The sequence below is a fragment of the Euleptes europaea genome, chromosome 7, assembly GCF_029931775.1.
Source record: "Euleptes europaea isolate rEulEur1 chromosome 7, rEulEur1.hap1, whole genome shotgun sequence".
NCBI classification, from domain to species: Eukaryota; Metazoa; Chordata; class Lepidosauria; order Squamata; family Sphaerodactylidae; genus Euleptes; species Euleptes europaea.
Window position 1 is genome coordinate 30,376,748 of NC_079318.1, and position 57,834 is coordinate 30,434,581.

The 57,834-nt window shown below is 44.1% G+C and overlaps 1 protein-coding gene across 1 annotated transcript; it reads left to right on the top strand.

The window, feature by feature from the left end:
- The first annotated feature begins 11,417 nt into the window (after positions 1–11,417).
- On the top strand, positions 11,418–42,526 carry DESI2 (desumoylating isopeptidase 2). The gene is made up of 5 exons (XM_056853689.1): positions 11,418–11,458; positions 33,046–33,118; positions 40,697–40,790; positions 41,231–41,372; positions 42,291–42,526. Exons 1-5 carry the CDS (start codon positions 11,420–11,422, stop codon positions 42,522–42,524), a joined length of 582 nt encoding a protein of 193 aa, XP_056709667.1. The 5' UTR covers positions 11,418–11,419; the 3' UTR covers positions 42,525–42,526.
- Positions 42,527–57,834: the final 15,308 nt, after the last annotated feature.

Below are 57,834 nucleotides of genomic sequence, written 5' to 3' on the forward strand. Positions count from 1 at the left end.
CCAGGACTTCCCGTTCCTGTCTTAACCTGATTCTTCCCTCTCCCCTGAGTTCAGCCCTGGTGAAATCCCCATGCATAAGGCAAAGCGTGGGACACGGAAGCTTGGTTTCTCTCACAAAAAGCATGCAGCCAATTACAAAGCAGTGTGTAAAGAGGTGGGAATTCAATTGCTTCCTGCTTTTTCAGAGCTCTTTCTGAGCAGAAGAAGGGCTTTTTAAAAACGAGGCTTGGATTTCTCCCCCCCCCCTTCCTTTCAGATGGCTCCGGTTTCTGTTTTTTGTTCCTAAAATGTTTTTTTAATGCAGCAGTTGGGTTTTGGGGGGAATATTCTCTCACAGTAAGCACTACAAAGCAAGACAATTACAAAACAGCATCTAAAGGGACAGGGACTTGATTTGAGCTTAGAGACTGCTGGTGCATAGATTCCCAACAGGAAAGTGTGGGTCCAGCAAGCAACAAACCTCAGGTAAAACTCCCATGCATAAACGACCTAAGCCTTACACCCTTGGATCCCGTTTATACATTTACCTCTAATTAGGAAGTTCCCTGCTTGAACCAATCAGAACTTGGGCACACATTCAAAATTCCTTCCAAGAGGACCAATCATTTCCAAAAGCAAAGATGAAAGTCTTGTTAATTGTATCACGTGTGGAGCAACTGGTATTGTGCAAGTTGGTAAGCAGAATCAAAACAACATATTTTGCCTTGCTGCCTTTTCCCAGCATAGACTGCAGCTGCACAATCCTTTGATGACTCATTACCAGTGGAAAGGTGGGGCATGGAGCGGTTTAGAGAGAAAGACGAAGTGGTCGGACTGTGACAGCACTTGTCAGGAGTGTCCAGGTTTTCAGGCTGTTTTGGAGCAGCAATTCTGCAGCCAAGTAGCTGCGAAGGGTGGTGCTGCAGAATAAAATGAAAATTCTGCATTTAAACATCACCAACAAAAATCAGTTACTACTGTTGCAAAGCAGACTCCACAAGTACTTTGTTCTACCCCCCTAAAAAAAAAAACATAATTAGTATTCATTTCTGCTGCCCCCAGAAGAGATACATTTGTTCAATCCTCTGGACTGAGATTCTTCATTGTTGTCTTTTAAAAGATTCTTGTTCAAATTAAGATCCGGACCCCTACCCCAAATCACTGGGATATAGGGGAAGCCTTGAAAATTTCACTTATTGGATTAATTAAAATCCAAGCAAGCATTTCTAGGCGCTATATGGGGTGCAAAATCCAAGTAACACCAATTTTGAGGGGTAAATAACTCGAATAAGCAGTCACTGGGCACAGAAACTAAGAGCATACAGTTGAACACATATCAACTAACAACACATAAGCAAAATCAAATAGGCATTTAAATGCAATCTTCTTTCCCTTTATTAAAGACGTGTGTGTGTGTGTGTGTGTGTAAAGTGCCGTCAAGTCACAGCCGACTCATGGCGACCCCTTTTTGGGGTTTTCATGGCAAGAGACTAACAGAGGTGGTTTGCCAATGCCTTCCTTTGCACAGCAACCCTGGAATTCCTTGGTGGTCTCCCATCCAAATACTAACCAGGGCTGACCCTGCTTAGCTTCTGAGATCTGACGAGATCAGGCTAGCCTAGGCCATCATAGACTTACTCCTATGATAAAGGAGGTAGGCAGAATATCCTTCAAGTTTCCAGATTTCTTATTCAGGCTCTGTTCATCTCTTTTCTCTCGGCCATCTTGTTGGCCTCCTTCCCTTGTGGACCTGACACTTTAACCCCTACCAGAGATCCCCACCATATGCTCCAACTATGTGTCTCCCTCTCTAAATGGCCCACAAATCACTCCCCTGCTCCCAGCGGAAAATTACCAGGTAGAAACAGGAAGATTCTAGTAGCTTTTATGTGTTGCCATTTGGATAACTGTTGTCAATGAATCTATAGATCATCCATTGCTTCAGTTTTTACGAAAACTCTTAAATGCCCCTCGATGTGTTGCTGGTGTTACCCTTCGCTCTGAGTTTGGCCAAATGTCGCTCGAAGCTAGGGCATGGTTTTTAAGCTACAACTTAAGCTGTGCTTTAGCACTGAGGGTCTCCTAGCTTCTCTGAAGCATGACCCTTTTAAATCCTCATGGCAAAAAATCTTAGATGAGAAATTGTCATTGTTGGGCTTCTCGCAGGATATGTTATTAGATCTTGGGAAAACTGAAGCTTTCACCAAAATTAAAAAGCGCATTAAAGAGTTGATTATAACAGCACTACTTTTCGTGCTCACCGCGTTTGTTCATCCCAGTTCTTCGGAATACCACCACCATGTGGTTTGCCTGCTTATACTTATTATTTGACAACTCCTCATCTCTCTAGAGCCTTCTGTTTAGCTAGACTGAATGCTAACCTCTCTATGGTTATGCAGGGCAGAATTTTGAATATACCATACCCAGACTGGATCTGTCCTTGCTCTTCTGGCTCTTTTGATTCATTAGCTCATGCCCTCTTGGAATGCCGCTTTTATGAGGAACTTCGATCACATTATATCTCTCCCCTTTTAACATATAAATCTAATGTCTCTGTGTCTGACATAATGCCTTCTTTACTAAGTGACAGGGATCCCAAGGCAACATTGTCAGTGGCAAGATTTGTCCTTATATCCCTCAAACATTAGATATATGCTGCTCAAGATCAATGGATCAAGGAGCTTCAGTATATAGGGTAATTTAGAGGGCTTAGCTTAGCTTTTATCTAGATAAGCTAGAGATTATTGGGCTGTCCCATACTTTGTTGTTACGTAATCAATTATTGGTCCATATAATTTTTATGTATTGGTGTTTTTCATGTACATATTTCATTCATCTGTGGTTGTTAATTTCTAATGCATTTCAGACAAAGCAATTTGTATTTTTTTCTGTTACCCATGTTCTATGTTCATGTATCTTTTCTTGATTTGAAGAATTCATTGCTTTGCTGTTACTGTATTTGCTGGGCTGTGCATTGTGCTCAATAAATCATACCCATTTAAAAAAAAAAACTATTTCTAGAGGGGAGCCTGTGAACATTGGCTTCTTGCTCCTGCTACTATTCTTGCTTCCTCTCTGGCTTTGTCTGCTGCTTCCCTGATCCCTACCTCATCCTCTTGGTTCTCCTTGCTAGTCTCATGACTAACACTTTATTCAAGGCATAGGTTCCTCAGTGCTGTTGTATTGGGTTTAGTAAACCCCAAATGATGGCCAAGATCTCAGTTGATATTTGCAGTTTCCTGGGCACCTCAAATTGACTGTTGAGATCTCACAATACAATGTTGTGACAGCTTGGCCGCAATTTTGGGTTTGCTGGGCAACCCAAATACAACAGCACTGAGACGCCTATGGCCTAGATCTGCACTATTAGCTTTCTAAGCATCAGCTGATTATTATCTGGTACATTCATAAAGTACTATTAGCTGGCAGTAGAACTGAGCAGCCCTTCCTTTCTGAGCTCATGTTTTTGTATTCAAGGTTTGTTCTTTTTAATATCAAGTATTACAAACTGTTCCTTTGAATCCGTACAGAAACATAAGAATATGAACGTATGGAAGTTTCCAGAAAGATAAAAAATTATGCATTTGTTTCTAGAATTACCAAAGCTGTTACAAATTAGAACAAGGACATTTGAGAAACATTCATGAGCCATATGAGATTTTGAATCACTCTGGCATCAATTCTATCACTTGGCCCCAGCACTATACTGCCGTTTATTTGTTCAGGTTGAGAATACTGGACCCAAACTTTAGGTAAGATTAACATTTCATATTTGAACCTAGTAATCATTATGCATGACTTTGTAACCTCAAGACCAATCTAGTGAAATGCACTTTTATGTTGGGCTGGCTTGTACATACTGTTCAGAAGTATATGCTGCTGCACTTGAGAGCCAGCGTGGTGTAGTGGTTAAGAGCTGTGGTTTGGAGCGGTGGACTCTGATCTGGAGAACTGGGTTTGATTCCCCACTCCTGCACATGAGTGACGGACACTAATCTGGTGAACTGGATTTGTTTCCCCGCTCCTACACACGAAGCCAGCTAGGTGACCTTGGGCTAGTCACAGCTCTGATAGTGCTCTCTTAGCCCCACCTTCCTCACACAGTGTTGTGGGGAGCGGAAGGTAAGGTGATTGTAAGCCAGTTTGATTCTGCCTTAAGTGGTAGAGAAAGTCGGCATATAAAAACCAGCTCCTCCTCCTCCTCTTCTTTCTTCTTCTTCTTCTATAATAACCCACTGTCTGAGATAGGCAGGTTGTATTTATATTCCATCTTTCTGCCAATAGGCAGTCAAAAAGCCTTATAAATAAACAATTACAACATGTATCATCTCAGAATAAAACCAATATGCAACATCAAACCAAATGTCACCACAACACTTTCCATCCAGTTGCGTTTACTGTGCTCAGACTGGTGGCACCATGGAGCCAATGCCAAACGCTGACGATTCTTATCCCCCACAACAAACATACATTCAATGAGAAATAAGCAGACATCTAAACAGGCAATATTGAATGGAAGATATTAATTTTAAAAGCCCTAAATATATTTTGTTTTCCACAAAACTTTTGTTATCATTACTTTATTTCTGGGAAGGCATGGGGGGGGGGGGGGAATCTGGTAACTATATGCTAACCTCACAGTGTACGCACAATGAGAGGTATTCTAGGTGGTTGTTCACCAAATATGTGGAACTTGTTTCCCTTCTTCAACATAATAGGCTGAGATTTTTTCCACAACCTAGGCTGGTCCTTATTTTTTGAAGAATCCCATAGCTAGACATGGGACCCCACTGTTTCAGGATCAGGATTGGTCCAAGAAATGAAGCTTTGAATTTGACTGGGCAGTTCAAAGGTGGCTGCTGCCCAAATCTGGTGGGAAGATTAGGAGGTGAGACGTAACATTCCCAGATGGGGCAATCGGTGGATGAATTTAGCATATTAACAAAGAACCAGGTGTGAAAAGATGGTTAAGTTGGCCTCTTGCTGGCTCATCCTGGGTAGATCAGATGTTAGGCTTCTTTGATCAATGGTTGGATTGGAGGTGACTGGAAGTGGTTCATATTGTTTCGATGACGCATCCCTTGAAGCAAAGGATATGCTTCTATTATGCATGCATTGGAGCTGAGAGTATATTAATGCTTTCTGCATACCAGTAACATCCGGCCTCCATGATAGAATGTGCCTTGGTCATGACAGACCAGGTGCACTTTCTGAGATTCATGCTAGGGATCCCCACCACACGTAGGTTTTTAAGGGGGTGCCCTTCCAAACAAGAGGTGATTGGGAATCAGATTGGCGGGGGGTTTCAAGAAGAGGGAGGACAGAGGTCTCACACTGGAGTGTTGAAAGGACTGCTAAGACAGGAATTAGTAATTTGCAGTTATTTTCAGGGCTTTTTTCATGATGCTACTCACTGCTACTGAGTAATGGCTTTTTTCATGGCTCTCCCATGTCCTGATCCTCATCTGCTGGTCAGCCCCACTTAGCCAGAGGAAGAGAGAGGTTATTTGGATGTTCTTTTTGGAAGAAAACTGAATTAACATCAACCCAGTAGAGGCAAGCAAAGTAAAAGAGCAAGAAGGGGCAAAGCAAAGGGCTTTTCTACAACAGACTAGGGAAAAAGTCACCCACATCTAACACATCAAAATATAGAAGATATGGCAGCCTTGGCATAAGCAAGGACTTGGAAGGCTTTAAGAGGGGAGTGGACATGTTCACGGAGGATAGGGCTATCCATGGCTACTAGTCAAAATGAATACTACTCATGATGCATATCTATTCTCTCTAGTATCAGAGGAGCATGCCTATTATATTAGGTGCTGTGGAACACAGGCAGGATAATGTTGCTGCAGTTGTCTTGCTTGTGGGCTTCCTAGAAGCACCTGGTTGGCCTCTGTGTGAACAGACTGCTGGACTTAATTGCCCTCGGTCTGATTCAGCATGGCTTTTCTTCAGTTCTTATGATATGAAAGCCAGCAACCACTATAATGCATGCAGAGTGTGGAATTCCCAAGAAAAATCTGTACATAGTAGTCACACCAAAGTACACAGGTTTATTGTTAAGACCCAAAACCATGCTGTAAGTTGGCCTAAATTTGACAGATCTATTCTGATCATTTAAATGGTTACTGTGCAGTTTATTTAGATATTTTCATTATGTTTTAATATTTTGACATACACATGCTAGAAATATCAAAGTAATGTATAATCTTTTCTCTGGATTTGTTACAGTTTTTGTGACATGTCTGAATTATTTGCTGTCCGTACATATGGCATAACTGAAAGGTAATTATAAAAATGAACCTGGCTAAATATTAGATACTTAAATAGCACTGGAAAAATACAACGTTTTGGAAAGCAGAAACAGCAAATAGCTTTACCTAAATATGTAACTTGCTTAATACGAGTGAGTAGGTTTAATGGCAGACTTGAAAACTATTCTGTCATTTCAATCTGTTTTGTTACACCAGTCATAGTCAGTGATGTGTTCCCATTCATTAAGGATTGCTCTAGGTCACAAGGTATTATATTTCTTTAACAGCATAAAATGGATTGTGTATTTGAGTGAAAATGTTGCTGTTTGGTATATGTATGAAATGCAAAAGTACTAGTTTTATTTTAAGTTTTATTTTACTTTTATGTAGTTTTAGTTCACACATGTACCCAGCATTCAAGACAGAGCAACAAGTTGTATGGTAAATAAGCATATGTTACAGCCCACTCCTGACTTTAGGGGCCAAAAGTGCTCAGGAGACGTGCAAGGGCCTGCACCGGCGTCTGTACCCCTTGCGCCGGCGCCCATGACACTCACACCGCCAAGACTGGCACAGACGCTGGAGTTGGGGCACTCACGCTGGCCTCCCTGCACTGCCGTGGAAGCACGGCTCTGGGATGCCGGCTCTGCCTCCCACCAGCATCCTGGCGGCACAAGTCTGCACGCCGCAGTCCTGGGGGGCATTCCCAGAGTGTTCCAGGGGGCAGAGCTGCTGGTAGGCAGTTTCCTGACCCCTTTCAGCCCAGGAAAGCCCTCTTCTGTAACAGCAGTGCTGCACCCTGTTTTTGTTGGCGCAGCATCACTGTTTGCTGTGGGGCTATTTCCCCCATTTTCTATTTTTTATTTTAAAGGCATTTTTTTCGCCTTGCAGTGGCTGGGAAACCTGTTTGGAGGCACCATAGCAGCGCTGTGGCCTCGCCGTCCCCAGCTGCTGCAAAGCTCAGGAATGGGCTGTGAATTTGTGTGAGCTGAAAAATAAGAAAAAAATTAAAGTTAAAAATAAAAACCATTGACATAGTTGTAAAGATCCAGAACTCTTAATTAGGCTGGATGTTAAAATGGAAAAAAAAAAACCAAAAGCCCAGGGAACAATATTTCAGGCCATGATGTTGAGGCCCCTTATTTACTCCTGCTAGGAGTACCGTAGTTCTGGACAAAATTAAGCCACATGAAACCACAAGTGGTTTAAAAAGTAGGTTATATGTTCTTCAAAATATCACCATCAAGTTTCCCCCCATCAGAATCAGTTTCTGGGGAAAAAATTAATAGCTTCCGCTTTTGAAATTTCATTTTTGTTCCCATGGACCACTGGACTTCCATGTTCAGAGAACTAATTGCTTGCATGGATTGGAACAAGCATTTCTTTTGTGTATTCACTTATTCCCTGATTTAGTGGATACTTTCCCAAACCTAGACAAGTTTCTTTCACAAGTGGCAGAAGATGAAGAATTTAAAAGGCATCCACAATGGGGGGGGGAAAGTGGAGATAGGAGGGTTGGAGGGAGAACACAGCAGAGATGACAGGGTTGGGTAGAAAGAAACCAGTTACAGGAGGAGGGAAAGCAGTGATGAAAAGTTTGGAGGGGGAAAAACACAATGATGGGATAGTCAGGAGCAATAAGAGGGAAGGAAATGGGCCACTGATGATTGGGATTTATTTCCCCCTTAACACTTTGCAGACCCCCCCCTTTTGATTATTATTATACATAGTTAGAAAGACTTTAGAGGCAGCAAAGCACAGGTCAATATTTTAACACCTTGAGAATAATGTTATTATTCTAAAAGAACTTTTTATGAGACTTGCTCCATTTTCTCAAAATCTCCTAGTTTTTCCATGAGAAGTAGTGGGGGGAAATCCAACAAGATGACTGATTTTCCTGCACACCATTTCAAGTTTTTTTCTTCTTCTAGGCCTCCTCATCTTGAGTACACCTACAGTATATTTTGTCCCAGCTTTTGAATTTGTGGTTTTCATCCAAAAAGGTCCCTCCTTTTGAATTTGTGGTTTTCATCCAAATTAAAGCCTGCCAGAAGGAATGTAAATTGGGTAAAAGGCATAAAAGGAAAGAGTAATTTCCCCAGTGACCCTTTCCAAGCGTTCAGTGCAGAATGTGGGGCTGTTAATATTTTTTCAGAAATGTGGGAGAGCCTACTTGCAGATCTCCCACGTTCTGTCTAGTTGACTCAAACTGCCGAGGACTTTCTCGAAGTGAAGATTGTGAAGAAACAGTGTTTCTTCATGACACAAGAAATCTATTCTATTTGTACAAAACTCTAAAGAGTCATAATTTGAACCACTTAGGTAGTGATGTTGCTGATTTTTACATAACCACATAAAGGCTACAAGCTTATGTATACTTACATAGGGCTTTTGTCTGAGTAAACTCATAGAGGATTGCTCTGCATGGTTTTTTGGTAGTAATTTTCTGTCTGTGATTAACACATTATTGTAGTAACAACACTTGGGATGGGGGTACACCAGAGGTTATAACACAAACCTGTTACAAAACATAAAACCACAAAATATAATGTCTTCTCTTCCAGCCCAAGTGGTCTTAAGGTTGCTGGTTTCTCTGTCTCGATAGTAATTCTGTTTTTGGGAGTCCTTGTCTTCAGCTACTTCAGATATGTCAAAATATTTCGGACGCTCAGTTTTGTTGATCCTCTGCTGATCACTCAACCTAGTCCATCAGATTCAGCAGATGAACTTAAGAAAGAAGAATAACTTGTCTCTCTTGTAAATATACTGTAAAACATTGTAATTTTCAAGGAATTTTAATATTAAAATATAAGGGTAACTCAAAGATTTTAACTTATCCAAGAAAACCTCACAATCCAAATCTAATGTTTCTAGAGGCACTGCATAATTAGCCCTGAGACCCCTCTAACTGCTATTATATATTTTAAGCTAAATGTTGGGCAAATGTTTATAATAAGTAGACATTTCTTGCTGGCTCTGTTGTTTCCTTTGTTCTGCCCCTGATGGCTGTATACGAGTAGTGTTAAGTGTGAGATTCCACTGTTTTAGGGGCAATTAGAAGTACAGTTGCAATACTGGGTTTTTCCATGTTCTAATTTTTCTCCCTTGTGTGTTCCTGTTGCTTTGGGGGTTTTTTTTCTGTTCTGTTTGCTCCCTCTAGGTGTTTGACTCGATTTTACATTGCCTTTATGTAAAAACCTTGAGTTTAAATCTGCAGGGAGATATGCTAGATATAAAGTGATGTAATATCAAATCGACCACTGATTACTTTTAATCTATTGTGTTATGTAACTCAAACTGTTTGTAACAGAGTTTATTATTCATTATATGCCAATCTACTTAAAAGTTCATGGATGTTCATCATTTCAGAAAACAAGAGTTTTCCTGTAACTTCCAACGAGTCTCCAATTCTCCAATTCTAGCAGGTGATTTGCTGTCAGCATGTTCACAAATAAAATATAAATGAAATATACTTTACTGTTACTTTATGATAATTGAGTGTTATCTTTATAAATTCTGTACAGTGTCTAAGATAAAAGGAAGAAAGCATTAAATCTTACAGTGTTAAGAAACACTACACAGAATTCTTAAACAATTGCAATACTAAATTATAGTGTTACATTATACCATGAAGCTTGACAAAATGTGGGTGTTGTGACATTTTCAAAAGTAGGATAAGACAGGATAGGATAGACTTGGTATATCTATCTGTATAACCAGATTCCTTCCAGATCATTCTTGGGCGGTTGTTTTCGGTCTTCACGCTTATGCTGAATTGCCCTAATTATTTTTTTCCTTTGATTTTTAAGGCCATTAGTACCCATCTCCCAATATGAAGGGGTTCTTCCTCCCCCCATACTTTCATTTAGTTTCTTTACCGTTCAGCCCAATTAATCACTTCATGTTCTCACATCACTAGCTGGTTCTCTTGCAGCACTTGTGCAGAGAAAGGCACTGGCAAACCACCTCTGCTAGTCTCTTGCCATGAAAACCCCAAAAGGGGTCGCCATAAGTTGGCTGCGACTTGACCGCACTTTACACACACACACGTCCAAATATTGGTACCAGGAAACAACATAAAGGGAAGGCCTTGGCCTCTATTCGCTGTTGTTGGCCTTCCAGAGGAACTGGCTGGTCACTGTGTGAGAAAAGGTGCTGGACTACATAACTATGACGTGGAAGCAGGCGGATTAGCAGTTATCCAGGACACACCACCAGAACTCCTTGCTTTATAGAAAACAGTGTTGTTTAATTTACAGTGCACCGATACAAAAGACAAACCGTCACGTATACTTCTCTCCACCAAACTTCCCAACACAAAGTTACAGTTACATAGGCTTAAATACAGAACTCCACCTGAAACCAATAAGGCCACCTGTAGACCTGGCCACAGTATTACACCATCCTTACTGCTTCAAACCAGTTAGTTGCAGTTCACCCTAGAACCTGCAAGGCTATTGCTGCCTCTTGCATCATCCTAGATGCCTCTGATCTGACAGCTACCTGTCAGCTGTCTCTGTCAGATTATTATGGGCAACTTGTTACTCTGACAAACTAAGCACTGAAGCATGTGTACAGGGCCAAGTTCTTTCCAGGGTAGGGATTTTTTTTTTTTTAATGGGCAAGTATTCAATGATGTGAAGTCCGAGCTCTACTCAGACACCAATTTTCCATTTCAGTGAGAATAAGCCAAGAGCACTTATGCATTTAAAAACCTACAGGAAGCAGCCGAAGAGAGAACATTCGAACTTTTCCACCGCTGCCCAGGGATTCCTTCTTGGCGTTTAATCGCGCAGTCTGCCGGGAGACGGGTTCCTCCCGTGGTGCATGCTGGGGGCTGTAGTCTCGGCGCTCGCCTCCCCGTTGCAGATGCGGACAGGCTCGAACGGGCGTGTTTGGGTCATGCCTTGACCGAAGCCCGTGGGCGTCCGGGCGCCTGTTCCTCCGCGCCGGCTCTTCCCGCCCGAGGAGCCGGGCTTCGGTCCAGACGGCGGCAGGGGCGAGCCGCGCGTCGCTCGAGGGCAGCCGCGAGCGCCGGCCCCTGCCTCCGGAGGTGGCTCCATGCTGCCGGCAGCCGCCGCCGCCTCCCGCCCCTCGGCAAGAGGCAGGACGAGGGAGGCGGCGCCCCCCGGGGGTCCCGCCCGCGGCCTGAGAGGGGCCCCGGCGGGGAGCGGCCGCGGAGGAGGATGGCGAACCAGCTGGTGGTTCTCAACGTCTACGACATGGTAAGCGGGACCCGAGAGGCGCAGGGGAGAGGGAGGCCTCTCCCTCGGGCGGGGCCTGGCGCAGAGCCCCCGTCGTGCCCCCGGCCCCTGGCTGCCGGCGGCCTCCCACGTACAAAGCGAGCTCCCTGCCTGCTTTAACGGCTACAACGGCAGGTGATGCCTCACTTGTAACCGCCTCCCCCCCCCACCCTTTTCAGAAAGTAAAGGGACAATTTGTGTTAACTGTTGGGAGATGGGGCCGTGGCTCAGTGGCATACAGCATCTGCTTGGCGTGCAGGAGGTCCCTGGTTCGATCCCCAGCATCTCCAGTTAAAGGGACATGGCAAGTGGGTGATGGGAAAGACCTCTGCCTGAGGCCATGGAGAGGGGCCGTGGCTCAGTGATAGAGCATCTGCTTGGCATGCAAAAGGTCCCAGGTTCAATCCCCAGCATCTCCAGTTAAAGGGACTAGGCGCATAGGTGATGGAAAAGACCCCTGCCTGGGACCCTGGAGAGCAGCTTCCGGTCTGAGTAGACAACACTGACTTGGATGGATCAAGGGTCTGATTCAGTATAAGGCACCTTCATGTGTACTCAGGGCGATTTGCCGCCCCAAGCATCCGCCTCTCTTGCCTCCGGTTGGCTGCGAGGCAGGCTACAGAAGCAGTTCAGCCAGGCCCCCGAGGGGGGGGGGTGCCCCCTCCAGCCAACCCTCCCCCCCCCTCTATTTGGCAGCCTCAGCGGTCGATTACTTCCCTGGAGTTTCGAGATGGCTTTTCAAGCACGACCTCGCCTTTCTCGCGCGTGTTACCACAGATTACGTGGTGCTTCTTTTACCTCTTCAACGCGACTGAGGAGGATTTGCTGTTCTCTAGATGCACATTTTTCCTATCCAAATTCTCAAAACTCAAAAATAAGCCCCCATGGAGAGTGTTGAGAATTCGGATGGGAAAAGTGTGCATCTAGAGAGCGGCAAATCCAAGGGAAAACCTTCCATGCATAAATGACCTAAATCGACTCCCAATTTTAAATCGGGATTAAAAGCGGTGCGTCTAGTGGGTGTCCGTGGAATGAAGGGTGCGAATGTTCAGCAACAGGTGTATGAAACTTTCGGTTTTCTTTTGGAGGTTGCCGGGTTCAAGCAAATGTCCAACCTTACCAGACCTATTAACTTTTAAAGTATTTTATATGTCACTGAGGACTGAGGTAAGAATCTGGAAGATATTGTTGAGTCTGGTCATCAGTATAGGATGGTAAACATACCTGCAACTCTCAAACTGCTTTCAGTTGGTAAACTGTCTTGAGCATCAGCTCTTTATAGTGTAATTTTCAGCCTCGATGGACTTAGAAGGGTGTAAGTCTACTTAGGATGGTGCTGTTATACTCTTTTTTGCCTTTCAGAAGAAGGCAAAGGAGGAAAATGATTAAAAAAGCCAGTGGAAACATTTTTTTTTCAAATGGTTTCTCTGGTATAGTCAGGTGGATTTAAAGCCTAAATCATAGAAACAAGTTTATACTTGGTAGTATTGTGAGAAAAAACCAACTAGGTGAAGGTTTTGAGTCATCATTTCTTTAGATTAAAGTTTTGCAATAACACGTCATCCATGTCTTAACTTTTTTTTTTTCTTTAGTGGTGCACAGCTGAAAAGTAAAATTTCTGGAAATTTTGAACTTTAAGGGTAGGGAAAACACACACACACATATATATTTGTAATGGAACAAACCAGAAAGTTTGGGAGAAATAGAAATGTATGCAAAGCTTTTTTCTGAACAAGCCTGAACGTATTTACTGCTTTAACAGCATATGATGCATAGTACAATTTTAAATGACAACAAGTTATAAACTATCATGCATATGGACTTTCAAATTATAAATGCCTTTCAGTGCAGTCATGAACACTTAGTCTTAGAAGGTTGTAACTATTTAGAGTTGCGCTGTTAGTTTTCTGCAAAAACTGAATATGCCAAATACTAAAGAGAGAGGGCTACAAACTGCTACATGCTATTCTGTCTTAGAGCACAATCCTGAAGGGGGGGTAGATCGGTGGCAAGTGGGAGCAGTGGAGCTGTGCCGCCTCCTCAGAGGCTTCGTGGCCACTGGGGAGACCCAAAAAAAAAAGTGAAACAGGAAGGGTGAAATGCCCCGCTGCGGGGCTGCGCCACCAAAAAAGGGGGCATTCCTGGGGCGAAAGGGCTGTGGGAGGCAGCTCCACCCCCGGGAACGACCCCCCCATACCAGCATTGCTGCGCTGCTGACAGGCTGGCATGTTTGCCCCTGCTCCAGTGTAGATGCCACCTTATTTCATGCCAGCTCCTAAGGAGCTCCCTCCCTCTTCAGGAATGGGCTGTTAGTACACATATCTTAGATGTTTTTGCCATTTAAGAGGGAGAAAATAATAAAAATGGAAAATAGACAGAAGCAGTCTCATATTGTTAGAATAGTTCTTCCAATGTATTTGGACATACAGTGAAACTTTACAATGTTCAAAACACCGAACTCTTCCATTGTTGTTATCATGCATGTTATTACATATTAATTATGTTCAAAATTAGCCATATTTAAACAATGAACCTGTCTTAGAAAACATGTTGTAGACGACTGTGCAAAACACAGGAAAATGAATCAGGAGTCAACTGGCCCCTGGAGATCAACAGAATTTATTCCTGCATAAACTCTTATGAGTCAGAGCTTATGCAGGAATAAATTCTTTTAGTCTCCAGGGTGCCACTGAATGCCTGCTTTATTTTCATGCTACGGACTAACATGGATTCACATCTGGAAATGTCATGCTGTAGATTGTTTCATATAAAAATATTCATACTGCACTCTTTGAGTGAATAGCACTTTGTCTTAAAAAGCATTTCATAGAAGGTTTTTGCAGAGTACCCTCAAATATTCAGTTTTTCCATTGGAATTTTTTTTTTAAGTCAGTGGGGACAAAATCTCAATTTTTTTCTGATCCCCCCCCCCCCAGGTCATCACATACATATACACAACTGTTCTGTAACAATTAGCAACTGGATATGCTGAAATATAAATAGGAAAACTTGCATGCCATGCATTTCATTAAAGAAAATTCCTGGAATTGAAAAGCAGTATGGAGGTGATTATTTTGTACTACTGTAAAGAGCCCCGTGCCCTGACCTGGATGGCCCAGGCTAGCCTGATCTCGTCAGATCTCAGAAGCTAAGCAGGGTCAGCCCTGGTTAGTATTTGGATGGGAGACCACCACGGAATACCGGGGTTGCTATGCAGAGGACGGCACTGGCAAACCACCTCTGTTAGTCTCTTGCCATGAAAACCCCCAAAAGGGGTCGCCATAAGTCGGCTGCGACTTGTAGGCACTTTACACACACAAAGAGCCCCGTGGCGCAGAGTGTTAAGCTGCAGTACTGCAGTCAAAAGCTCTGCTCACGACCTGAGTTCGATCCCGACGGAAGTTGGTTTCAGGTAGCCGGCTCAAGGTTGACTCAGCCTTCCGAGGTCGGTGAAATGAGTACCCAGCTTGCTGGGGGTGAAGGGAAGATGACTGGGGAAGGCACTGGCAAACCACCCTGCATACAAAGTCTGCCTTGGAAACATCCGGATGTGACGTCACCCCATGGGTCAGGAATGACCCGGTGCTTGCACAGGGGACCTTTACCTTACCTAAAGGACAACAAGCTTAGGATATTTGCTTAGTTTTTGAAAGTCATACTTTAAAAGTTCCCAATTCCATATTGCTTCTGAATGCTTAGGGTGCTTGTAAATAATATCCATGTAATCTTTTTTTCCACTGCTGTCTGTGTTGTACAGTGAATCTGATTGCCAAGGGTGTATTTATTTATTTTTTATTGAAAATATTTGTAATCTCTCTTTTATCCTGATCAACAGGACTCATTTCATTTCATTAACTTTTATTGGCACACCAAAAAACAGAGATAAAACAACAATATACCTCCAAAGGGCAATACATATAAATTACAAGTCGGGTTAATAAAACTTTTCTTGTTCTTTAAGAACTCCTGTAAGAAATTCAGCCACGGTAGCCATAATTTTAGGATCATGATCACGCAAGAGAAATTTGCATTTCACTTCATTACTCCTGTATCTCTTGTACTGGAGCAAAGTAAATAGCAGTTTATCCTGCAGAGTCACATAGAAGGGACAATCTAAAAGGATGTGGTCAATTGTGTTCAACAAATTTAAACCGCATGTGCATAAGCGTTCATGTCTAGGGATCTGAAGGTATCGGCCTAAGAGCATCCTAGATGGGAATGCGTTAACCCTAGCTAATAGAAAAGCGCAGCGTTGAGAAGGTATCTTTAGGTTATCTAGATACCTAGCCATTTTACCTGATCCATTTGTCAAGGTGGTCCGGCCTGCCCTCCAGCAAACCGGTTCCTCCTTGGGTCAAAAGTTGCCAAACTCCCCACTGGGCTTCAGGACTCTCCCTAAAGCACAATGCGGGTAGACTCTGCTACCTTGTTGAGGAGACTCGGTCTGCTCTCCAGCAGGCCGATTCCTCTGTAGTTCAAAGTCACTAAATGTTTCCCTAAGGAAACCCAAATTCCTTACTGTGCTCCAGGATTCCCCCTTTGAGCGTAGTACAGGTATTTCGCCACCAGCTCTCAATTCCAAAAGGCTGGCTTTCCCAGGGATGAGCTGAGAGCTACTCTTCCCCAGCCAGTTTCCCAAAAGTCAAAACAAGCAAAAACCGTCCCTGCAGAGTAGAGCTTCTGCCAGGGGAGGCTTATTGCCACAAAACACTAGGGTAGGTGGTTTCTCACACACACACACACACTCAGGCACTTGGATTTAGCCCTGAGACCCCAAAAAAGGTTTCTCAGACTTCAATATAAAGTCTATAAGTTTATTTAATAAAATGTGCTCGTTACAGAAAGGAAATTGTTTGTGAGGCAGATAGCATAAAAACAAGAAATCTTAGCAATCTCTAACTTCACAGTAGTTCTTTAAGTTTCAGGCAAAATAGGCAAAGTTTCCAAGGCAGTAACAAATGCAAGGTTTTAGTTGATTTATAGTTACCAAGACCCAGTTCTGGTCCTAACACGCAGAGTGTCAGCCCTTCATGGTTGCCAGATGATGATCGCTTGGAGACATGACCAGCATGTCTCCCTCCCAAGCTTCATGATTTTGATTAGAACAGAGTTCATATTTATCTCTCCCATCTCATTGGGTGATGGCCATTCCACCCAATGAGATGTTGGGGACGCAATAAACTTGTAAGATATTTGGCATGACACCTCTAGGCCTTTTGAAGTTACAGATGTATTTGCATCTCTGCAGCAATACAAAACATCTGGGCTCCTTCAAGCTTTTGAGATGTCAGGCTTCTAACAGGATTGTCACCAAGAGAACAGATAGCTGATTTACAATAGGAAGGCTTTGAAATGGAGGTGCTTTGAAGTGGAGGTGGCAATGCCTCCGGTCTCCACACCTTTCCCCCCAAAGTGAAGTGGCTTCCCATGGGAAATGGAAATGGTTTCCCACGGGAATGGTTTGTGAGAGAGAGCTGGTCATCAGCTCCTAGTCTGATATCAAGACATTGAAGACATAGAAGGCCGCAGCCTGAACCAAAGTTTGGTGATCAGAAGAAGAGCAAGGTTGCTTTTCTTTACACCATTATTAAGGCCTAGGGCCACAGGAGAACAGATGGGGGGCAGAGCTGGGTTAAAATTCTGGAATTCTACATCAAGGAGACGTTGCTTGATTCTTTTGAAAATGTAAGTTTCATTGGCCAGAGCAAGATTATCTAAATCAATTCCAATTTGACAGTCTAGATCTAATCAATATGTCCCATGAGAAATAATGAAGTTCACTTTTCAAAAGATATAAAAGGGGACATGGCTCAGTTTGAAAATATAATTTGAGCCAATATCTTATTGTTTGAAACCAGGCTTTGGTGGCAATCAAGTTTTGTCCGGTTTCAAGACAAATTGTAAAATATGAAACACATTTAGGTATCCCCAATATTTGTCTAAGAAATATGGCTTGGATGTTCTCCACTTCTTGATTAAGAGTTCCAAGCCATAAGGGAACACCAAACAGAAGTTGGGGGAATATTTTCGAATTCAGGATTTTGATAACTTCAGGAACACTGATTCCCCTTCGAGTAGAAAAATTGCTTGAGTTGATTTAAGGAAATCCGATCAACAGGACTCAGAGTGGCTTACATCATTAAAAGCAGCTAAAATCTCCTTTCACAAAGATGTAATGCAAGTACCAAAAACAGCAAACCACTTACCCATCATAATAACCGACTTTCACTCACAAGGCTCCAAAGGCACACTGGATAGGCTTTGCTTTATGCAGCCTCTGAAATCTCTGTAAGGTTGGGCCTTCCTCACATCCTTGGGTCTCTTTTTATAGAACAGGAACAGCCACTGACAACACCTGAGCAGAAGCAGTTCTCACTATCTTTGAATGGAGGAACTATTAATAGCCCCTGGTGTAGCCTACCTCACAGGGTTGTTGAAAGGATAAAATGGAGGAGAGGAGAACGATGTAAAGCTGCTTTTGGTCCCCATTGTTGGGAAAGGCAGGTACAAATAAATAAAATAAACAAATAAAAAAGATACACAACGGGTTCTGAAGTTCTGTATATTGGGAACAGTTCAGCAGCAAAATATCATAGCAAGAGTTAAAAAAAAAGTTTACTCCAGTGGTCTGTCTGTGACTAGACAGTGAGATAGCTGCAGCCTGATCCTGGAAACGATGCCTATAATTTTAATTGGCTTGGGCAGTAAATGAGCAACTGTGTCTCCCAGACTTAGGTTGCAACATACAGAGAAAGGGGAAAAAATCCCGCTTATTACTGGCTTGCCCTGACCTGGATTGCCCAGGCTAGCCTGATCTCAGAAGCTAAGCAAAGTCAGCCCTGGTTAGTGTTTGGATGGGAGACCACCAAGGAATACCAGGGTTGCTGTGCAGAGGAAGGCACTGGCAAACCACCTCTGTTAGTCTCTTAGACCCCAAAAAGGGGTCGCCATAAGTCAGCTGCGACTTGACACACACACATTACTGGCTTGCTTTTTGGAGTTTTCTGGCAATTCTAGCTAAAACCAGGCCTGAGCTGTCTCTTGCCTCTGGATAATGACAATTTGGCCCTAGATTGTATCTGGTTTACAGTACTTGTTTTTCAGTTTAGAAGAAAGTTTGTTGGGCTACAACCAGGAAGACCTGGTTTTAAAATCCCCAGTCAGCCATGGGGCTCCCTGGGTGAGTCAGTCCCTTCTCTGCCTTCAGTGGTAAAATGAGGAAAATCAGAACTGCTTGGCGGGATGGTAAAATGTAATAATTAAACATTCCTTCTCATTGGCTTGTTCCGTTGCTTTCTTTCCCTCCCAGCATTCATCGAATATTGTCAGGTTGATACCAAATGAGTTGCTTCTCCCACTAATCAACAGCAGCAGACTTACGCCCACCCCAGCAGTTGGTTGCCAAGTAAGCACTGCCGCTTCTTCCAGGGAATTCCACCGTTCCATCTGGGTACCTGCTTGTTATAGTAGGCTTGAAGGATGGATAAAGACATGAACAATTATTCTATCAAAGGGAGTGCCTGAAATATTCCCTAGCAATTGTATGATTTCCTTTGGTGTCATTGCTGCCCAGATACACCAGTGACATTAATACCTTGCAAAAGCCATTCCCATATTTCATTCTTGAAGACAAATTGATATTGCTGTAAGTTGGGGGTGGGGATGCTTGCAGCATCTTTAAAGAATTTGAGGTACCACAAAGATTATTTTTCTTTTTTTGCTCTAGCAGGCTATTTTCCCTGGGAATCCTTATCTATGCATCCAGAATTCAGCCACCTCGAGGATATATTAGTATGAAGAATACACAGCCATAGCTACCTCCACCTTACAGAAAGTACATGACTGCAGCATTGTATATTCAAATAATTTAAGAATTAGCTCTCAGAACCAAGAAACACAAGCTTGCTTTCATTATGGACTCCTCATGTTACCCATTGTGATATTACTCAATTATGCCAGTCTTCCTACTTTCCTGGAAACCTTTGAGCAGAATTTAAAAGTATTTGCTTCCCCCAGGGTTATTTGTCATGTTTATTTGCAACGTAAACATAGTGGGAACTTTATATAGTGCAAATATATGGATAGACAACTAAATCTTGCAAAGTGGCCATTCTGATTGACTAATCTTAATTCTCACAGTCTACAATAACTACTAGTGAGTTTAGAGGATAAGGTATGCTTAGAACTTGATTATTGTGAATGGTAGAAATGCCTAAAGACAGAATCCTTTCATGTTTACTCAGAAGTAAGCCTCAGTTTTTTCAGTGGGGCCTAGTTCTAGGTAAAGTACATTGCATTGCATCCTAATACCTGTCCAGAAAACTACTCTCAGTGGTTTTTGTTTTGCTTTCATAAAATCATATTTGCTTTTCAAGGTGGTTATTCTTAGAACAAGGTTTTCAGCATGAGCACATCTATGAAAACCTAAGCTAGTCTTCAAGATTTTGAAAGGAGTGAAATTGGGTTGTGTTTTCATTAGTCTGGCAATAATGAGAAGTTTACAAGGATTGTTTCATTCAAACATAGGCTTGAATATAACACTAATTGTAGGTACTATAGGCTTGAGCTTATTGAAAACTGGATAAATCTGTGTGCAAATCTTGAACTTTTTTACATCTTTCTGTGGTTGACAAGGAAATAAAAACTTTCTCATTCTCTTCCAGCTTTATATTTTGAGAAATTCAGTATTTGAGGCATAACTAGCCGTGTTACCATAGGATATTTTATTTAGTTAGTTCATTTGTACCCCACCTTTCTCCCCAATAAGAAAGATCCATGCTGGATCAGACCTAAGGCCCATCCAGTCCATCTTTCTGTTCACACAGTGGCTGACCACCTGCTCTAGGAAGACCACAAGCAGGATGACTGCAGCAGCATCCTCCCTCCCGGGCTCCCCAGCAACCAATAGAAAAAGGTACACTGCCTCTGATACCGGAGGGAGTAGATCTGAGAAATCAGAAAGAAAAAAAAAGTTGACGGTAGAAAATAAAAGGAAGTGAATTATTTGGACAGAAACATTTTTAAGCAGTCACAAAGACTAACATCATATTTGGATATGGAACTAAACTTTATAATAGTGAAAAATTGAACTATTGGATAATATATCATACACGTAGCATGTTAGTCACATTTAAACAGTGAACATAGCCTTGAAAATAAGAATACCCAGGAATTATAATTGTCTGTTGCTGGATATTGTCTTACATACAAATCTTTATAATGTACTTTGAGGAAATAAAACTCTCTTAAAATACATTTCAGTCATTGCTAAAGAGAAAATATTTTATATGATTTTTTCCTCAGTGCATACTAATTTTTCTGTTTTGAAAATGTCTTCATGGGGAAAAGATTTTCCCCTGTAAAGTTTTCTGTCCTCCCAGCCCACCCTGGACATTCATGTCTCTATAAGCAGGGCTGTTTCTTGGGGTGGGGGGGTCTGGCAAAGGCACTTGCCCCGGGTGCAAGGAGAGGGAGGGCGCCACTGTGGGCATGGGGAGAAGGAATGCTGCTGCTGCATGGGCACAGCTGCCCACCCGCGCGGCACTGCTGTTGCGTGCTGCCCACCAGCACGCCCTCAGCTCCTCTACGCTCCCTCACTTCCTTTCTTCGGGAGTGGCCGCCGCGTGCCCCACCTGGCGCATTTCTCTCTGCCCCTGTGGCACCCCCTTCTGCCCTGGGCGCTCCTTCCCCCAGCTCCGTGCCTATTTATAAGCATCATAGTTATCCACTAATACTGGAGTGTATCTAGATAGTTGTCTAGATAGTTCCTTTTCTTTTTCTTTAATTTTTTAGCTCAGTGTGGCATTGTTCACGGCCAAATTGGCCATATGAACCATATCACTAAGGTAAAGTACTGGAGTGTATCCAACCATCCATGGATTTGTAGAGAAGGGTTTTTTGTTTCCCCTCCTCCTGTAACCCTCTAAGCACCTGATATCTCATTCCTGGGTATCAGTGGTCCTTCAGGAACAGCATAGGAGGCAAAGTGCGGGTCCGCAGTGAGAAAAGGGAATTGGAAAAAATTACCACCCCTCTTCCTCTAATGGAAATGCCATTCTGTCAGAGTAACTATGTGGCTGGATTTAGGCTGGCATCCTGTAAGCAAGTTTATGTGCATATGAGCAGAGAATCCTAATTTTTTGTCTATTGTGATCCTGCATGAGGAGTGAAAAACCCCAAAGACCAAACTAGCATTTAACCCTAACGTTGGCTATCATGTTCTGAATCAACAATACCTCCTTAATAAATTAACTTAGGGCAGGGCCAAGGTATTCCTACCAGTTGCAATGGGACTTGTGAAAGCACAGTGTGGGTGTACGCCTTCATGGCAAACAGGGTTCTGACGTAAGTCTGACTAGCTTGTTTATAACTTGTAGCATGACTGGCCTGGATGGGGTCACCTAATACAGCCTCCTGTCCCATAACCCTAACGCGTGCAAAACATGGGTCATATCTTTCTGTCTCCCACGTAAGCCTTCCTATATTTTTTTTTATCTCCGTCTCAAGGTAAAGGAATGTCGTTTCTACAACTTACCAAAGCATGTGTTGCGTACAGCGGACAGGTAAAACATCAATTAGTGTTTTGCACTTCCATAAAGCTATTAAATAGGATATACCAAGACCACCAAAAAGCCATATATATGGGGTACGTGGGTGGGGAGACACGAATAAATTCTCCTAAGCAGCAGACAAAAATTCTTGTTTGTTGCAGAGACGGAGATTATTAATATCACCCACAAACCAAACAGCTATTTGCACAGTTTTAGCTGATTACCTCTTTAGTGTCTGAATTTCAGGTGATTCCTTCATCTTCTCGTTTTGTTGAAACCTTAAAAAAAATAACAGGCTGAAAAGCCTACACATTTGCTTAGGTAACTCCAACATGGGAGTAATTTTGAGCCCTCTCAAGCTTGCTGAGTCTCCCCTGCAACTGTTCCTCTGGGCCATCTCTCTCCCTACCCAATCAAATTTATTTCTAGTTCCAGGGCCAAAGCAGATGTGTTAGTTTAGGGAAATGACCACTCTGGGAAGTATTAATTAGATTTATACATTACAGATGAAATTTCTTATAATGAAAAGCATAGGAAGCATATTGTACAGAACCCACGGGAAGCAGGACAGCAACTTGCCCTACTTTGAGTCTTAACCAATATGCTGACCGTGCTGGGCATGCAGTCTTGGGCTCCAGTTCCATCGCAGGGTCAAATACTAATTTGCTGTATATCCCAGAAAATTAGATGATTTTCCATGAATCCCTGTTGTGCTGTTCAAGAACCATCAGGGGTAGGGTGCATTGTTGCTTCTGCTGCCTTTTTTTAATGTCAAGTTACAGGTGACTTATGACTACCCCATAGGGTTTTCAAGGCAAGAGATATTCAGAGGTGGTTTGCCGTTGCCTGCCTCCACATCACACCCCTGGTATTCCTTAGATCTCCCGTGCAGATACTTGCCAGGGTCACCCAGCAAGTTTCCATGGCAGAGTGGGGATTTGAACCTGAGTTTCCCAGATCCTAGTCCAATACCTTAGCCACTACGCCATGCTGTTGCTTGGGGTGAAAAATACCTTGATACTGGCCTATATAGAGTGATTTGTTTTATAGCTCTTTTGCATTGACAGATGTCTTGGCTTACATTTTATGAGTTGCGGCCTGTCTTCTCCTATTCTTACATGTGGTGGAAAGTGCCATAAAGTCACAGCTGACGAATGGCAACCCTGTAGGGTTTTCAAGGCAAGACACGTTCAGAGGTGGTTCGCCATGATTACCTCTGCATGGGCTGAGAGAGTTCTGAGAGAAGTGTCCCAGCAGGCTTTTGTTGATGGTTAAATGTGAATGCTGAGAGTCTTTAAAGCAGGGGTCCTCAACGGGCACCATGGCACCCAACACCTTTTTTGGTGCCCACTAAGTGTTTTTAGAAGGTAGGGTTCTTGCCCAGCAGGGCTAATGATTGGCCTCTGGAAATCCAATTTTAATATGCAGATTAAAATAATGTTTTGGTGGCAGCTGCCACCAGAGTGTTTGTTTTATTCTCTCTTACCCCTCTTCTCCCTTGCCCTTGGGCTTCCTCTGTGTGTTTGGCTCCGCGTCCTACAGCCATTTTGGTTATGGTTCTGCTTCCCGCAGCAGCCATTTTGGAGTCACACCCATCACTGTCAGAATTCCAAAAAAAAGTTGAGGACCCCTGCTTCAAAGAATCTAAAACTTTTGGTAAGTGCTATGAATACAACAGGTGATAAATCTAAGTGGTCTGTCATAATATGTTTGTTTTTATGCGTAGGTTCAAGTAGCGAGAACAATTTCGAATTCAGAACTGTCAAAGGCGAATAGGCCATTACCTCATTACATACTGTAGAAATTCTAAAACAGTCGTGCTTGAAATTGTTTGCTACATGATATTTACAACCTTCCCTTCCCTTTGCTTGTTTTCAGGGGCATGAGGTGTTTGGTTCATGCCATCAATGTGACTAAGCTTTTGATTTTAGGTACTGAAGCAATTACTTGTAATTACCGTTCCTGTGGGGGGAAACTAATCCTCTTTTACAGAAAGAGTTATAAAGATTTCAGTAAGGTTGGTGATTCTTTCAGCCGGAGGACCAATTTCATGGATTTTTTTCAGAACAGTTCACAATTGTATTACTAATCACTGTTGATGATTAGTAACTTTGTGCGGCATGTGGTTTATAATGTTGGAAGCAAAGTAGATGTATTATGTGAAAAGACTATAAATTATACACATCTAAAGAATAAGAGTGAAGTATTATAGGAGTTCTTCTTACGATGTATTTATATTTGTAGGTCCTCTTTACCTTCTGTTAGAAAAAAACATTATGTGTGTGTGTGTGTGTGTGTGTGTGTGTGTTTAAAACAACCAGCTGTGTGTATGGAAAACATTACAACCTGAGTGTCCAGGGCTGCACAGAAATGGTGGTAGAGGGGCAAATGAACAACCGGATACAAACTTTAAATTACCGTATATACTCGAGTATAAGCCGAGTTTTTCAGCACATTTTTTATGCTGAAATAGCCCCCCTCGGCTTATACTCGAGTGAGGGTCCCACTGTCCTGGGTCGGCGGCCGGCACCCTGTCAAGAATATACAAGCATGCTGTATTATTTTGACAGGACAGCTGAGAAGGAGCTGTCAGTGAAAGAATAGATCCACTTAATCTAGCTGATGCAAGGTGTAGAAATGACTTGCCCCAGCAGAGTGGACTGGAGAGAACTAGATGGAACCGATAGTATGATGTAATACTCTAGGTGGCCAGGCAATTAACTATGCATGAGATATGCATATAAGAGCACAGCCTCTAGGGCTCAGTGTTGGGGTGAATTTACTGACTAAGCCAGGGGCTCTGCTGAAATGTATATAGAGCTTTTACAACTGCACTGTGAATAAACTAGCACTTTTGTAGAAGCTACCGTCTGGTGGAGTTTCTTGGGCATCTGATTAAATCCGCTGAACTCACAATAGGGTTATGGGCCCAGCAGGAACCACTGTACCGCAGGTGTGAGTGTGGTAGCAGCACTACAGAGTCCAAGACGTCCAGAAGCTACAGGTGCGGAAGCTAAGCCAGGAAAATGGCACAGATGCAGGCACAGATGTTCTTCCCGGTGGAAAGGCTCACAGCTGAAAACTACAGCGTATGGTCAGTACGGCTGGAGCACTATTTAAAGAGGGAAGGTCTGTGGGAGGCAGTTGAAGCGGCACCAACCACTGCCCCCGAGAAAGAAATAAGAAGGCTCTCGCCAATATAATTTTATCTGTCTCAGATAGCCAGTTAGTCTACGTGGCGAAACAGACAAGAGGCAAAAACAGCATGGGAGGCTTTACAAGCTGTTTATCAAAGAGGCTCAGCGGGTACTATTTTGTCCTTGATGAGGAAACTTTATAGGTGTCATAAATCACCAAGTACTGTCGGAGCATCTCATAGCGCTGGCTGTTCTGTTTCAGCAGCTGGAACTGAGAGAAAAAACGTACTCAGCCGAGGACAAGGTACACATAATGCTTGGATCTTTGGACAGTAGCTTTGACATGTTAATTACGGCATTGGAATGCATGTCAAATGCTCAGCTAACTTTTGAGTATGTGAGTGGACGGATCCTGGAGGACGAGGAGCGTCGGTGAGAGGGAAGGAGTCAGCTGACCACAGCCGAGCTGCGATACACCCCCAAGGTTAAATCAACGAATCGCCCATCTGCCGTGACCACAGCCCCCCAGTGCGACTTTCACCCCAGGCAGAGAGACCGGATAGAGTCCACGCTGAGGACTGCAGCCGAGCTGTTTAGACAACCCCGAGACGGGCAAGAGGTCTACTCAGCGCAGAGCCAGTGGCAGCAGCAGAGGGGAGGCGACGGAAGGCAGAGACGGAGCTTCAAGCAAGAGCCCGAGGAGCATGCTCTGTTTGCCAGGAAATGTTTTTCCTGTGGGAGCACACGTCACCTGAAACGAGACTGTCCTCAGACACGCAAGAAGAAGCAGCCGACTGAGAGGCAGTTCCAGGGAGCTACACACACAGCCGTGGTGCTAGCAGACTCTGGAGGTGGTGAGGAATTATGGCTTTTGGACTCGGGTGCTAGTAAAATATTTGTACATGATGTAACCCTGTTAACAAACAAGAAGGAGTCAGCTAAGGCACATGTAAGCCTAGCTGATGGGCAGCGTTTGGAGGTAGAGTGTGAGGGAAGCTTGTATTTTCCTGAGCTCCAACACACATTCCAAGGAGTATTGTGTGTCCCTATGTTAGAAAACCACTTGCTAAGTGTTTCAGCATTAGTCAAGGCTGGTTTTGAAGTTAACTTTGTAGGGAACTCCTGCCAGGTGGGCAAAGAAGGAGCTACATTGTTAGCTGGGAGGTTGCAGCAGAATGTGTATGTGGTTGCCAGGGGAGCAAAGAAAGCCACAGACACTGTGGGTGCTGTAAATGAAAATCCTCATTCAAACTGCTTACATTTGCTGCATAGGAAAATGGGACATGTTGGCTATGGAATACTCCAAAAAACCTTGAGTTTACTAGGTAAGGAGGGTGTCACCATAAATAAATGCAGTAAGTTTTTAGACTGCACCATCTGCAAGTCAGTTAAAAGCAGACGTCACCCAGTGGCCAAAGAAAGTAAAAGAGTGACAAATAGACCCCTAGAGTTGGTCCATTTGGATCTCTGTGGCTCCTTCCCAGAGAGTGTGTAAAAAAACCGATGGGCACTGTCAATAACTGATGATTACACTCGTTTTGGATGGCTTTATGTTCTGAAACAAAAGAGTGGAACTGCACAAACTATAAAGTACTGGATAAGGAGGGTGGAGAGACAGTTAGGTCTCCAGGTGGCAAGTTTACAAACGGACAGGGGGGGGGAAATCTATCCCATGAACTAACCAGGTGGTTAGAGAGCAAGAGCACAGGTTGGCTAACCCATGTGTCCCCCAAGAAAATTCCATAGCAGAGAGAAGGATACAGTATCTCAAAACAATGACTCAGGCATTGCTAGAGGATGCCAATTTAAAGCCAAGGTACTGGGCAGAAGCTATCAATTATCTCATTAACCGTCTATGGACTTCAAGCGTAGACAACATCCCATACAGAGCCCTATACAAAAAGAATCCATGTCTAAAGCACTTGAGAGTGTTTGGTGTGAAGGCATGGGTTAATATCCCTTTAAAGCACAGAAGGGTGGGAGGACACAGATCAAAGCCTTTAACTTTTGTGGGATACCAGAATGTGGCAAAATCCTATCGTTTTGCAGATCAGTTCAACCGCATTACGTTCAGCAGGTCTGCTACCTTCGGAGAGTCTTTTAACTGGAACCGGCTTCATGGCTCAGAGGAGCCTGACATAATCACTTTACCAATTAGTGAGCAGCTGGAATCCAGAGCTGATAACAGCATTTCTCCTGGAAGAAGCCCGGGGAGGGGGGCGGTGCGGTGCAGCCAGAACCTCCAGCAACAGAAGAGGAAGAAAGGGCAGAGGGGGAAATGGTTAGAGTTTCAAGCGACATCACAAAAGGAATCAAACCAGTGAGATTGGGTTTTGAGGAATGTGAACTTGTATGTAATGTGCAAGCTGTGGAACCAAGCAGCTATGAGGAGGTATTATCACTGGGAGAGTCTGAAAAGAGCTTATGGTTTACAGCCATGGACAGTGAAATTGCTTCCTTGAAAGAGCACAAGGTCGTTACACCCACACAGTTACCTCAAGGTTCAAAGGTAATAGGTTGCCGGAGGTGTACAAACTGAAGCCATTAGCAAATGGCAACATTAAAAGAAAAGCAAGGCTGGTGTGTAAAGGTTTTAATCAACAGAAATATGTTAATTACGATGAGGTTTTTAACCCAGCAGCTAAAAATGAAGCTATCAAGTCTTTGTTAGCAGTGACTGGTCTAAAAGGTCTAAATGTATATCACTATGACATAGAGACAGCCTACTTAAATGCCCCATTGAAGGAAACAATCTTCATGCAGCAAATTCCTGGTTATGAGCTAAAACAGGAGAGCATGGTATTAAAGCTGAACAGAGCTTTATATGGGCTGCATCAGTCCACAAGGGAATGGAATATTTGCTTGACTGAGGTTATTAAGCAAATGGGTTTTGAACAGTGTGAAGCTGATGCCTGTTTGTTCAAGAGGTGTTCTGGATCAAAGGAAACGTATTTATTGATTTATATAGATGATCTTTGTTTAGCAACCAATAATCAAAGTGAGAAAGAATACTTTGAAGAGAAATTAAGCAGCCGGTTTAAGCTGAAGTTTATGGGGCCAATAAAACACTACTTAGGTGTGACAGTGAGCAGACTCAGGAAGAATGTATTCTTTGTCTCAAGCTGACAAAATAGAGCAGCTACTGGTGAAATTCAGTATGCTAGATGCCAACACAGTAGAAACCCCTATGGTGCCAGGTTTTGAGAGCAATACAGCAGAGTCACAGGCTTGTGACAAGACAGAATATCAGTCCCTAGTGGGAAGCCTGTTGTACCTGTCATGTTGGACTAGGCCAGATATATTCCAGGCGGTGCATTGCCTGAGCAAGAAAAATATAAATCCAACACAAGGTGATTGGAAGGCGGCAAAAAGGGTCCTAAGGTACCTTAAGGGGACAGTAAATAAACAACTGTGCCTAGATGCAAGTGGTGGGAACCTGTTTGGCTTCATGGGGTGATGAAAAAGGAGCAAAATCCACTTCAGGTTTCATAATATATCTAGGCAAAGCTTCAATTCATTGGAGGTCACAGAAACAAACATTTGTGGCACTAAGTACATGTGAAGCCAAGTTTAGTGCTTTAAGTGAAGTTGTAACACAAATGGAATGGTTTAAATGTATATTGACAGAATTGAATGTAACTGTGGAAATGCCAATAATATATACAGATAATGCAGCGGCCATGCAGCTTGGAACAGAGCAGAGCTTCAAGAATAGAAGCAAGCATATCAGAATAAGATATGGGAATGTGGTAGATGCTATAAACAGAAATGATGTATGTATTATGAAATGTAAAGGTGAAGACAACGTGGCAGATCTGTTCACTAAGATTGTAACTAGTGACAGATTTAAACAACTGGTAAAAATAATATAGATGCTTGAGAAGGAGTGCCAAGAATATACAAGCATGCTGTATTATTTTGACAGGACAGCTGAGAAGGATCCACTTAATCTAGCTGATGCAAGGTGTAGAAATGACTTGCTCCAGCAGAGTGGACTGGAGAGAACTGGATGGAACCGGTAGTATGATGTAATACTCCAGGTAGCCAGGCAATTAACTATGCATGAGATATGTATATAAGAGCACAGCCTCTAGGGCTCAGTGTTGGGGTGAATTTACTGACTAAGCCAGGGGCTCTGTTGAAATGTATATAGAGCTTTTACAACTGCACTGTGAATAAACTAGCACTTTTGTAGAAGCTACCGTCTGGTGGAGTTTCTTGGGCATCTGATTAAATCCGCTGAACTCGCGATTCACCCCCCCCCCCTGTTCTGGCTGCACTTATCGGGCAGCAGCTCCACGGGAGGCCCGGATGCAGCGGCTGGGGGCAGGGCCGGCAGGAGGACAACGCCGCCGCGAGGCGGGGCGCCTCCCTGCAACATCCGCGGAGACGCGGACACCCAGGGAGGAGAGGCACCCCCCCGGGGACCCGGCGGAACCACGGAGACTCTGCGCCGCGGGTGGGGCGGGGTCGCCAGGCGCTGCCCAACGCCGGAGACACTGCCACCGCCTGGAGCATGTGGGGGCGAGACGGGGCTGGCTGGGGCCAACAGGCGGGGGGCGGGGCCGTCAAGACAGGGAGCCCTTTGCTGCCGTGACAATGGCTCTGGGCCGGGGCTCCGTCACTGCTAGAGGCCTCAGCACTGCCCAACTGATGGGCGGGCGAGCGCGGGTAGGGCAGGGGCATGCCCCGTGACCGCCACAGACGGGGGAAGGAGGGAGAGGGTGGAGCGAGCCAGGGAGGACCTTTAATGGCTTGGGAGGAGGGGCCACAGGGGCGGATGGGGAAATAAAGGCGGGAAAGAGCGGAGGCCGGGGAGCAGAGCAGCAGCACTGACAGCAGCAGCCCAAACCCTGTGCGGTGACAAGAGGGCAAGCTGGCTGCTACAAACGGGGAGGACAGTTCAGACTCCCCGTCGGAGTGCTCTGAGGCCGAGGAAGTACGGCGTAAGGGGCTAGGGTTGCCAGCCGCCAAGGACACGCCATACACCCAGTATTTAGTCTGCTATATTTATCTACAGTACTTGGTCTGCTATATTTTATTTTTTATTTTCTTATTAACCCCTATCTGGACCCAGTGTTGACTATGCTTGCATAGAGCAGCCTGTGTTAGGGCTCATAATATGCACGCTGCGTTGTGTACGCACTGTGTTATTGCATGTGTTGCGTTAGCACTTCTTTTTCAAAGTCTTTTTTTTTTTATCCTGTTACAAATGGATCCCAATACTTCTAATCCTGGACCAAAACAAAAACGCAGGTCATACGAAGCTGGTTTCAAACTTAAGGTTGTGTCAAGAGCAGAAGAAAGAATTTTTATTTTGAAATTTACCAGTAGCTGCTGCATTTCCCACCCCAGGCTTATACTCGAGTCAATAAGTTTTCCCAGTTTTTTGTGGTAAAATTAGGTGCCTCGGCTTATATTCAGGTCGGCTTATACTTGAGTATATACGGGTATGTAAACTTCTCTAATTAATGCCATTTTCTTTTTTATGTTATTACATCCCCAAGGCATGCTTATGATGCTACAGTATTATTTATGCAAAAGTAATTATATCTAGCAGGGATAGCCAAACATTCCACCTAACTTTAAACATACTGGATGTTTATATTTCTGTATTCTCTGGTTTTTAGCTAGTGTTAACTTTCTTTTTTAAGGAATTCATTTCCTGGTAGGAAACAGTGGGCTCCTATGGAGGGCTGGCAGAATACAAATGTAACTTCACTCTTTCCCGTTGGGTCTATCTGCAGAAGAGTGCAGTCGTTGTATATAAAAGTTGATATTAAAGTGTGGTTTGAGAGCCAGCGTGGTGTAGTGGTTAAGAGCAGTGGTTTGGAGCGGTGGACTCTAATCTGGAGAACCGGGTTCAATTCCCCACTCCTCCACATGAAGCCAGCTGGGTGACATTGGGCGAGTCACAGCTCTCTTAGAGCTCTCTCAGCCCCATCTACCTCACAAGGTCTCTTTTGTGGGTAGGGGAAGGTGGGTAGGGGAAGCCGGTTTGATTCTTCCTTAAGTGGTAGAGAAAGTCGGCATATAAAAATCAACTCTTCTTCTTTCCTGGGTTGCTCCTGGTGTCTTTCTCTAGTCGTGGTAGTCCGAGCACCAGCAGAAGACAAGAAGGTGGCCCTACAGCCCAACATGCACGCTCCCTAGCAAGACCCCACTGAAGGCTCTGCTGCCAGAATGATGCAGCAGGGCGAGCAACAGCTACCACAATTGGCAACATGGATGTGAAGGCAATCGTAGAGGCACCCATGCTCTGACAGAGTTCCCAAATCTTGAGAGAGCTTTGGGGAGCCCTCCCATCCCTTGTGCAGCTTGCAGCACTGTATTTCACAAGGAGAGGAGGGAGGCCGTACTTTGTGCCTCATGGCGGCTTACTGGTTTACTTGGAAGCAAGCCCCACTGCGTTCAGTGAAACTGAGGATACACTTTCACAACAATTTAAAAGCAAATAAAACACCAGACCGTGTCAGAGAAGGCACAATCAATGTGCTAACAAAATGCCCTCTTTCTGTCGTATACACTTTTCTAAAACTTAAAGAGTGGCTGGCTTCCTGACACATTCCACAAGATAACTCCACAGCTGGGAAGCCTCCGCTAAGAAGTCTCAATATCCAGCAGTGGCACACGTTGTGAGCCTACAAGAGGAGGCAGACAGCAGATCCTGATCAGAGTATCAGAGCTGCTGCACAAGTTCACATTGGAAGAGGCAGTTCCCATTCCCAGACTGCAAGGGGCTCTAATGATACCAGTCAGCACCTTGAACGGAACTCTGAAACAAATACATAATTATTGTAGTGTTCTTAAATAAAAATAATGGACAGAATTTTACAACTCAACGCAAGAAACACCTTGTTTTCTTACATTCCTCTTCTGACACCTGGAAAGATAATGCCTGGGTTTGCAGGAACAGGGGATGGGGGCGCTGGAGTGAGGAGGCCAAAGAGCTGGAATTGCTCCTCCTTTCACTTGCACAAGCCCAGCTCCACCAAACAAAAGGGGTCAGTTTCATCCCTTTGTCCCTCTTCACTCTAGCTCACAAGCCCTCATGGCTGTTCTGTGCCTATGGGGTCACTGCAACCTTGAGAATGGTTGTTTGGAGGGTCAGAAAGCTGCGGAAAAGGAGGAGGGGGAAATCCATGTGCTTTCCTCAGATGGATGGTAGAATACTGTCCAATATGCTCATTGTGATTCATTCCCCAAAAGTAATTTAACTGCCACATTTTGCGTAAACTAAAATGTTTGGGTTGTCTTTCAATGGGAGACCCAAATAAAATTAATGTTCATGTTTAATGTTATGGTATGTAGCCTACCTGCAGTAATCCAAGTAAATACAAATTCAGCTAAACCAAAAAGGGAGCTGATGCAAGTAAAGGGTAACTGGGTGTACACATGTATATTTTTTTCCTGAGCAAAATCCTTCTCTCTTCTATCTTATCTTGTATCTGATGAAAAGAGCTTTGACTCCCAAAAGCTTATACCCCAAAAATCTTGTTCGTCTCTAAGGTGCTACTGGACTCGAATCTAGCTGTACTATCTTATCTCCTTGACCACTTTTAGTGAAATACAAGAGCATATTCATCACCCTGATTGGAGATCTCTCGTTGAAAATTGCCTTGTTGCTCTCCTCCTGTCTTGTCATAGTTCCTTTTCACTGTATCTTTGCTGTAATTCTGTTTGTTAATGATTTATGTTGTTTGTAACTAAGATTAACTGCAATTCTGTTTGATTTTAATATATTTGTAAAAGAAGTGCTTGACCACATGTTCACTTACCCTGCATTGATTATTCAAGTTGGCTTTGGCTTCAAAAATATACATGAAGTATGTGAAACATTGAACTAAAGTTAAATTCTCTCCCCCCCCCTTTTTTTTTTAAGTACTGGATGAATGAGTACACCTCTTCTCTTGGAATTGGAGTATTCCATTCAGGAATAGAGATATATGGCAGAGGTGAGTAACACAATTTAACATCGTTGCTGTTAAGTATCTGTGACATAATTCATGTAAGATCTGTCAATAATGCCCTAAAATGTTGTGAGTTGTGTGCATATTTTTTGAAAGGGAGTTTAAAAGGCAAGAAGGTTTGGCTGGGAAGGGGGGAAATGTGTGTTTGAGAAGTGGAGTAGCTATGAATAAAACAGATTGAGAGAGATGGAATGAAGTATCTTATTTGACGAGAGAATGTGACCTAAAGTGGATATATTGGAGGGGCTGAGGAAAGAGAAAAAGGAGAACAAGACTGGGGTTTGGAGAAAGAAGATCATTATAGAAAGGGGTAGGCTGATAGGTAGGGATTTGTAAAATGAGATAGTTAGAAAAGGTAAGTTAAGTTTGTTTTGTAAATTTTCTTTTGACTGATTTGTATTTTTTTCCAGTATTGGGCTGGAGGTTGAGAGAAGCAATTGGATATTCTGAACTCTATATTATTCTTAAAGTTTGTTTTTATTCACTTTATAAGTATTGTGTTTTCAACCGTTCTTCATCTAAGATTAATGGTTTCAGGAGCAACATGATAGTTGGTCTTTGTTACCAAAACAGGGACTTTGAATGAGTAAGGATCGAGTGATTTTGGTGGTAGCATAGTCTGTTGGTATTGAGGGAGGTAGGAAAACAGACTGCATCTTAGGTTCAAGAGATCTGAGAACTCCTACGAGGTAGATCTGACATGGTATAAAGAAGCAGGATATGAAAATAAGAGAGAGGGAAGGATCGCAAAAGCCACATATCTTGCAAACATATTCCAGCAGGGAATAACTGAAAATCACTAGATCTCACTTCTTATGTTTCTCCCTCTGTTTCTGCAACAAACTCAAGTATAATGTTTTGATTGCCCAATCATAATTTAGATTAGAGATATGATGGCCCTGGGAAAAAAATTTAAATGGAGAGAATTGAAGAAATCTCTAAGAAATTGTTTCTCTTCTAGAATGAGTGAAATGCATTTTAAAGCAGTCTTTTAAAAACTAAAAATGAATGATAACATATCAATATGTTCATTGTTAACAGATGTTACGCTTTATGTTGTGGAGAGGGGACATAGGGTTAATTTGTTACCAGGTTACTTTGCAAGTGTGCCTTCAAAAGGTTTGACAGCAACTGTTTTAAAACATGGAGAGCCAGCGTGGTGTTGAGGTTAAGAGCGGCAGACTCTAATCTGGAGAACCGGCTTTGATTCCCCGCAGAGACAGCAGCGGCGGCTGCTGAGCAGGCTGGGTGAGAAGAAGCATGTCACATGACATACATGCCACTGATTTCCTGCCCAGCTGCAGCCTGGTGGTGTGTGTGTGTGAGGTTGGCAGGCTGTTGCACGGGCATAGCCCCATGGGACTTGGAGGGCAGGCAGCCAAGACAAGTAAAGCAGTCTGAACCCATCCCAGCCCCAGCCTTTGCAGTAGCCTCTAGAGGGCAGGGGCTCATTGGGAGCTTTGACTTCGTGAGAATTCTCCAAAAAGCAAGATCATGCTCTTTGCCTCTCCACCCCTCCCAGCTCCGTTTACTGCCATCTAACAGCCCCTGTTCCCAGCAAAGACATTCATAGCAGGAGAATGCCTACTTCCTGTCAAATTACAGCCCTAAAAATTCCAGCCATTTATATGTCTAATATTGTCTCAGGTTTTTTTCTCAGGACAGTTTTAGTGGGGGCGGGGGATGGACTGTCTGGTATAAAACTGGACTCCTGGCAACTCTACTTACTGTCTGTGGTGGAGATACACCATCAGAGAATTGTATGATGTGATAATTCACCATTCAGATTTAGTTATAGTCTTTAATACTACAGTCTGACTTGTAGGCAAACCTTTCTCTCTCTGAGGCTCAGAGGACATCTTATCAGCGGGTTTTGTCCTTCCTATGCTCAGGGAGAGGCAGGATTTACAAACTTTCACTTTCATTTCCTGCCTCTGTGCTAGGACCGCCCTCTTACTTCCAGTTCTCCTCCTGCCTCAGAGGGAGAAGCAGCTTCAGAGCGAGCTCCTGAGCTAATCCTCTGTCTTCTTTCTCTAAACTCGTTCTTTGTCCCAACTTTTTCTCTATCCAGTCTGTTCTGTCTTCAATACCTAACCGTCTTCATTTTCCCCTCCTCGTTCCCCTTGTCCTGTCTCCTCCGTTCGTCTTCCCCCTCATCCCCCCCCTCACTCGCTGAGAAAATGGCGGCTTCGGATGAACAGTCCGGGGAAGAACTTCTATCTGGCGATGAGGAGCAGGTCACAGGGCTCCTTTCCTCACGCCAGCAACAAGGTGCCGCTGGAAAGAGAAGCAGCAAGGTGAAGCCATGTGAAAGCACTGCCGCCGAGGCGGCCAGCCAAAAGCGAAAGCAAACCACAGAGGATGGGGAAAATGGCACGAAAAGTCCGCGCTCTGGAAAAGCGGCCGCCACAGCTTCCCGTTCGGCCCATGAGGGTAACGAGGGTGAAGCGGAGAATGATGCCTGTAATGCCGGCTCCAACAGAGACTCTGCTATGGGCGACGGAGGTGGTAAAGTACAAGCTCCCCTTTCCCTTTTAATGGTGAGGGGGGCAGGCGAGCAGAGCATGATTAATCTGATGCAGAGAGCACTCGGAGGAATTTGCCTGCTTCGGTGAACCATCTTATAGGGGCCTCCTGAGTTCAAGAGCGACTTCACCCTCTCTGGAGTCAACACTCTCAGAACCCATAGCCCAAACGTCCCACAGTGGCCCTGGCCATGCCTGGCTGACTAAGGCAGCGAAGAAAGCTCCCCCATCCAATGTTGCCAGAACAGGCCAGGCAGACCTCTCTTCTGACGATGACGAGAGGAGAGAGAGTTCTCCACTGGGGACGAAGAGGAGGTAGGGGACCAGGAACAAGACCACCAATCCCGTTTATTCTCTGGGGAGGACTACCAGTCCATTTTGAGTAAAGTCATGGCTGCCCTAGATCTTCATGAAGATGAAGACACAGAGGCCATTAAAAGCAAAACCAAATTCAGGGGCACTAAGGAGTTTTTTACTAGATTATAAAGAAACAATCACGCTCCGTGCCCTTCCCAGAGTACTTCGAGGACTTACTCAGGGTGGAATGGAAGAAACCCATGTCAAATAAGCAGACCCCTGCTTCAATCAAAAAGTTGTACACCCTGGAACCTCGGGCCATGACTTTACTTCAGGTTCCCCTAGTAGAGGCTCCTGTGACAGCCCTACAATCACCTGGGCTGATTTCTGAGGATGGAGCAGGCAACATCAAGGATCCCCTTGATAGAAGGGCAGATTACGCCAATAAAAGAAAACACGAAGCCTCCACCCTGTCCATCCAAGCCTCTGCCACGGCCGCCCTATTCGCAAGGGCAAGTATTATGTGGACAAGAAATATAATTGACTTGCTTCCACAGGAAAACAAAAGAGTTATAGGTGGCCTCAGTAGACTCCTTAAAGACATCAACTTTATGGCGGATTCTACGCTAGACTCCATGTCATTTGCGGCCAGGTCAATAGCAGCCTCAACAGCCGCCAGGAGAGCCCTCTGGATCAGAGTGTGGTCAGCTGACTATGGATCCAAGTCCCTCCTCCTGGGTTACCCCTTCGACAGAAAATTATTTGGGCCCAAGTTAGACGACATATTGGTCGAAACCAAGGATAAGAAGAAAGCACTCCCAAAATACATCAAGAGGAAAGGCAAAGCCTCCTTCTCTTCATCCTTTCACCCCTTCAGGACATCCCACTCCTTGGCACGCCCCAGACCGGAGGGCAGAAGGAACAGCTGGAACTCCGGACGGGGGTCCTTCAGAAGAGGGCCCAGGTTTGGCAAGGGCTCACAGTTCCAGAACCAGGGAGCCGACAAGCCTGGCAGATTTGGCGACAAGCGGAACAAGCAATGTCTCCCAACCCAGGCCAGTGGGGGGGGGAGACTACAGTTCTTCGCCAAGGCTTGGGACACCTCAAACCCTGATGCCTGGGTGCAACAACTGATCCGCGAAGGCTACAAAATTGAATTCCGCAACCTCCCCCCAGATCGATACGTTGTCTCTCCTATGTCTCAGAAACTGGACAAACAACTTTGAACTCAGATGGCAGTTCATCATCTATTAGACATCACAGCCATAGAGCGTGTTCCCCCTCAGAGCAGCGCACAGGGGTATACTCCGTTTTCTTTATGGTGCCCAAAAGAAATGGCGGTTGGTGCGCCATCTTAGATCTGAAGTTCATAAACCGGTTCGTCTACTTAAAGCATTTCATGATGGAAACCCTCCGCTCCATCATCGAGGCCTTGCAGCCGCAGGCCTTCTTAGCATCAGTATACCTGACGGAGGCGTATCTACACATCTTGATACACCCCTCTCATCGCAGATATCTCCGCTTCACATGACCAACGCCACTACCAGTTCCGGGCCCTGCCATTTGGGCTTTCACCAGCCCTGAGGATGTTCACCAAAGTCTTGGTCACCCTGGTAGCTCTGTTGAGGGAATAGGGAATTCATATATTCCCTTACCTGGATGACATTCTGGTGAGTGCTCCTTTGAAAACGTAAGCCCAACAGCATACAGACGCGGTCCTTCGGACCCTATCCCAACATGGATTTTTGGTGAACATGTCCAAGAGCAACATCTCTCCAGCCCAGTCGATCCACCACCTGGGGGCGATCATAAACACGGGCCGCAGCATGGTTTTCCTCCCTCTGGACCACGATCACAACCTTGGCAAAAAGTACCATTTGCTCAAGATCGACAGGCCTGTCATCTCTGGTACGACTTCAAAGGTTGGTGGTGTGCATCGGTCTAGTACCATGAGCTTGTCTCCATATGCGGACTCTCCAATGGTTCCTAAAGTCATATCAGATACAGATTTCTCAGAAGAAAAATCCGCGTCTGGTCCTACCCCCCCTAACAAAGGACAGCCTCAGATGGTGGACCAGGAGGTCCAACCTGGCCAAGGGTCTCTCTTACATACAGGAATCCTCAACGCAGATTTTCACCGACGCGAGCCTAGAAGGATGGGAAGCGATTAACCATCATCACATAGCCCAAGGCCAGTGGAACCAGACGGAAAAGGCACCTGCACATCAACAAACTGGAGTTGAGAGTGATTCGGAAGGCACTGATTCAGTTCCAGCCACTGATCGAGAATCACCACATTCTGATCAGGACAGACAACGTTTCTGCAAAGCCCCACAAAAACAGACAAGGAGGGTCTCATTCCTCCTCCCTTCACGCCGAAGTGGTAGTCATTCTCAATTGGGCAGAAAAACATCTCGCCTCCATAAGAGCCGAACACATAAAAGGCGTCCTAAACTTCCAGGCGGACTGGCTGAGCAGACAACGGCTGGATGAGGGAGAGTGGACCCTGAACAAGGAGATCTTCCAACTCATACACGAGAAGTTTGGTCGTCCATTGATGGATCTCTTTGCCTCTCACAAAAATCATCAAGTCGGAAGGTTTTTCTCCAGGTTTGCTCATCCGGGAGCAGAAAGGGTGGACGCCCAGGAGTCTCAATGACCGAAAGGTCTGCTATTCAGCTTCCCTCCCGATCATTCTGAAAGTCCCACGGAAAATACGGAAGGAAGAGGCCCATGTCATCTTGATAGCATTGCACTGGCCTCGACATCCATGGTTCCCGGCCCTAAAGGAGTTATCCATCCAAGACCCCTGGACACTCTCTGTGGTCAAGGATCTGCTACACCAAGGCCCAGTTCTGCACCCAGATCCAGCGTGGCTAAGACTGACCACCTGGAACTTGAAAGGCAGTGGCTGTTAGGACTGGGATACTCTTCAAAAGTGGTATCCACCATGTTGGAAGCAAGGAAAGGTTCTACAAGACGCATTTACAACTATACTTGGAAAGTGTTCGCTCGGTGGTGCAACAGAAAGTTCCTAGACTCTCTTACAGTTTCGACAGCAAATCTACTAATATTTCTTCAAGACGGCCTGACACAGAAATTAAAGTCATCCACTCTGCATCGACAAGTGGCCGCCATTGCCACGGTAATTCCCTAGTTAGATGGACATCCAACCACCAGGCATCCACACATAGCCACCTTCCTAAAAGGAGTGTCCACCTTGTGCCCGCCTTCAATTCACAGATTTCCCATGTGGCGCTTACATGTCAACCTAGATGCACTAACTAGGACACCATTCGAGCCGTTGAGAGAGGTCTCCTTGTCTTTCCTGCGTATGAAGGTTCTCTTCTTGACCGCAGTAACCTCCGCAAGAAGGGTGTCGGAACTAGGGGCCCTCTCTTCCAGGGAGAGCCTCTGCATTTTTCACTCAGACAAGGTGGTACTGCGTTCCAACCCGACTTTTGTGCCAAAGGCCAACTCAAAAATTCATAGGCAGCAAGAATTGCATCTACCAACCTTCTGACCTCACCCATCACATCCGAGGGAGAAGAACTGGCATACATTAGATTTAAAAAGAGCACTTCACATCTATCTAAATCAGACAAAACCTTTTCATCAGTCAAGAGTCCCTCTTCATCTTCGTTTCTCCTCCCAACAAGGGACATAAGATGTCCAACGCGGCCATCAGCAAATGTATTCGAAAGTGTATACAGCTTTGCTACCAACATTCCAAGCCCAATGGGGATCACTGCACATTCAGTGCGTAGCGCGGCTACCTCTGCAGCTTTCGACAGACAGGCCTCGGTGGAGGAAATATGCAAGGCGGCAACATGGTCTAGTGAGTCTCTCCACCTTTGTGAGGCATTACAGGATCAACACCTACTCTTCATCAGATACGGCTTTCAGGATAAGAGTTCTTCAACATGTAGCAACAGACAATTAATCCCACCCAGATGTCTCCCAGCTTTTGGAGATCCCACTGATAAAATGTCCTATGAGCCTAAGAGAGAGAACGGAGCCTTGGCTTACCTGTGAGGGCTCCTTCTCTGAGGAAAGAGGACATCTTGCCCACCTAGGATGAAGAGCCGCAGCAACTACAACTACAACAAGCAACTACACGAGAGTTCTCTCTTACTTGCAAGAGTATGAAGAGCTTACCCTTGTTCCCATTCCTTCGTTCCTTGTGTTTGTACCTGCCAGTTGATTGTTATCAAAGTTTATCCTGTTCCTAGTTGGTTGTTTTTTACATGTGTTATGTTCTCTTCCTGTCTTAATCCTGCTTTGGAAGTCCTTAACTGGAAGTAAGAGGGCGGTCCTAGCACAGGGGCAGGAAGTGAAAGTGAAAGTTTGTAAATCCTGCCTCTCCCTGAGCATAGGAAGGACAAAACTTGGTGATAAGATGTCCTCTTCCCTCAGAGAAGGAGCCCTCACAGGTAAGCCAAGGCTCCGTTTTCCCTACAGAACTGCAGGCAGTTTGAAAAAGACTGTTGTTTGTAGTATGAGCACTAATCCCATTATGGCTTCTGGAAAATAGGGTTTAGTATTGTTTCTTGTTTCTGGATAATGCTGTGTCTGGATAAAGAAGTGATGCAAGTTGAGATAAATGTTTCATATGTTTACCACAAAGTTTATGGTTTCTATTATTAAAATGTGCTTGGGTACTTAGGGTACAGTAGAATTATCACTTGGTAATGACTGACTTGAAACATTGTTTATAAAAACCTGGTTTTTTTCTTTTCAGAGTTTGCTTATGGTGGCCATCCCTATCCCTTTTCTGGAATATTTGAAATTTCTCCAGGAAATGCATCTGAACTAGGAGAAACATTTAAATTTAAGTATGTAACTTTTCCATGTAAAGATGTGAACTGAAATGTCTTATTGAACGTGGCCAATAGATGCGTGGCTTCAAACTCCTAATTTCAAATATCTGTAGTATATTTTCATCAATTGAAAATGTTAACTGTAAAGAATCTAGCTGTAGTAGTTGCTGACAGAATAGCATTGGTATGAATGCTACTGAAGCAAGAGGGTTTATTTATAGGGACACACACAGAAGTGCCAACAACTATATTTATGTGGGTATACACAACTTTGGATGAGAGAGGAAGTAGTTTAAAACTAAAAGGAAGGGGGGATTCTGGGCATGAAGTTAAAAATAATTAGAGGAAGAAATAAGACCTAAATTGTTGTATGCATGTGCCCTCTAGCAAAGTGGCAATGGGAACATGTCTGGGTTGATTGCACGTAAACACTTTCTGGCAATCTTTTATTTCAGAGAAGCTGTTGTACTTGGAAGTACTGACTTCATGGAGGAGGATATAGAAAAAATTATAGACGAACTTGGAAAAGAATTTAAAGGAAATGCCTATCACTTAATGCACAAAAACTGCAATCACTTTTCTTCAGCTTTATCAGAGGTGAATGTTATTTTAATTACCCTCGGGCTGTGTTGAATGTACAGTGACTTTCAATATACAAGTAGGCCATTCTTTTCCAAACTGCTAAAAGTACACATATAATATAACTGTTGTTTTCATTTAACTTCCGTTTCTGAAACTACACTGATGACTCCTCACATCATTACTGTTGTTAACTGTTTTGTCATGTTCAAACAGTGCAATCCTGAAGGGGGGGCAAGGTGGTTTAGGAGCCTACATGACCCTGCAGCGGCATAAATGCCTGGTTATCACAGGATAACGGGCACTTACACCACTGCAGAGGGCATCCCCGCCGGCCCCAGGATGCTACACCACAGTGCAGGGCTTGGACACCGGCGTGGCCTTACACTGGCGTTCTCCTAGCCCAAATCCCCGTGCCAGTATCCTGGAAGGTGTTCCCGGGGGCGGAGCTGCCTTTAAGCAGCTTCCAAACCCCTATCACCCCAGGAATGCCTCCTAGGATGCCAGCGGTCCTACACCACCATTTTAGGTGGTGCGGGCCCACTTTCCCCTATGGGGGAAAAAAGCCTTTTTTCCTGTTTTTATTTTGGAAAAAAGCCTTTCTTCCTCTCCGCGGCGGCTGAGAAGCCTATGAGGAGGCTTCTCAGCTGCACTGTCCTGGCTGCCGCGGTTCACCCCCCACCCCCCAGGAATGGACTCAAAAACATCTAGTTGGTTTATTGACTCTACTGTGGGGGCAAAAAAAGACATCCATTTTGGATGCCCACTTTGAAGTTATTTTCAGAATGGCCAGCTGCCTGAAAACTGTACTTAGTGTTGCCTGTCTATGTAATATACTTGATGTACTGGGTGTTCCAGGTCAGTAACATGTATTTCAGTTACTCAGGACCCTACATATAATAAAAAACATTGAATGCCTTTTGTAATTTCATCTAGATTCTCTGTGGAAAAGAGATTCCTCGTTGGGTGAATCGCCTTGCTTACTTCAGCTCCTGTATCCCATTTCTCCAAAGTTGCCTACCGAAAGAATGGCTTACGCCAGCAGCGCTTCAGTCTAGTGTAAGTCAGGAACTTCAGGAAGAACTGGAAGAAGCAGAAGATGCTGCAGCGTCATCTTCCCTGGCAAGCTCAGCATCCGCATCAAGAACTGGTCATCACTCAAAAATATAAGTTCAGTCCAAAGTACTATTAACTTGAAGTGTTTGGAAGCCTTGTCAGTAACTGACTTCATGAACAGAACTTGCTCATTCGGACATGTCTTTGGTATGCAATTAGCTCTCCAACTCAAGCCCCTGGTTTCTTCTGCTCAGGATTTTATATGTACTGAGAAGTTTCTGGGAGAAATGAGAATTTGAGGTGGAGCTGCTGTCTTTCATCTGATCCAATAGCCTTGGAATTACTGAACTGTTTGTTTACAGTAATCGTGTGCTGCTGTTTACAAGTCCCACAAGGACATCTGCCATTGAAAGACAATGTGTTAAATAGCTCAATTGGACCTGCATCACTTAAATAGCGTCTCGTCCACCTGTTGCTGAAAATGAAGCGGGAACTGTTGAAAACCGTGTGTAAACAGGGTACATACTGATCAATATAAAGAAATCTGTCCTAGCAAACCAAGGAGGTTACCTTGGTATGTAACTGAGAAAATATGTTCTTAAAATGTTACTGTCAGTTAAATCGTGGTTTTTAACCACTTATGAAACACAAATTAATATTTTACTACAAAGCCTATTGGATTCAGTTAGATTTCAATCTTGTAAGTTATTTTTGTATATTTTTTTTACTTTGTGGTTTTCAGGTTTATTTGTCTTAAAGGTTTTGTCTGACTCAGATCTGAAAAAAATTATTCTGAACTTTAACAGCCTTTTAACTGAGTCCTCAGCAGTGCCTGTTTCACATAATTTTAAAATATAGAGCTGTAGGATACCAATGGAAAACATAGTTGATTTGTTGGCATTTTCCTTTAACAATAGGCAGCATCATTTAGACAGCATTACTCAGCCCGCAGTTGCAACTTGACCACTTAAGTTCTGCAACCAGTTCTACCAGATGTAAATTGCTGTTTATTAGAAGAATCTCTTCCTGGAAGCATGGAGAAAAATGCTGTTGTGGTTTTTTTTTAATAGAGCTAGTTTTCTCAACAGCCAGAAATATGAAAGTCTCTTCCAACCTATTGTGTTAACTGAAGAGCCCTTAAGTGTAATAGGCAAATCATCCGGATGTGTGCCTGGTGATGCTTCTTTCTTAATTATGCTAATCTACCAGTAAAGTGTACTCTGTAAACTATGAAAAATTAAGTGAGATTATCAAGAGGAAAGCAATTTCATCTGTTTACTGGCTTCCTCGTGGAGGTGTATATACAGCGGTGGTGACACCCAATTGGAATGGGCTTCAGATTTTCATTATGTATGCTGCCTTAAGGATCTTCCGGTTAAATGGAAAAAGGTCAACTGAAATTATGTATAAACTGACCTGCAAGTCCACAGAAATCTGCATTGGTGAAGAAAATATAAACCTCGCATGTGCTATTTATGTTGCTGGGTTTGCTGATGGCGTAGATAACTTTGGTGCAGATATCAGAAATGACAAGTCTGAAAATGTTAGGGCTGATAAAATGATGTTGCGTAACATACATTTATTTTACAAATGTAAATCCATAGACAGCAAAAATGTTAATGTGGTTTTTGGTTAGCATTGCATTCTCCACTTTTTCAGCCACTTCAGTTTATACACATTTATCTTGGGGCCAAATAAGTCCTTAGGTGCTCCATGTGTCTTGTTGACAGTCACACTTAATTCCTAAGTGTACACAGCCCTGATTCATATCAGGATTGTGGGGAGACAAAGCATGTGCTTCTCCCCACCCCCACCCCAACAGGATTTTCCTGATCTGACATGGCCATTCCCAATAGCAAAACTTACATGTAGCTCATTGGTACACCTAAGATTCTCCAGCTGGGCAAATAGGGGCTCTCCAGTGTCCGTTCAAGACAGGATGACAGCACTGTGCAGGGGTGAGGCATAAGCCTCCTTACCCCATATGCCACTGTCTCTAACCAGTGCAAGCCCAGGAACACAAATTCCCAGCAGGGAAGTCCCAGAAAAAGTCTGGTCATTGGGACTGGGGTTCTCAAACTTTGCAGTGTGTTAACTGGGCCTTAGGCTGTTTTTTTAGGCAAACTTGAGGAGGTGGTGTAAAGTGCCATCAAGTCACAGTCAACTTATGGTGACCGCGTAGGATTTTCAAGGCAAGACACAAATAGAGATGATTTGCATTGCCTGCCTCTGCACAGCAACCCTGATTTCCTTGGTGGTCTCCCATCCAAGTACTAACCAAGGCCAACCCTGCTTAGCTTCCGAGATCTGATGACATCACACTAACCTGGGCTATTCAGGTCAGGGCAAACTTGAGCTATAAGGTGCTTTATTACATAGAATACTCAGTTATATGAAACCATTTTGTTAAAAGTAAAATAATTCTTCAAAATGTGATGTGTTTAGAATTTAGCAACAAACAAAATTGTCTTAACAATGCCATTATTACTGTAATTGAACCTTTTTTTTAATTTTGTAACTATTTAGCATAACCCTTACCCAAAGTTGTTTAGCCTACTTGGGGTTAGATCTTAAAAGAGCCATGAATGGGTCGAGTTGGTGGAAAGGATTTTTTGCTGATTGCTCCCTCTTCGGAATTCGGCCTCCTGTGCACATCAACAAGTCACTCCTGAGTGGGCTGCACAGGGGCAGTGTGGGATGCCGTGTGAAGGGCTGCAGCCAGAAGGGGGAAATCAGCAGAAATCACAACTCACCCTTTTGCACAAGCTCTTTCATGAACAAGAGCAGGAGAGGGGGACATTTCTGCCAGTTTCCCCATTATCTGCAGCCCCCCCCAGTCTACATCCCATGCTGTCCCCGAGGTTGGCCTAACCCCTTAGGGGCTTTTCAATGAGTGCTAGAGCTTGCAGTGTGAAGGGGAAATCAGCAAAAATCCTTTATGCAGTCACTCCAGGGTAGTTCCGGAGCTAACTACTTTCTTAAACTGACTATCTGAACCGGTACTTTGAAAATTCTATCCCTTTTTCTACTAAACGTTGCTGGGTCATATAAAATAACTAACCAGTAGCAAGACACAGGACAGATGTTTTTCTCTATTATAGCTGAGATGGAAATGGTATTTTGTAGCTTGGATTTGAAGCTGTTGATGAAGTTCAGACTCTGAAGTTGATACCACATTTTAAGTAGTGATGGTAGTTTGTATCTTACCACATGTGCTATATATTCTCTACTTAATTCTTTAAAACAAAACAAAAAAGCAACTCTGCCAAAAGCTGCTCTTGTATGTTAGCAATAGTTCCAGTTACCTTTCACCAGCATTACTACGCAGCAGGGAGCACTCTTGTCTACAACAGCCATACTGTGCGTTAAAAACTAGAACACTCCTCTCAGCTAAGAGAATACTGGATATCTGTGGAATTTTTCCAACCAAAACGGGTAGAAGAATTAAGTTCAGGGTTCAGTTTCTAATACTTGATTTTTTAAAAAATAATCGATTACTGTATTTTTGTTTGTCTTAACTAAGGCCATTTTTTTAAGCTGCCACTTTTATTCAGGAAGCCAAAAATAAATACTACATACTATCAGTGTGCACCAATGATTTGTGGTTTCATTACAAGAAAGAATGCAATGTGTGTCTTCTTGAAAACATGCGGTTCAGTTTTAATCATAACTGCTACAAGAATTTTCACTTTTAGACGGTTAAAGGTAATGAATCTTCACTGACACTTTTTTGTAAACTTGAAATCAAGTTTACTGTAATGCATAGTATTTGTATGGAATAGAGAATATTGACTTTTGTTACTTTGACATTATCATAGACTTGAATCCATCCATTTATTAAAGAGAACTCTTTTTTATAGAACAAATAGCATGTGTACTGTTGTCAAGTTGAATTATTATGTTTCAATTCACCTTCTTTGTATTGTTGCAATATTATATCTTTGCTGGAATTCAATATTCTTTGAACAAAAACAACACCTCACTTAATAGTATTCACTTTTTTTATAGATAAAAAAGCATCTAATGCAGAGATATTGGAAAAAGTTATACACTCCGTTAAAAGTGGGTGAAGTACGCAGCCTTTCCAGCATTATGCTTTTGAGATGGAGTGAATGAGGGGGACCCATCCTTCCTCAATCTGGCTGAGAAAAGGAATTCTGTTTCCCAAGTTGACCACTATAGAGTCACAGATAAAGGAAAGTACTGACAAAGCATCTAGTCCAACTGATTGCCCAAAAGACAATGGCAGTGGTTCTCCAAAATCACAGGCAGAAGTCTTTCCCAGTCCTACTACCTGAAATCCTTTCATAACTGGAAATTCTGTGGATTATACCTGGTATGCAAAACATATGTTCTATCATTAAGCTATGGTCCTTCCCTTCCCAAATGACTGAAGCAAATCAGCCAAGCACAACAAAGCAAACTCCTCCGCCCAGCACCTCTAGCCAATTTTGAGCAAGAAGCTGTTTCCTCTGGTGACTCTGACTGCGGGTGGGCCTCACACAGCTGGACCCCACCCCTGAGCTGGAAGGCTGCAGGTGCAGTGAGGCCTTCTCTGCCTGCTGCTGCTCCTCTCTTCTCACATTGCCTTCTGCCTCTTATTTCCTCTTCGTTTGAGGAGATCTCAGCAGGCTGACCCATGACACATTGTCTCTGTGTGTGCAGACAATACTTTTCTTTTGGGGGGATTTAGACACCCACACCCACATTTTAGGTAAAGTTTTCAGATTTTTCTGCAAACTTGAGAGATTCCCCAAATTTGGAGAAAAATCTCCCTTTTTCAGTGTGGGCTGTATCCATGGATTTAGATATCCAACAATCGGCCCATGCTTCAGAAATAGATATATAGATGATTAAATAATGGCAACAATATCTCAGGTTGAGATATCTTATTCCAAAGGGAATCCATATGGTCGAGTGCTGGCGTTGTTTAGTACTTACCTATGTTAAGATGCGAGATTCCCAATAATGTCTATGACTGGTCCTTATTCCAAAATCAGGGACAACTATGGTAAAACTCTGATACCTAAAATTCCTAGCTGCTGCAGCTGATCATAGCCCAGAGAGGATGAAAACCCAGACTCAGAGAATCTAACTGCAACAGACTACAAATCATAAGGTATCATTTAACACATTGGTCTTCAATCCATGGATGGGTTACAGAGTGGGTTATGGAGACCCACCTGCTGTGTCGTGAGCATTTGTAGAGCTGTAGTTTCCCCCCAGTTTTAGAAGGACCTGCTGCTAGTGCCATGCCCCGTCTCTTCGGGCAAGCGCAGAGAGGAGCAGCAGGACAGTGAAGGCAATGTCACTTGGGTAGAGGACTCTATGGCTCCGAGTCTTGGCTTGTTCCATGCTACGGAGTGTCTCCTGGTGGTCAGCCTGTGTTCCCTTTCCCAGTATCACGCGTTCTGCTGCTCATGGTCTTTGCCTAGACACCGGTGAGCTCAAAACTCCAGTCTCCCTTCCCATCAAGTGACAGTGATGCCATACGACTTCCTATCAAATGCATGCAACTTGGTTCCTTGCTGCTGCTAGTAGCTGTACACTTGTAAATAGGTATACCTGTACCATACCTGTAATAGGTATGGCATCCCAAGTTTTGCTAAGGTCGTTCTCTGTAGTGAGTGGTCTTTATTTGAACTGATTAGATTTGAAATTTACATAATTCCATTTCACCCTGCATTTCCCTGGATTTCATGGTCCACTGGTCTCCTAAGACACCCATGAGAGCAACTGAAAACCCTTCTGTAAAGATACTTCAATATACATACAGGCTTGAAACTGTCCTGTGTTATAATTGGATTGGACAAGTGAAGAAGTTAATCCGATGAAGGAAAGGAACCCCGAAAGTGCCTTGGGGAAAGCACGCATGGTGCTTTGAGAGAAGACGCTTACAGTGTCTTGAGTTCCAGAAATCAATCTGAATTGCCCCAGTGATCTCTGTTTTATTAAGGAATATTACAATGGATAGCAAAGGTCAGTCAGTGATCACACAATGGAACTTAGGCAAGGCATACCACAATTAATGATTAATGAGATCAAAAGGAAAGAAAGACAATGATACAATCTATCTTGAAGCCAGCATCCTTTGAGCAAACATTGGCTGTCTGTTACATAGAATGACTGGATTAACAGAAGCTAATCCCTTTAAGATTGCTACACCTGAGTTGAGGAGGTCATCATACAGTTAGTGAACTTTAGCCAGGAGCATCTCAGAGACCCAGAATTTGTTATAATAAATATGTCAATATGGCAAGAATCAGGGTTCTGTGGAACCAATATTAACATGGCGAGGGTGTGCCCAGACGCCAATTAATTAAGTTTCATAAATCACTACAATCCACAGTTAATTAAGATATATATAGTTGAGAGACAAACACAACCCATTCGTTCTCTAGTGAAGACTGAAGAATAATTAGTACCTTAAAAATGATAGTTGAGGAGACACCAGATCCTAAACTCGCCAGAGTGTCAGTAGTACTAAAAGTCACTGAAAAGTTAATTCCAGTTTCAGAGAGTGGGTGCATGTTAACCACCTTCAAATATTAGGCATGAGATTAAATAAAGACAGGCCGAGGAATTATGATTAAGGGTGTGGACTGCAATTTTTTTCATACTTCCCTCATAAAAGGTCTGCTTCATGAGGACCCACTACATCGCCTCTGAAGAAGCTGGTTCTAATCTGCAAACATGTATGTATGTGTAAAGTGCCTTCAAGTCGCAGCCGACTTATGGCGACCCCTTTTGGGGTTTTCATGGCAAGAGACTAACAGAGGTGGTTTGCCAGTGCCTTCCTCTGCACAGCAACCCTGTTATTCCTTGGTGGTCTCCCATCCAAGCACTAACCAGGGCTGACCTTGCTTAGCTTCTGAGATCTGACGAGATCGGGCTAGCCTGGGCCATCCAGGTCAGGACACAAACATGTATAGGGGAATTAAAACGTTTATCTTAGTCTTTAAGGTATCACTAGACTTCTCTTTTCTGCAATGCAGCTACCCCCAATCATGTGTTTTTCAAAGTTACCAGTGTTCCAGCATGGTGTGGTTAAGAGCGGCGGACTCTAATCAGAAGAATCAAGGTTGATGCCCCACTCCTCCACATGAGTGGCAGATTCTAATCTGGTGACCTGGGTTGGTTTCCCAACTCCTACACATGAAGCCTGCTAGGTGACCTTGGGCGAGTCACAGTTCTCTTAGAGCTCTCTCAGTCTCACCTACCTCACAAGGTGTCTGTTGCGGGGAGAGGAAGGGAAGGAGATTGTAAGCCGGTTTGATTCTTCCTTAAGTGGTAGAGAAAGTCATCATATAAAAACCAACTCTTCTTTTTTTCCCCTTGCGTTACAAATATGGATGCTTCATAATAAGAGGGGATGACTATCCAAACATAATTGCTTTGCTGAATAAAACACAGATTAATCTAGTATAACCTTGTGTTCCAGCAGGACCCATATAGATGCCTCTAGAAACTCTTTAAGTATGGCATGGTCATCTCTTGTTGGTTGTTCCTGGTATGAAAGAGAGTGGTGTAGCGATTGGATGTGACTGGGGAGACCCAGGTTCAAACCAGCCATGAAAGACGCTTTGGCTGAACTTACATACTCTGTCAGCCTCACAAGTCTGTTGTGAGGATAAAAATGGAGTGGCAAACTATGCATGCTGCCCAGACCTTCTTGAAAAGGATAGGATAGGAATATTAGATAAGAGATATACTGATTGTGAACACAGACCCTCTATTTAGCTATAGTGGCAAATATATAGGTGTTAGAATAGTAATAGTTCACTACATACTAATTAACACAAAGGGACACTTAGCCACAGTGATATATAATGTATTTCTGAACTTTTTTTAAAGCAGAAAGATAATTTTATATTAAAGCAAGTGGAAAAGATCTCCACACAAAATAACCTATGTCATCTCAGGAGGAAACGTGTAATAAATCTAATGGAATCGGTTTCTGGTCTTCATCTATTGATGATTTATGATTAGTTCTCCAGGTACTCAGCCTCTTGAACAGTCCCAGCAAATAAGCAATTTTCCCTTTTTTCTGGCCTTCCCTTTTTTCTTTCCTTTCACGTCTGTTTTTCACAGGCATATACTTTCTGAACTGTTGGTGATATTTTCTTAAGAATAGCTTAAAATAGCAGCTGTCATCAGTGGTGCACCTTTGACTCTCCATCTTTGCTTTTTGTATTTCTGTTCTGATGTTCAGAAAAGCCTTGAATCTGTCGTTCAGTTTCTTGGCACTTTCTCTTAGCTGAAGTCGTTTTTCTGACAGTTCTAGCATACTCAAATCAATAAATTCAATCATCTGTCTAAGAGCCTCAGGTTTAGTGATTTCAACTGTGAGGACAAAAAGATGTTGTTAATTGTAATCAGCTTAAAAACCATAATAATTAGGCACTATGAAAACTACTAACCTCCTTTGGTTTATAAGTTAAGTGCATTTCCAAGGATTGAGTTGATAGGTCAATATCTAGCAATGCAGATCTCACTGCTGAGCCAAGAATGATTAGTATTCCGTGCAACTAATGACATCACTATTGCTTCAGTGACTTCACAGTAGCAAATGGCAGACTCTTGGGCCCCAAACCAGAAGCGGTCATGTTCATGAAAAGTGCTGTGCTTGAGTAGTTCTGCTGCATGCGTAAGTGGCAGAAGGGGCACATAGCTATTTGCATCTAGTTCAAAAGTGTGAGCCTCTTGAGTACGGAAGTGAAGATCCATGCAGTGCTGAGATCAGAAATACACAACCTCACCAAGGGCTATCTACTTGTGAAAAGCATTGTGCATTAGGAGGTACAGCAATTGAGCGATAACTCTCCATCCACCTGAGGTGCTCTGGCTTTGTAAACACAGCAGGATTCTGCTACATGGAGTGGACAACATTAGCTGTCTTTCGTCCTCCAATTGCCATTGAAGAGGATGGGCAGGAAGCCAATCCTTCTGCAGCTGGATGCCACTCAGGTAAATCAAAGGGGATTGTTAGTTTGCAATATCGAGTTCCTGTTTTTGAGAGTGGAATTATTTGTGCACATACAATTAAACTGCTAAATTTTTGAAAGAAGTATTTTTGCACAAACTTGAAACATATAGATCAGTCATGTCCAAAGTCCGGCCCGGGGGCCAATTGCGGCCCCTGGGCCGGTTTAATACGGCCCTCCAGTCTGTTTTGCAGAGAGAAAAAAGGGGACGCGTGGGGGCTGCGCCTGTGCTTTGCATCCCCGACCAAGGGGGCAACGCTTGGGCGGAGGGTCGCCTCGATTGGCTGTCTCAGCCCCACCCCCCGTAATGAAGGCCAGCGAGTCTGAAACCCTAGAGAGGCCACTTTTCTTACCCAGAGCCCGCAAGTGGGGACGCGGCCTTTGTTGTTCTGACGCATGGAAAAGCAGCAGCAGCTCCTCCCGAGTGGGTCAAGGGGGATGCTGAGGATGGGTTGGGTGGGACTCGAGGGTGGGAAAGGTGGCGGGGGGGAGGGAAATGCAAGGGAGGTCAGAGGCTGGCCCCAATCCGGGAGAGGAAAGACACCCCCCACACACACACACACAAACACCGAAAAGCCTGGGAGTGGGGGGCTGCTCCGTCTGGCTCTCCTCTTTCCTCCTTCCTCTCTGCAGAAGGCTGGGGTGGGGGGGGAGATGCAGCCCCTTCCCTTTATTGCGGAGGCCTCGTGAGGGATCCAGATTTGCAGGGTGGGTGGGAGGGAGGAGGGGAGAGACTGAATGGGTCTTGAGTGGGGGGACTGTGAGTCAAGGAAAGGCAGGGGGAGAGGGGGCTGGATTTGGGGGCAGGAAGTGTTTGGAGTCAGACCCCCCAGCAGGTTCTCTCCAAAGCAAGTGGCTGCTTCGAAAGAAGGGATGGGGTGAGGGAAATAAATGACTCCTGGCATGTATTGTGTTTGGAAATGAGGCGTGTTCAGACAGGGCCGAGTGTGCAGAGGACACCCATGTTCATTCCGGAGGTCAAAGCCCCAAGCAGAGAGCAAAGAGGTCAGATGGAAAGAAGAAGAGAAGGGTTGGTTTTTATATGCCCACTTTCTCTACCACTTAAGGGTGGCTTACAATCGCCCTCCCCTTCCCCTCCCCACAACAGATACCCTGTGAGGTAGGTAAGGCTAAGAGAGCTGTGACTAGCCCAAGGTCACCCAGGTGGCTTCGGGTGTAGGAGCGGGAGAAACAAATCCAGCTCACCAGATTAGCCTCCACAGCTCATGTGGAAGAGTGGGGAAATCAGAGCCGGTTCTCCAGATCAGACTCCACTGCTCCAAACCACCGCTCTTAACCACTACACCACGCTGGCTCTCATGGGGAGAAAAACTCCACATTCCTCCCTGCACGGAAGATATCAGAGTGTATGAATCTTGGACTCCATGAGAATGAAAACCAGTTTATTTCCTGGCTCAGATGAGGGGAGGACAGAATACCCCCGGCATGGTTGAAGGGAGAGAGTCGACAGTCCCAGAGAGGCACATGAGCAGGGGGGGGAGGAAGAGTTCCTGCTCCCTCCCTACAGAAGGAAGGTTGGAGATTTAGAAGCTGGGGGGCATCCGGTGAGCTTAAAGGGGTTTTGGGGAAAGGAAGGAATGTAGCCATGGTTTTTGTGGTGTAGTCTGAGGTTATGGGTATAATAAGTATGCCGTTTGCAATAAACTTTGCATAAAATAGTTAATTTGCATTTAATTAATTTAATTAAGAATGTCAGGCAAAATGGTTGGCCCTCACGCATGTTCACTTCATCAAATCTGGCTCTCTTTGAAAAAAGTTTGGACACCCCTGATATAGATGGATGATGGTTAAGGGAAATGGAGGGAAACACTGGAGAAGATAAGGTCATATGGCAGTAGTTATTCCAATGCAAGACAATGTTTTTTCCATGTATCCCATCAAAAAAAAAAAAATGGGGGAGCTGCCTTACATTCACATATAAGTTACAGTTACAGCCAGTAAAAAAACATTTAGGCCATATAACTTGGGGGGGCGGGTCATCTTACGTTCAGGGTCGCCTTCCTTTTGAGTAAATACGGTACTACAGATTAATTCCCCCGAGGGGCAAGAAGTTACAAGGCAGTATTACCGGGGTTGGTTCCCTTTTGGAGGAGACTGTACTCTTCTGGTGTCTGTAATATTTGCTTTATTTAAATGATAAGGGCTGTTAAGAAATAGCATGTATGCATTAAACTAATAATGGGCGAAAATACCAAGCAGGGTGGCCAGAAATTCCTCTGAATGTTTGGGTTTTCCTGTTCTGTACATACTAAATATGATACTGTATGTGATTTAATTGTACATTACTATGTATCATGACTTGAGAGACCACAGGTTATAAAGCGTGGGTGTTCCCCACTCTGACTAATGTGGGTAGCTGAGCCTAAACCATGATGACACAGTCACAAGAACAAAAGGGGAAAGTACTGATTTGTGCTCTACTACAAATGCTGATGTTGTTCGGAGCTTTTGGAATTTAAAAGGGCTGAAATTGACAATCTGTTATTTGAGATTGTCTTAATCATTGACAGCCAATATGCTCTACTCTGCTTTTGGGGAGAAAAGACTGCAGATATGCCCAGCCGAGCAACTGGTCTGTTTAAGGAACCAAGGAGCTGAAGTCTACTAGCCAGGATGAGGCAGCTTCCAAGGAAGAGCAGTCTAGTGGTTGAAGACTTCTGGAGTCAGCACTGAGAGGCAATGCACCCTTTGTTTCCTTATGGCATCAAAATCCAGCTTGTGCTTTCTGTGGCTAACATGTACTGGCACCTGAGAAACTCTGCCATGTCATTTTGGTGATAGAGTTTGGTCACCCAGTCAGGGACACTTAAAGCCTGCCTGTTTAAACAACTATAAGTGGGGGACTCACAGGGACTTGCACAGCAAGCATATCATTTTCTTCTTTAGCTCTGTTCCCACTATATCCTTTTTCCTTTCCCTGACAGGCCCCAAAGCTTCTCCCCTGTTCCTGGTTCCTCCTCTCCTTTCCATCCACCTACCTCTATCTGGCTCTGTCTTTCCCTCCTTCCCTCCCTCTGGCACCCTCCCCTGAGAAAATTCTGACCAGGTTTCCATGGCCAAGTTGTGTAGTGGGACAAGTTGTGTGGGTAGTGAGTCTCCTGTAGTAATCACCAGGCTTGTCCCCAATGAGTCCTCTTCTATCAGGGAACATGACAGGGTAGGGGGGACTGGACCTTTTCCAGGGCTGTTTTGGGCTCCAAGTTACAGAAACCAAGGCTTGGTAGGCTCAGCAATATTGTTGTGGTTGCCTAGCAAACTCCACAATGGCCACTGAGAGCTCAGTTGACATTCTTTTCTTAAAACTACAGGCATTGTTTCTATTATTTGCAAGAGTTGTAATCCCCAAAGTATTTTTTGAGATTTCAGATTTTTCTGCAAACCTGGGACTTTCTTTTAAGTTTGAAGAGAACCCCCCATCTGTCCCTAGTTCCATTTTGTGGAGCTATTGATCATATATTCTATGACATGGTTCAGAATATGATTGTTGGTTTACCTTTAGTTAACCAACAGCATATTGGTACATACTAAGTTAGTAAAAGGCAAGGGGAGGTGGAAGGGCTCTTTTGGACTTTGAAGGGGGGACTGATCAGGGCTAGGTCTACCAGCAACCACACTGGATGACTTGCTACCACCCAACTTGTATGAGTCACCCACTCCTGGGTCCTTGCTACTGCTCAACAGCAGCCACCCCAAGAACGCTAGTGTGGTGTGATAGAGTTTCAAACTAGGATCTGGGAGTCCCACAGTTGAACCCCCACTCTGCCATGGAAGCTCATCGGGTCACCACGGGCCAGTTTCTCTCTCAGCCTAATCTACCTCCCAGGGTTGTTGTGAGCATAACATGGAGGAGAGACTCATGTAAGCTCCTTTGGGTCCCCATTGTGTAGAAAGGCAAGGTATAAATGATATAAATAAATAATAAATATAGCTGAAGATGAGGGGGCAGATAAAAGGCAGATTAGTTGGTGGGTAGAAAGGAAAGAAGAATGTAGGAAAAGAGGAGAAGCTATGAGGCTTTTGGAGAAGAGAAAGAGGAAATAATGGAGAGGAAAATGAGATGCTCCCTGCAAGTCCTTGCAGGTGCTCCACTTGTAATAAACATTATTGAAGGGATAAGTGAGGGTGCCTCAAGACATACCTACAAACAAGGGTTGCTCTGTTCCCTTTCCCATTTCAGACAGGTATCCACCATTTTTTTAAAAAGTGTCTAGCATCTTCAGCTGATTAACCTTTGTTTAATCTTTTTTAGGCCCTGACCTGGATGGCCCAGGCTAGCCTGATCTCGTCAGATCTCAGAAGCTAAGCAGGGTCAGCCCTGGTTAGTATTTGGATGGGAGACCACCAAGGAATACCAGGGTTGCTGTACAGAGGAAGGCACTGGCAAACCACCTCTCCTAGTCTCTTGCCATGAAAACCCCAAAAGGGGTCGCCATAAGTCGGCTGCGACTTGAAGGCACTTTACACACACACACAATCTTTTTTAAACTTAAAACACCTACCCAAGGAGGGAGGAGAGGCAGTTACAAGAGCCATCCAATCAGCATTGTGTAGTTTCCTCAGTTGCAAACAAGAGCATGTTTTCCCCAACCTCAATCTACAGGAGATTACTGTGTATTTGTTCAAAACACTGTGATTGTACTGATACTACCGGTTCACTGCTAAGTTATACAGTACGTGCATGAAAGCACAAGTCACCATTCTTGAAAGCTAAGGCAATTTCATGTGTAACCACCAGATGGCATGCAAAGCTAAATATTTAATTTTAAACACATGGAGTTAATGTGTTAACCACTCAAGTGTTCATCCCACCAGTCAGCTACAGGCCTTCGGGTGGGCCATGGGCTTCAACAAGTGCCTTAATATGATGACCTTTAACATCTAATCTGTTCCTCTCTTATGCTTCATAACGTATATCAGCCCTGTGGAGCTGCTATTTGACTCAGCAGGGAAAACGAGCAGCAAACATAGGTGTTCTTTAAAAAGACAAGTAGCATATCCCGGAGATTGATTAACATCAAGAAAAAGGAAGGCTGAACTACTCCAGGGCTGGTAGCAGTGGTCGGTGTGCTCAGGACCCAGCGTCTCCTTTAATTTGGCCTTAGAACTGAAGGAAGAAAGAATAGAGGACAGGAATGAAGGAGGGAAAGGGAGAAGGACAAAGAAAGGAAGGGTAAAAAGGAGAAGAGGGAAGGAGTGCTGTAATCATGACAGGACCTGGTTGGCCACTGTGTGAACAGACTACTGGACTTGATGGGCCTTGGTCTGATCCAGCAGGGCTTTTCTTATGTTCTTACCAGCGCGTGTGCCTCCTAGTTTGTCCACCTCGAAACGCTGCAGCCTTAGCAAGTGAGGGAGGCTGACTACAGTCCTGAGCCTCAGGAACAGCAGCTGGTAACTGGGAGAAGGGCATTTTTAGATGGAGCTTGATCCAGGAATGACATTTTTCAATGGGCAAAAGGGGTAACTGCCTAAGGCCCCACCGTTTCCAGGTGCCACCTCACCTATCCTTTCACCTGGTGCCTCCATGATGCATTGTGATAGTCAGTTGCCTCTTTATTTACCCTGCAATGGTGCAGATGCAGATCGATGGGTGCTAGGTGGAAGTTTTGAGAGAAGGGTGGATGCTGTTGCAGTACAGGTGCAGCTGGCCAGGCAAGAATGTCTGCTGCTACCAGGCTGCTTGGAGATGGAGCTGAAGGAGGTTGCACTTTCATCTCCAGGCGATATTCACCTGCTGCCCTGATCCTAAGCTTTGAAAAATATCAAGAGGCCTAGCTCAGATTACAGCAACGATGTGGGCTCTTTGCTTTTAACACGCCAGCTGAAGATACAGATTATGGCCTATGGGGCGGAACAGGGAAAGTCTGGCCACATTCTGTGCTATTGGCTCTGCCCTCACCCTAGCCTTAGAAACGGACATCCTTGTCAAGAGGCCTGGAACCTCTACAGTAACATCTCTGCCATTCCAAAATAAAGATGAAAGATCAAAGCTTTTTTTTTAATCTCCGGGAAAGACTGGGATTTGTTTAAATTAAATTATAACTGCCCATCCATCCTACATAGGATCTTCAGGATGACCCCCCTCTCCTGCTCCTTCCTCTGATATCTGGGAAGTAGTGGGGCAAACAATAAGGAAAACTCTGGAATACAAGAGTTTGCAGTGGTGTAATCTGGATTCTCTGTTAAAAACTAAGCAGCTCAGTTATGTCTATTTCAGAATGAAAGGCCACTGTGAAAGCAACCAGACACCCTTACACCCTGGACATACTTTTGCGCATTGAGCAGGTAATTTATTGAACACTAACAACCTTATCTTGGAAAAGGGAGCCCTTCCAGCAACAGGTGAATTACTGAATTTCTGTTACCAACTTTTGCACATAATTGGAAAAGTTCTGCTGTTCTTTTCTCCCCATGAGCTT

Bases quoted from the DNA above. Each gene is read 5' to 3' on its own strand.
- DESI2 (XM_056853689.1), top strand. From the start codon at position 11,420: ATGGCGAACCAGCTGGTGGTTCTCAACGTCTACGACATG. The intron at 33,119-40,696 runs GTGAGTAACACA...TTTTCTTTTCAG, and splicing joins AATAGAGATATATGGCAGAG to AGTTTGCTTATGGTGGCCAT. The intron at 41,373-42,290 runs GTGAATGTTATT...AATTTCATCTAG, and splicing joins TTTCTTCAGCTTTATCAGAG to ATTCTCTGTGGAAAAGAGAT.